The sequence below is a fragment of the Orussus abietinus genome, unplaced genomic scaffold (assembly GCF_000612105.2).
Source record: "Orussus abietinus isolate OABI.00-Male unplaced genomic scaffold, Oabi_2.0 scaffold520, whole genome shotgun sequence".
NCBI classification, from domain to species: domain Eukaryota; kingdom Metazoa; phylum Arthropoda; class Insecta; order Hymenoptera; family Orussidae; genus Orussus; species Orussus abietinus.
This window is the reverse complement of record NW_019394979.1, coordinates 1-56,245: the sequence shown is the minus strand read 5'-3', so window position 1 is coordinate 56,245 and position 56,245 is coordinate 1. Positions and strand designations below refer to the sequence as shown.

At 39.8% G+C, this 56,245-nt stretch overlaps 1 protein-coding gene across 2 annotated transcripts; it reads right to left on the bottom strand.

The window, feature by feature from the left end:
• Window positions 1-26,609: 26,609 nt before the first annotated feature.
• On the bottom strand, window positions 26,610-56,223 carry LOC105700141 (D-2-hydroxyglutarate dehydrogenase, mitochondrial). 2 transcript variants are annotated; one of them, XM_012425762.2, is made up of 9 exons: window positions 56,037-56,223; window positions 47,755-47,864; window positions 35,029-35,322; window positions 32,791-32,988; window positions 32,517-32,710; window positions 31,892-32,060; window positions 31,490-31,788; window positions 29,512-29,683; window positions 26,610-27,210 (listed from the first exon to the last, which is right to left on the bottom strand). In XM_012425762.2, the coding sequence occupies exons 2-9, from the start codon at window positions 47,759-47,761 to the stop codon at window positions 26,954-26,956; spliced, it is 1,590 nt and encodes a 529-aa protein (XP_012281185.1). In that variant the 5' UTR covers window positions 47,762-47,864; window positions 56,037-56,223; the 3' UTR covers window positions 26,610-26,953. The 2 variants fall into 2 exon arrangements, with proteins under 2 accessions (XP_012281185.1, XP_012281186.1); XM_012425763.2 differs by lacking the exon at window positions 47,755-47,864.
• Window positions 56,224-56,245: the final 22 nt, after the last annotated feature.

The window sequence follows — 56,245 nt, the reverse complement described above, 5'->3', positions numbered from 1 at the left end:
GCCATCTAGCGGTGGAAGTTATCGTCCCTACTTGGTGGTGAACGCCGTTAACGTGGATACGCGGTGCGTCGATGCGTGCCAGCACAAGATGCATCGAGCTAGCACCCACGTCCGGATGGTTTCGAATTCAATATTGTAGCGCAGGCGCGAGTTGCGTCCGCTCTCTGCCGAAGCCCGCCACGTTGCCGCTTGCGGACACGAATGGACGCGGATCAGCCCATTCGACATTCCCATGGCGACCCGACTTTCCTTCCGGAGACCTTGGACGAAATCTCTAGAGTTTTCCCCTCGGTATCGATCCAGCCGCTTCTGCGAGTAATCCGCGAGCACAAATCTTGCTTAAAATGAAGAGGAAATCGTTATAAAAGACAGCCATTTGTTTGCGGGAATACCTCAGACGATTAATGGTCTAATTTAACGGGTCCTGGATCAAAATGATGCATTACCATTTGAACGTTCGAATCGGAATTGAAGGAAACTTGCAAACTGAGAGAGACTCATTTGGCCTAGTTGAGACAAGAAAAGTGATCTGAGTAGAAATTCCGCCAAGAACACTGAGACAAACAGCAGCAGAAGGAACGAATACAGGAACAGCTGGAAAATTGGCAGGAAATGAAGTTGAAACAGCTGTTGACGAAACTATAAAGTTGAATGTGAAACATCAAAGTTAAAGAGAATTATTAGATAGTATTAATTATTCTTTAACGAAATGCTCTTACGCGTTCGGAACTTGTTGTTCTAGGTATCGCTATTTTTATCGTCTATTCGTGTCTTTTTTATTTATTTTCAAATGAAGGCACTAAGATTAGCGAAAACGTTTGAAAATAGATTATCTCAATGTTAACACGAAGATGGATAAATAGGAATGAACTGTACAAATAAAATTCGTGGAAATTGGGTTAATGCTAAACCACATAGATGAATGTAAATAGTAACTAACGGTAAAAGAAAACGCGTTTTACTTTCCAAAATGGGTCCCTTCCATAACTTGCAAATTTACACCAGTACCATAGGAAGATTCACTTAAAAAAAAACTGACAAGAGCGTAGGAAACGATGAAAAAATAGACAGAGCGATACGGAATGCTTGATAGAATGACGAAAAGAGCCATTAGAAAAACGACTGGAAAATCGACGAGGGAAATGGTAAATAAATGGTGGCGGTTGAGAATTACGATGACGAATGCAGGGGGGTGACACTCTAATCGGAGAAATTAGATGGTGTTTGCAGCGCAATCTGATCTAGTAGACGGAAGTAAAGAACTAATTTTGCGCTTGCGCGTTACTCATTAACCAATGACATTTGTATTATTTCTTCAGAACCCTGTAGTACCCTGGCGACATCTATGATTTTCATTTTGTACCTTCTAGTCAATCTACCTTCTTTTATTTATTTCAAATGTTTAAATCATTATAGTTTGAAATAACCTATAATAGCGTTAATAGCTGCTATAATAATATCGTGTAATGAATACTTTAACAATAAATAATTACTGTAAAAAGTGTATCTATTATTTATATTTTAAAGAAACTCAGTATATTGTCAGTGCGTTCTTTGTTACAATAAAATAAAAATTAGTTCACATTTCGTTCCTATATTCATTTTATAAAAATACGAAATCATTCTACATTTCAAATACAACGCAGCGCCGTAGGAAGGTATATATGTAACTTGGTAAGTCGAATGTAAATGACATTACTGTGGGTTATGTTTCTTTAAAACTCATAGATCATTATAAAAGAAAAGTTTTTAATTCATCTCATTATTATTCATATTTGTTCATATTACGAATCCGATCGATCTGAAAATAATGATTTCAAGTCATATTGCATTAACTTAAAATTTATAATTGATAAGAAATGATTATAACTAAATTATAGTTAGAATTTTAAAGAAATTATTATATCTGTGAGATTTGAAGCTACTAAGTTACCTAACCTTATTAACTGCAAAATTAACAGTAATATTAGATCACTTTTTTTAAATAACAGTTTCTGAATTTCATTCAATTTAAATTTATGGCGGGAAATTTGCTAGTTCATACTTCCGGTACTATTGATCCAGAGGTCGCTGAGAATAACATGCGAGTGTCAGCCCCCTGGACGAATGATCTTACAGTTCAAGCCTCTCTTCGACATCGTGTACCGTGTACATCGCACTCTGCGTTCTACCCCCCGGTAAGAAGGCTGGAATTCATTGGAATTAAACATTTTAATTCCAGTGAATACCTGATTTTTCCACTGCCCTTCATTCCATTGGCGATAAAAGAAAAAAGCAAAATCTAATTCCTATCAATTCACTTTGAAAAATAGAGAGGAATGAGATTCAAAGGAATTCAAAAATACGAGAATAGGAATAGGCAAAGGAATATGAATCTCAATACTCTTTGTGGAATTGAAACGAATTTTTTTATTTACACGGAAAAAAAGGAAAAAACGAAAAAAATTCGATTTTTATGATTACGTACGTTATACTTAAGTTCCTGTCAGTGTCCTCATATATTTCTACCTTAAGTAGTAAAATAATATTTGATGCTCAAAGGGATGCTTTCTCGATGATAACTTCCCTTTTCCCTCCCCTTCGAGAAGGGGTAGGGTCATTATAACATAAATGCAAGGAATAATAACAGGTCTTATATGCAAACGAGCTGTCTGCATCGCCTGTGAGAAGTTTGGGCATCTGGTGGTTCTGTCGAAACTAATGGTGCCAAACCATTGTTTCCGTAATTACATAACCAAGTTTAGAGTAACCTTGCAATATGTAAAATCTTACTATAATTGTGGTTACAGCTACCAGATAAACCTTGTATCTTATTATAGTTATTATAAGCTGTTCATAAAGTTAATATTACCATTTGAAATGTTGATTGCTACCGAACCTTTTAAGCCCAGCGCCATAGACACAATACCTATTGGCAAGGTTACGTTTATCATTCTATGTGGTCAATTTCACTATTTGTGCGGTTTCATTTACCACAGTACTTTGGCCATGTCGCTATAGTAATTATAATAAAATTATTTCTTTCCGTGTATTGACATTAAAGGCGTAACTAATTATTGCGTAAATTACAATGGCAATTTTTTACAATTCTTTCCAATGATACCTTCTCCTCACTTTTGCACATAAAAGATGTGAAATTTTATGTTTATTTAGTAATTACTTTTTAAAATGCATGAGGTTTAATCAAATTTATATTTGGAATTCAGGAGAAAACAATACATATGAAACCAATCTCAAATATTGAAGTTCAACTACTTAATCTCTCGGGTATATAAAGTGGAATTGATTTAAATTTGAACTTATAAACTTATATTCCAAAAAAAGAATTCAAGGCAATTGAATGTACAAATTTTTTAAAGGAATTGGAAGGAATTAGGCATTCCTATAATGTATTCCTCTGAACGGAATACAAAACAATTTAATATCGACATTTCTTGCCGGACTAGAAGGAATTAAACAAAGCAGAAATATATTCCTCTTTTCGGAATTGCACAAAAATCAGAGTACAAAAGGAGAATAGATTATAATTGATTCACAGAAAATATAATCCTGCTGTGGGAATTGGACCTGGAGAGAAAAATCAGGTATTAAATAGAATAGAAAAATCATCACTTTTACGTTGAAACTGTGAGACATTGAATCCTATTGTATTCAAGCCTTTTTACCGGGCCTCCACTCTGCATAACGTTGATTCCGCGCTTCACGTAACCCCACGCGAATGGTTCATGTGATACCCGAGTGGTAAGAATTGTGGGAACGTAACATAGCCGAGAACGACGATCAATCTTGTTCGCGTGGAAGTCTCGCAAGAAAGCGGTAGAGTAAAAGCGCTTTACGCAACGACGCGATACACCTACTTCCGCGGAATTTCTGCCGGGAGAAGCATTGGTCTACTATTCGCAGACCCTCGAACGGCGAAACGATGCAAGTGCTGAACAATCTCACGATGTGAACGATTTTTCGCTACAGTCCATGGCGTAAATTTCTAGATGCTTTATCAATAAGCTAATTCACGTGAACGACACCACCAGGGATAAACAAGTTTACATCGAGAAGTTAAAAATCTCACCAGCATGGGAGAGTTAATTGCAAATAATCGGTTGCAGGTGACGAATTGCCACCAAAGTTGCTTTAAATCGACGTACATTATCGCGAACAACGTGTTTGATTAAAAATACAATCGTTTCCAAAGAGACACGAAAGAAAAGTGAAGCCCATTTATAGCAGATAAATCCGAGCAACAATTGAATCACGGCGCAACTTTGGATCAATATTGTACATCATTGAACGAAGTTAGCCAACTAAACTTGACCTACAAGGAATGTTTTTCAGGTGTTCGCCTCCGATTGTTTTGGTTCGTGGATATGTTTTAGAGGACCAAAAAGTAAGAAACACGTGTATTTTTATTTTAGCCCGTCTTCATATTTACGGGGTGAAACGGTCCCTCAAAGGTAATAAAAAGACGTATAAGAGTTTTTAGTTTAAAACATAGTGTGTCGAGTAAAGCTTGTTGTAAATTTAATATATGTCATAACTTGCCTGTATTTCTGCAGCTATTTTTAAAATAATATTTTCTTGAATTTTCTTCGAAATCCTTGAAAATTTATTAGTTTGTTTAATTTTGTATTATAGTGGTACGAGACGTAATACGATACTTACGGGTGGCCTCATCATTAAGGGAAGTTATAATTATGGCTACCATTTGGGACATTCTCTTTGTGTTTGTCTGAATTCCCATTGCATTTGGGCAACGAATGTAGGTATAAACATTTTCTTTTTCCAGGCAGACATAAGTGGCTCTATTGGGGTGGATTTCCCATTGGGGATTGTTGTTACTAAGGTGAATATTTTAGAGTCCATCTTTATGAAATACTGTTTACATCATGAATTTTAATTGCATTCGTTCGAAGATTACGCTTCTTTCACACTTTTCATTATAAGACAAACGTAACTAATTATTTAGGGATGGTTCACCTCTCAGTAGTGATGGGAGGTCATCAAACCACTATTCTGTCATCATAAAATAATTGATGCTTAAAGTTTCTTCAGAATTTAATGACCATGTTTTACGTTTCAAGTCTCTATACGCGTCTGTATACGATTAGGGGTAGTTTACCCCCAGGTAAGGATGAATGCCGATAAGAACGTCATACGCCAAGCAAGTTATGACGTATATTAAATTTACAACAAGCTTTACTCAACACACTATGCTTTAAACTAAAAAATACGTCTTTTTATGAACTTTGAGGGGCTGTTTCACCCCGTAAATATAAAAACGGACCAAAATAAAAATACATGTGTTTCTTACTTTTTGGTCCCCTAAAACATATCCAAGAACCAAAACAATCAGAGGCGAACACCTGAAAAACACTCCTTGCTAGACATGAAATGGTATCAGCGATTTTAGTATATACGGACTTATTTGCCACAGTTGGGCCACAATTGATGCCCCACGGTTTTGCCATTATCAAGCCAGCATTGGCCCAACATTGAGGCCACAATAAATGTAAAAGTTAAAAAAATAAATACTAGAAACGTTATTTACAATTGCTTTTACTAAACTTAAAAACTTATATTTGACTTCTCTACTCGAACCATTCGAAGAAATTCATATGTATTAAGTAAACGAAGATTCTTTTTTTCTCCGATCGACAGACGCGAACTCGGGAACTCTTGGCTTGGCAGTTGGATACGTTGAGCACTCGGCTATCTAGACTCATGTATGATCATGTATGATTATATTGATCAATAGGAATAAAATAAACCATCTTATCCTACCATTGTCGAAGTTGAGTGAAACTTAATAGTTTTTTAGATGTCAACCTTGGTCACTGATTGCAACCAGTCTTGGGCCACGGTTGGACTCACACGCAACGTTAGGTATAATATATGTATATTAGATATATATGGAATATCCACACATTTATAGATATATATCGTTCATAGATGCTAGCTATACTGAAGATATAGATCTAGTGCACGTATACGCACTCATTAGATATTCTACAGATAATCGCAGATATCTAGGGTTAGTATATGTATAGCTATAGGTGATCTATATCCACATATACTATTCATATACAAAAAGTAAATATATATTATATATATTACATCTATTTAATATAAACAATATACATACATAATGGATATTCCCTAGATAGACGCAATTATGGAGATGACCTCCGAGAGGTCAAGAAAGGTCAGAAGGGAGAGAGTGAGAGAAAGATACGTATATTCACTATCTATGATATCAACTTTTTATTACCTATCATAAAACCTGACTTTGCTTAAGTCCTGGTACCTTAAAGAACATATATCGCAATATCATTGTTCGTCGCTCTCATTCAACGTGTTATAATAACATAAAACCTACGATACGTTCAGAAAACTGTTGTTTTTGTTTTATTATCCAAAGGTTATTATGCAGCTCACCAAAAATGTTTAAAAAATTGTTTAAATTTTATATGTTATGGATACTGCGTTTTAATACTTCAGTTCAGAAAAGTTATTAATGAACTAGAAGTGAGATACCTTTTGTATTAGATACATAGTAATGTATTTCATTGTCAGTCGTTTCGTAACCATTTAAATTATATAGTTTATATAATACAGAAAATATACTTCACTTAGAAAAGTTATTAATGAACTCGAAGTGAAATATTCTTTATACTTAATACATAGTATTGAATCTTAGTCGTCCTATAAACATTTAAATTATATAGTTTGTTAGAGATATAAATGGCAGAAAATATACTGTTTATCGTTGAAAAAGTTAACGATATGAACTCAAGTGCGAAGATGCATGTACTGGTCTGATAACAAAATGGCCAAATGATTTGTAAGAAGTCCGGTGCTAAATGTGCGGTACGATGTTTCTCGTGAAGCGAGTGGAGTGAATTTGCCTGTTACATAAAATCTTAAGGTGAAGTGAAACACGTCGAGGAACTTGATCAACGTCGATAAAGAAGATTTTTCTAAATGCCTACGTGGCCGACGTTCGTTTTTATATTGACAGCTGGGTCGAATTATATTGTGTATTGTACCAAATAGCATATTTCACCTGTCGTTTTCGTACAATAATTATAAAGAAATCGAAGTAAANGCTGAGTTAAAAAATTTGTTTGAAAAATCCAAACTTTCAATGTGTCAGGACAATTCTTAGATGATCACGAGTCATGTATCAAAGTTTCGGACAGTTTGGTCTGATACCCTTAAAAAAAAGTGTTGTATTCGAACCGACTGATTTGAAGGATGTTTCACTTCACCTTAAAAACTAGCTGGCTTTTTAAGAATTCCCGAGGTGAAGGGAGAAAGCCATTCCTAGTCCGAGCATCCTCCTTCACGGGAAGGATTTTGGAAATGAAGGCGCCACCTCCGCAAGCACTCGACAAGCGCTCGTTCACGTAGGCCAAGAATTTCGCGGAAAACACCCTTGATCATCTGGTCGTCCGAGACTTTATCGATGTCTTCGGGAATGTCAAAATATCGACCTCCCGGAAGTGGGTCCATACCTTCAACAAATTCATAAAAAAGCCCCTTTGCGGATGCCCGCATTTAGGTTTATTGCCCTTCTTTAGTACGCTTGGCAATCGGTAGGGCCTCGAACGTCGAAGGATGGCTTGACAAATTACTTGGCAGACCTTGCGAAATACGAAGGGTCGTTTTTTTCATAAATAGGCACGTCCGATGTCTTTATCCGGTAAATAAATTGGAGAAGCAGAATTGAAGAAGTAACGGTCCTGGGTATTGTGAAAACTGATTGCGATCAGGCTCAATTCGAGCGATTCAACATGTATTTTAGTATAGTAGAGTTATTAATGAACGACAAGTAAGATATGTTTTGCATCTGATATACAGTAACTGATCACGGTCTTTTGTAAGATATTAATTATTTGGTTTATAATGAATATAATGTAACCAAAATTATGATCAGAATGGATTTTGAAGGGCAATGCATTTGGCGATGTTTTTTTTTCGTATGGATATTTGAAATGACCCCGCTAGAGTGCCATCGTCGTATTGGTTAGATGGCACTACGTAATGCTACCGAAACCGGTCGACAAAAAGATTCCAAGTGAAGTGAAATATTTAAAATTCCATATGTCTGTATTAAATGTATCCAAAATTATGATCAGAATGGATTTTGAAGGGCAATGCATTTGGCGATGTTTTTTTTTCGTATGGATATTTGAAATGACCCCGCTAGAGTGCCATCATCATATTGGTTAGATGGCACTACGTGATGCTACCGAAACCGGTCGACAAAAAGATTCCAAGCGAAGTGAAATATTTAAAATTCTATATCTCTGTATTAAATGCATCAATAGGTTTTGTGCATAGCTTAATACACGCGGAAAACTATTCGAATCTCAGTGGCCAGGTTAAAGTTGACATTACTCATTCAAAAGATTCAGGAAACGACATTTTCTCTCCAGTTTGTTGCTCCAGACTAAAGATCGCAGATAATGACTACTGTATGTATTTGGCGCGAAACTCTACCGATTCTCTTAACTAGACATTCTGCAAGTACGTAGTCTTTTTTGTGGCATTATAATTGTTGGTTACAGATATTACTTTAAATTGTTTACGTTCGACTAATATTTAAATATCACAAAATGCAAGTATCGTCATATTCTATTGATCAGTAGGAGCACTAAAAAAAAAACATTTAGTTGTAGTTACGACAAAAACTTATGCCAATCGATAATAGTAGATGAAACTGCAGTATACAGCTCCTAGAACTATTGCGATGCGATGCTAATAAAATAATTTACTAATAGAAACCATAGGAAATGTAACTCATAAATTATAGGATCAGTTACCAAGGTTATTTTACTATAAAGATTATGTTTCAACTACTTTTTTCTACTAGTGACATGAAATGAACTTTTCACTTAAAACAGCCTAGTTACTTTACTATTGCAGCTTGGTTACATCAACTTTCAGTTTGTACTGACCGTTACCAAAGTCTTTGTTCATGTTAATTTCGACAGGACCGATAGATGATTTTCTCATAATGATAGATGGTTTTCTCATAAGTAATGCCGATGGTTCGTTTCTATAAGACCCGTTACTGTTTCTTTTTACATTTAAGTCGTAATATCGCTTTGCTTCAATGTGGTAAATTCTAACACTTCAGCTTTACACGTAAAAGGTTACTAATTGTAAATAACGTCCATTATTCCAAATATTTGTTATCTTTACTAGAAAAATATATTAAACATGGATCTGTTCATTTTATTACTTCTAAAAAGTAAAAAAGATATTGTAACTGTTACTACATTTGTAGTTAAGAAAATAAGTTATTTTTACGAAATTTGTCCCTCTGTGTACAATTTAAATTTAATTACAACCCATTTAAATCTACTGTTCTTGCAACTTTTCATACTTTAGTACATTTTATGATTACTATAACTACATGCATATTGTTAAAGATTTGGTTGACAAATATTCACTACCGTTCTGGTGAAAAAAAAAAAAGTTATTCATAGCATCTAAAAAATTTAATTGATGTGGTATTTCATTAGAGAAAATAGTAGCTTTCTAGTAACTACAACTAAAAATTTGTTTCTGTGAGTGAAAATAACTCCGTCTTATACTACAATTATCGTCGGATAGAATATAGAAGTCGGTTGAAACTTAATTATTTTTTAGATGTTAGGCTTGGTTACAGACTGCAATCAGATTTGGACCACAGTTGGATCCCAGTTCTTCCAAGATTTGGAAAACTATTAAAATTAAAATATACGTGAAATGTACCGGCAATATTAGAACGAATGAATGTAGAAGTTAGACATTTCTTTCGCTACATTTTTGGTTGAATAATTGGGTCGACTTCGGCCCAAGATGTAGCCAAGAATTTTACTAAAATTGTGCCACCAATTGCATGTTCAGAGTAAACCCAAACTTATGTTATAGTTAATCTTCGCTGAACCTTTGCGATTATTGCTTCGGTAGAATTCGAGCATGGTTAGGCCAAGACTTTGAAGAAGTAGAAGTAGAGCAGTACAATAATGACTATTCTTCTAGAAATTTGTAGTTATTAGGGAATAACCTCCCATGCTTAACTATGTCAGCGGTATAAACCAACATTGGCTGTCAAGGCCGGACGTACAATAATGGCACAACTTCGGTAACATCCTTGGTTAAACCTCGGGTCACGATCGGGCCAATTATTCAAATTTCGAAATGAACATGGTGGTGGAAAAGTCCCGGCTCAAAATTTGTTCAAGCTAATGGCCATTATTGATGTATTCCAATTTTTGATGATGTACCATATCTCAAGAAAACTGGGCCAACTCTGGTTCGAGACTGTGACCAAGATTGGCAGCTGAATTCAAGATCGTTTAGATGTTAACCCATTCATTGTCATCTGTAAAATATCTCGTACTAATTGTAAGCGTGTGTACCAAGACTGCCGACTACAAGTTATCTCGTAGTTTGCGCTACAAGTTTAGATTAATTGCAATTGGTCACGGAATAAGTTTATAGCCATTTGAGTTACGAATTATTAGAAAGGATGAACGAAAACTGTATATAATAATATTCCTTAAAAACAATACATTTAATATCACTTTTATTGTCGAAATAATATTATAGTACTGCTCTCTCTCTAGCAGGTGTGTACCCAGGTATCGTGGAACGTGGAATATCCGTAAATTAATCGTATATAAATGTTTATTGAACGTATGTAAGATATATAGATATCTATGAACTCTATTTTAGATACCCTCAAAGGCTAGATGTCCGGACATGAGATGTAATATATATATTTGTAGGCGGAACCTCGTCGATTATTGCCTGGGTATTAGCAACAAATTCTCGAGGAGAATTTTAACGTCGCTTCTTTGTACATTTTTATCTTGGAAGGAAGAATTTGTTCAATTAATCGGTTGATTGCATCGATACGAAATGTCGCGAAATCGCAGGAAGAACCGATCGATCGAAAATTTATAGAAATCTCGGGAATAGCATTGCACTTGAGAAAGGGCACAAACAATTGTTCCAATGTCTAGCTCGGCAGCAGTTGCAAACGACAAACGATAAGGCAAGCAAGATTAAGGCCTTCAATGGGAGTTGGCGGCGAAACCGTGTAAAAAGTAAACGGAGAATCAACTGAAAAGAGGTTACAACGAAGCGGGCGCGAAATACCGGGACAGAACTAGATACCAACTTGACGCCATGTCGGTGAAAGTACATCACGGTGCTCGATAACGGCCGCGGACGTATCGCGATCGTAAGCATTGACACTTTTGATGTACACCGAAATTTGGTCGCCAAAGTTGAGCAATCGGTAAATATATTTAGCGACTCAAAGGCGAGCTGCACTTTTTCCAATGGGCCGCAAGGTTTTGTATACATCGTTATTTTTCGAGGGGGGTGTCACCACAGCGTTCGGGTCTCTTTGGCCTAAGGGGAGGAATCCGCAAGGAAAGAAGATGACAATTATATGTCCGCGATGGAGTATCGCTTCCCTCCACGCTTTGGTCGCAAGATACGATACATAACAATGGAGAACGTGCCTATCGACTTGCCACGAAGCCATTCAAGTGAGCGAAAGGACGATGAAAATATTCTAAGGGCTTCCTACTGTGACAAGTTTTCTCTTACAAGGAAACATTCCCAAGTGTCCGCCTCCGATCTTATTGAGTTTCATATATGTTGAAGAACACAAAAATCTAAGAGACACGTGTTTTTTCATATCTGCAATGGTCCACATTTAAGGGGTGAAACAACCCCCCAAAGTTTAGCGAAAAATCGGTTTTTTAAATATTTTTCGTAGGAGCAATGGAGGGATTTCGACGAAACTTTGTATAAACGTATTCCGTATAAGAACGGTGAAAACACAATATTGTTCAGCAATGTTGCACCCCCTCAAGGGGGTGAACTACCCTTCAGGTGACATTCTTTTGTAATATCCATTAAACAAGCACTGCTACTTAAGTTCCACTTACGCGATGTGATTGCTCGCAAAAAATTAAGAAATACGTGTTTTTTGCTTTTTGCCAATAAACATTTACACATCGGTTGTAAACAATGAATGTAGGTGGTATTAGGGTATATCCCGACTACCTTTATTGGGTTATATTGTGACCAATTCATCGTACATAAGTCGTGTCAACGTGGTAATTCTTAAAAATGTCATTGATTTTCATAACATGCAATTATTTATAAATAAATTAAAAATTAGTTTCAGAGGCTAAAATTGTTTCGCAACGGATTCGACGATGCAGTCATCACCCGTTTCCAACTAGTAATACAATCTCCGTGGTGAAACGATAAAATTGGATTTTCAATACCACCTACATTCATTGTTTACAACCGATGTGTAAATGTTTATTGGCAAAAAGCAAAAAACACGTATTTCTTAATTTTTTGCGAGCAATCACATCGCGTAAGTGGAACTTAAGTAGGAGTGCTTGTTTAATGGATATTACAAAAAAATGTCACCTGAAGGGTAGTTCACCCCCTTGAGGGGGTGCAACATTGCTGAACAATATTGTGTTGTCACCGTCCTTATACAGAATACGTTTATACAAAGTTTCGTCGAAATCCCTCCACTGCTCCTACGAAAAATATTTAAAAAACCGATTTTTCGCTAAACTTTGGGGGGTTGTTTCACCCCTTAAATGTGGACCATTGCAGATATAAAAAAACACGTGTCTCTTAGATTTTTGTGTTCTTCAACATATATGAAACTCAATAAGATCGGAGGCGGACACTTGGGAATGTTTCCTTGTTAGACCACTGACAATTTGTCGTCTTCGCCCTGAAACGATTGCGAATTGTTATAGCTACTTCAACGTATGTATATTATACATTCACAGGTCGATCGAGCCAGTTGTTCGACGTTGTGACTTGGAATGCAAGAAATAAGGGCACACGATACGTGTGACATTGGGTAAACCGTTGAATCCGTCCGCATAATCCATTTGCATACACAATACATCCTTAATCTCCAAATGTGTAATCACGTTTCCCAGACATTTTATCGTTTTCATAGTCCATGGACGCTGGTGCTCTACTTCTCGCAACCATCGTGAATTCTTCACAGTTCACCCGGATATGGGTGACAGCAGTCAACGTGTTAAGGTGAAGTGAAACATCTTTCAAATCAGTCGATTCGAATACAACACTTTTTTTTAAGGGTATTAGGCCAAATTGTCCAAAACTTTGACACATCACTCCTGATCAGCTAAGAATTGTCCTGACACATTAAAAATTTTGATCTTTCAAAAAATTTTTTTAACTCAGTCCAGACCAGAACCAAAATGGCGTCGAGCACTCATATTTTGATCAATATACAATTATCGAAGGCTCTGATATGAGAATCGAAAGGGTCAGGACAATTTTACGACAATTTAGAACACTCTGGTAATCGATAAACTTGCATTTGAACGGGATAAAGACAAAAAAAGTGTTGTACGCGCATCTTTGCGAAAACAATGGGAATACGAGGTCTCGGAGTGAAAATTGAATTGACCTGGAAATCACAGATGGCGCAGGGGGTCCCTCTGCAGTCAATTAGGGCCCAGAAGGCATGAATCCAGAGGATTTCTGGAGTTTTACTTCGATTTCATCATAATTATTGTACGAAAACGACAGGTGGAATATGCCATTTGGTACAATACACAATATAATTCGACACAGCTGTCAATATAAGAACGAACGTCGGCAACGAAGGAATTTAGAAAAATCGTCTTTATCGACGTTGATCAAGTTCCTCGACGTGTTTCACTTCACCTTAAAAGGACGCTAAACCTTCCTACTACAAACGGCTAAAAGACAATTTACAAGTTACAAAAAAGAGCACATTTCCTCGACGAAATGAAAAATGTTTTTTCAAAATGATAGATAACTAACAGATTAATGGAATGATTATCCAAATTATACTGAAATTAAACAAAAAATGTATAGATTTTGTTACCACCTAAACTGTCACTAGTAACAAATCGACAAACAAACAAAAGCGTCTGGGATCTGCTTACATGTGGGATAATCGGACTTCCATAAAGAAACAGTGATAAATTGTTAATGAACCATTTCCAAACAATTTTGAAATGGAAAAGTAGATAAAATCTGTGAACTCGTTTTACACGCGCCATTCACGCGTAAAAGTGCTGCAACGTTGGGAAGGAAGGATAATATTTAGTTCAAAGTTATCAACACGGATGACGACACGATTGTCTTCTAATATACTAAATATTCTACAATACAATAATCTGGCAATAAAAAAACGTAATAGAACAAGATTTGATAAGTGGTTGTCAAAAATTTACCCAAAACTTCAGCGAATTTCAATATAAAATAGGCAAAAGTAAGTAACAGACCGCAATACCTCGCATTGTCTATAGAGTGCGCGTAAGGACATTTCCTAATTTTTTTTTCGTATACTCAGTGATAATCGATAATGCTGCTGCCTGTTTTTATTTCGTTACCCAAATGGCGCTCGGATCGATTCGATCTTTGCAATGGACTTCAACAACCCCTTAAGCATCGATGCAAACCGATGCTTCAAGACAGAAGATACGATGTATTACAATGTTGTAACGGTTGAGATTTCCCTGAGAGATGGACTTCTAAAAGAGACTAGGAGACAAAACCAATAAGAATAAACGGGAAAGTCTAAAAGGTCTCTATATTAAACAAACAAGAATGAATAAATAAATAAAAACATGCGCAAATTATAACTAGAATAAAAAGAGACCGAGACCATTACAAAACAAACTTAAAAGAATAAATAACAGAATAATCGCGCTAACGGAAAATATAACAATACAAAAATAAATAAATATAAGAATAAAAACGCTACGCAGGAATAAAAAGATAAATAAACAGAAAGGCGAATTACAAAGACAAATATGACGAGAACGGGACGCATCAACTATGTGACAATGTTCGAGAGAGAGAGAGGCTTATCTTTCTGGAGTTGTATGAGGGATAGAAGGGATTGTCTTTTTAGCAATCCAACGATTTTACTCCAATTAATAGTACTTCGTCAGGCTCCGCGGGAGGAACGTTATAAATTTCTGACCAGATCGCGCGTCCACGATCGGAATAGAGTTCCTCAAATTTCTGGCAACGGCCTTTGACAACGGCAGCCGACTTGCTTCTCATCAACGGAACACCTCTTAGCCTCTTGGTTCCCTCTCTCTTCATCTCTCCCTATTTCTCCCTCCATCTCTCCCTTTACATATATTACGTATTATACAGATATATTAAGAATCACCACTACAATGTATTCTTGAATTCACAGAATCTATGAATTATTGAAAATAATTTCATGCATAACAAGCGTCGTATACCTTTGATAGGCAGAGACACGAGTATCCTGCCTGACTGTTCATTAAAGTGATGGGGAAAGGTTCGTACCGAAGTCCCAACACGAACAAACGCCAACGCCACATATGCTAGCGTTGGCATGTGTGCTGGTACTCGAAGACGTTTACGGCGATCAGCTACAATTCATTTACACCATGTTTCATTTCTGAATTCGACGCCATTGTTTTAATCAATGAAACGCAAATCTGTTTGGACCGCTCCTTGGGCGAACGCATGCCAACACCAATGATTGCCGTGGAAGTAATTTAAATGCGTTCTCACCCATTCGCAGAAACCGTTCACACCAAACCTAGCGGTCACGAATTGCGTTAGCGTTGGCATTCGTTCGTGTAGGGAATTTAATGCGTACGCACCTAAAAGCGGCTGTACACGGGCAGTTGCGCTTATATACATTTTTTAAAGGAAAACCGATTCGTTTGAAATGTTAACACATGATTATAGAGATGTTTAGATTGTTTCTGATACTCAAAAAAATGTATTTCTCAACAAGAAATGTTTATTAAGGGTAAACCATGACCAAGACGGAGCCGTGTCGGCTATCATTGTCAGTATTTACTTTTAGAAAGTTCTAAACTACCAATTGGCAGTATCTAGAATTAGGCTCAATCATCCGAAACACGATGGTCACAAGAAGTTACACATTCAAACCCGAAAAAGGAGAAAAAAGTATGTTCGCGAATTTGAAGTGTACGGTCTGAGTAACATGGATACCGTAAATGTTTTTAGACCAAAAATGTAGTTCCTACTGAGAGCAACAAATGGCCCTACAATGCATTAGAGTATTAGTAATCATGAACTTAGGGGTTCTACTTCGATCTCTTTATAATCATTCTATACCGAAACCACGTATCAGGTATGCCAGTCCGTGTAATTTTCAATGTACTACGACACAGCTGTCAATACAAATATAAACGTAGATAAAGTAGCGCACAGTTTTGGATGGTATGGCAGTTAGAAGAATTCCCCGACCACGAAGTCTCTCAATGCCTTTCACATCAACGAAAACATTCAACACAGGGTGTTACAACACAATTCGAAAGGCTAGGTGGGCCTTTTGGGGTGGAGAGGGGGACTCACCTGCTGACTGCTGGTGATAATAGTTGCATTCCACACAAACTGGCCGCAAACGGCGGTCAGCATCTTTGAGCGGGTGGTCTTGGTCGCAAACGTCCTTGTAGCCCTCGGGAGGACTGAGGGTCTCGTGTTGTCGAGGCTGTGGTCGATTTTGTTCTTCCTGCTGCTGCAGTTGGTTGCCACAGGTAACCGCATGGTTAAGGCTTTCCACTTCTTCGTTCTCCTCCTCCTCTTCTTCGTCATCGTCGTCGTCGTCTTCGCCATCGCGCTCATCGTTGTCATCGTCTCCTTCATCCCCATCCTCCTCCTCTTCACCGTCTTCTTCGCCGACGAATGCTCTCCGTCGACGGGCATTCGTTTCAGTGTCCCTTGCTGCTTCGAGAGGTTCGGGTGGCCCAAGTGGAGCGGGAGTCCCAGGACCCCCGGGAACGGCAAAATGAAGATTGAGCTCGGCGCGGCACTCTTTACAATTCCCCAAACGAATCATCTCATGTTCTTGATAACAACAGTCGCACTCCTCTTCGAAGTCGGCGCAGCATTCTTCCTTGATCAAGATGATGTAGTCGGCGGCGAAGAACTCGTTGAGCTTCTCGTTGATGACAACGCGATTTTTCCGCGCTTTCGTCTTGGTCTGGCCGGGCTTCTTCAGAAGAGATTTGATCGCCCTGCCAACCGGAATGTTCCCTTGCTGATCCGCGGCACCGTGCTCCTTCATGTCGGAGCTTCGTAGTCGCCGTCTCGATCTTTAAACTTCGAGACAGCGTTACCAGCACCGTTTAGGGCCAGGGTCCTCTCCTCGGAGTCCATTCGCTGACCCGTGCCGCTCGGGCCCACGACTGTTTCTTACCTACAAGATAGATTCGCAAATTCATACCTCGAGAAGACCTTTAAACGAGCTTGCTCTTAGCTCTTAAACCCAGCCGATATATTCGATAAACTCCGGTTAATTGAATTCGTAATGCATGGAATGAGATAGTCCAAGGACAGCGAAATCCTTGTTTCGGAGTTTTGTCATATCTTTACAGGTATACCTCAACGGTTAGTAAAATGTTCGGAAACAGAAAACGTGGAACCGGGAATAGGAAACTTTCGAGACCGCACGGAAATGCTAATCAATGCGACAACCCTAATCAAGTTACGTAACGGCCGATGTACCGTGAGTGAACATGCAAAGTATTCAGAAGTCCCCGTAGAAGCCCAGACGGGTATAGACGTTTGATGCTCGATAAATAGTACGTTGCTCATTGGATGGTGGCGCTGTAATCATCTCGCTTAATCTTGCGGTGATACGTAGCGGATTGCATTACACATCCCTCTTTCTTCTGTAGTGAGATGCCATTGGCTAACACGTGCAATTTCTCTTCTACCCCTACCCTTATTTTGTTATTCATGCTTTAGAACATCAAACGCTAACATAGGGTCTATGGAATTTCTGAATTCTTTGACACAAGTCACGGAGATGCGTTTTCCAAGTAGACCGAATGATGTCAGTGGCAGTTAGTGCCCACCAACGTTGTATAATATTAAGAAATAAATAATTCTATTTCACGAATCGCATCCGAAGCCAATAGAATTCGATAATTACCATATAGATACCTAATCTGACTGTTCACGTCTACTCATAGCCAAACCCACAACCTCGTCACTGAACGCGTACAGAAACTTGCAAATTAAAAGACATTCTTTGGTTTCTTGTCGAAGTCCGTAGGGGAATCATTTTTTTTTCCTCGAACATGGTACTCCTCATTTTAAAGCTCAGGCGGTCCCGTTCCACGTTCCTGAGCCGAATCGCAAAACATACGCACCCTCCACGCGACGTTTCGGTGAGGGTACCGAACCGTCGCCATGGACGCTCGGGAGCGGCCACTTGTACACCGCGGACAAAACAAAAATCACTGAAGGACGCCTGGAACGTCGTCCGACACACGGTTGGAGGAAATGTGTTACGAGCCGCGTTAGACGCGATCGAATCCGAGAGGCCACGGTTCGCCCATTGCCGGTGGCGCCTTCCCGGTGCTCCGTGCTCGTATTTATCGATCTCTTATGCCGGCACGAGTGCGCTCGAGCTTCGATGCGCCGAAGAGTGCGCCCGGCACCCGCTTTCACGGGAAGGCCGTCAGAGACCTCCGCCGCGCGCGGCGACTCGCTTCGCACTGACACAGTTGCGTTGTCTGACCAGTCGACTGCTCGTGACTGCCTGAGACCGCCCGTCACTGACGGTCAACTGCCCCTCGAGAGGGGCGTGCTCCGAGCCTACCGAGTCCGCGAACCCGCGCACGAACGCTTGAACCGACCACCGTCGACTGCCGCAGGTTACGGTCCCGGCGCCGATTACCACGCCGCTTGCGGCCGCTCCCTCAGGCTCCTCCTCGCGCCGGAACTTATTGGAACAGTATTGGTGCTCCGTCGGAACCGCATTGATAGCAAGTCGGAACCACGTTGGAGCAACGTCGGGCCCGTAACGGACCCGTACCGCGTTAGACCGTGGAATTGTCCGAATTTAATGAAATTCGTGATTCACTGAAAGCAACCATAGTGTACCTGAAGGTCCACTTTAGATCGTCCATAAATTATATTCACCGAAATTTAGACCTCTCTATTTAAACTCAGAATAAATTGGCAGAAGTGCAATGAAGAATTTGAAGAAAACTTCAACAAATATAAAAATTGTCTCAATATACTCTTGTACCTTATATTGATTTAATTGGAGCATATTAAACGACGCATTGAACGGCATATGTATCATAAAAAATTGGCAGAGTCGTTCCTAGATTGTTTGTCGCCCAGGTGCAGAAACAATATTGTCGCCCTAATTAAATTAATATTTAATTAAGCATTTGATATGTAGAGTTTATTATTATATCCACACATTTTTTCTTGAATACAAGTAGTGTTACAAAGATTATATAGAAAATTAATTAGATTGATTTCTATTTGCCAACACAATTAATAATCATTATAGAAGTTGGGTTATTAATCTTAATAATCATCAGATAACCGTCATTTGAAAATGATTTAGGAAAATATACCGGTCAAAAGAAAAAAGTGTACTGGGAGGGAGTTGTTAAAATGATAAGACTGACAGGACTGAAGACACTAAAAAGAAAAAAGAAGAGGTCGGAAATCCGAGATTGTCGATTACAAGCACCAAATATAAATTTGAATAATTCACGAATCATTTTTACGATTTCTAAATGAGATTAAAGGACATGTGGTCACCTCGTTGATAAAAATGTTAAATATAATAAACGGTCTGTTGCCGCCCATATGCAGGGGCAGTTTCGCCGGGAAAAGCTCTGAACATTGATTTCCATTTAGACGGATTTACAATTGATACTCTTTCCATTATGAGTGGGTCCAGACGTGATGAAGAAAGCCACGATCGTTTTAATGATTCTAAATAACGATTACATGTCCATGCGAAACCTATTTACAACATGCGAATGCCTATTTATATCAATGACAATAAAGGTATATTACAATTCTATATAAGAGAATTAAAATCGTGCATCACCATTAGTTTCGCTTTTTGTTCTTATCGTTTCGAACATATTAATATTTTTAATAAATGATATATTTTCAGATGCTGGTGGAACATGGTACCCATTTTTTTAATATTTTTTTATGGCGATGTTACACCCTTATGCCAATACTTTAACATCTTCATTGTAGAACAACGAGAAATTTCATGTATTGATTCAGCTACATTTTCTGAATAAAAGAAAAATGATGACCTGAGTTGGTATGGTAGTCTGAAACAAAAAAAATACTTTTTAATGAAGTCAATTCGAAATGGAAAAATAGAAAATCACTGCAGGCGCTTCTGAATATAATTCAGATAAACTTAAAACGATTAACAGATACTTTTCCCACTTCCTTCACATATATTTTCCATATTACTTAAAACCCTTTCAACCCTACATATAATCCTTCTAAATGTTTTATTCTTTAGAAAAATGATAAGTTTACTTCAAAGTATCACTGAATTTCCGTGTGTTTTACATTATTTACTTTTTTATTTAGTAACTAATAAGTTCAGTGTGTATAGAATTAACAGGTAGAGCAATTAATACTGACAGTAAACGTAAAACAAAAATTGACTCTATTTTACATGAAACATGATTGATTACATGATTGATAGAAAAACTAAATATTTAATCCTTTTGAAAGAATAAAAAGAAATGTACAAAAATAAACATACCTCCACTGGCAGGCTGTCTCTATGTTTTCAACAAATAAAAACGAACACGTATGGAAACTAGGGGAACATCGTAAAGCGTAAAAGCAAACAGAACGCTCAAAATATGCATGTACATATATATAAGCTTTATTAATTTCTGGATGCTTTCAGCATGAAACAATATAGGATATTATATTATAAAAGCATATTAGAATGCAAGATAAATACATGGTATACCGAGTGTTATCCATTATATAATCAATTAATCACTCAAAACTTTACACGAAGAAAAATAAGAACTTAAAAGTTACAGATGCCTATTTGTTGGAAATTTCTGTTCCCCATACAGTTATAAACTGTCCCATTAAACGATTAATTCAGTTAACTTTATTTTCTCGCGTGTACAATTAACACAAAGATTTCTGTAAGAGCCATCTGTAAATGCAGCTAAAAATATCTATTAATATTGACAGGGGTAAAACTGGTATATTTGAAATATTACAAAATTGTAGGTGCGATGAAAGACATCTATTGACATTACAGATTCACTCTGTTCAGGTTATCGTTTTCGGAAAGGTTAAACATATTGGTAAGCGTAATGAATAAAATCTGAAGATTTCAAGGATTGAATCTGTTAAATCTACAGATTTCGATCTTCAGATTTCTCAGAAGCATCATACGCAAGCATGCACATAAAACAGTCGAATGCGCATTCAAGCAATTGCACATCGGAAATACCTTTTTTCTGTTGAATGACGCGATGCGATGCCTCGATCAGCCTTGATGCCAATAACTCTTGGTTTCTGTTCAATTTTAGTATTTCCACATTAATTATTGTGTCCATAATATATTTCACATTCAGGTAAATCAATTTCGTTGTACGAACGTTTAAAAAAATATTGCTCTACGTTTTTCAGGGAGTTTTGAAGAACCTGAGAAACAGTAACAAGATCCTATATACGTCAAAAATCCAAAGGAAGTATTTTTTACTAAATTTAAAAAAAGGTTTACTGTTTCATAAATAACGAAAGTTAGAGTCAAATGTTATGCAGCCTTTAAACTATGACATTAAAGTGTTTATATTGGAGTTTCTCAACATTCCTAATAATCATTTTAATGGTGTACTTATAATCTATAGATATCTAGTATCCTGGTAAGAAGGCTGGAATTGAGTGGCATTGAAAATTTTTATTCCAGTGAATACCTGATTTTTCCTTTGCCCTTTATTCCATTGGTGATAAAAGAAAAAAGCAAAATCTAATCTCAATCAATTCACTTTGAAAAATAGAGGGGAACGGGATTCAAAGGAATTCAAAAGTACGAGAATAGGAATAGGCAAAGGAATATGAATCTCAATACTCCTTGTGGAATTGAAACAAATTTTTTATTTCCACGGAAAAAAAGAAAAAAACGAAAAAAATTCGATTTTTATGATTACGTACGTTATACTTAAGTTCCTGTCAGTATCCTCATATATTTCTACCTTAAGTAGTAAAATAATATTTTATGCTCAAAGGGATGCTTTCTCGATGATAACTTCCCTTTTCCCTCTCCTTCGAGAAGGGGTAGGGTCATTATAACATAAATGCAAGGAATAATAACAGGTCTTATATGCAAACGAACTGTCTGCATGGCCTGTGAGAAGTTTGGCCATCTGGTGGTTCTGTCGAAACTAACGGTGCCAAACCATTGTTTCCGTAATTACATAAGCAAGTTTAGAGTAACCTTGCAATATGTAAAGTCTTACCATAATTGTGGTTACAGCTACCAGATAAACCTTGTATCTTATTATAGTTATTATAAGCTGTTCATAAAGTTAATATTACCATTTGAAATGTTGATTACTACTGCACCTTTTAAGCCCAGCGCCATGGACACAGTACCTATTGGCAAGGTTACGTTTATCATTCTATGTGGTCAATTTCACTATTTATGCGGTTTCATTTACCACAGTACTTTGACCATGTCGCTATAGTAATTATATCCGTGTATTGACATTAAAGGCGTAACTAATTATTGCGTAAATTACAATGGCAATTTTTTACAATTCTTTCCAATGATACCTTCTCCTCACTTTCGCACATAAAAAATGTGAAATTTCATGTTTATTTAGTAAATACTTTTTAAAATGCATGAGGTTTAATCAAATTTATATTTGGAATTCAGGAGAAAACAATACATTTGAAACCAATCTCAAATATTGGAATTCAACTACTTAATCTCTCGGGTATATAAAGTGGAATTGATTTAAATTTGAACTTATAAACTTATATTCCAAAAAAAGAATTCAAGGCAATTAAATATACAAATTTTTTAAAGGAATTGGAAGGAATTAGGCATTCCTATAATGTATTCCTGTGAACGGAATACGAAACAATTTAATATCGACATTTCTTACCGGACTAGAAGGAATTAAACAAAGCAGAAATATATTCCTCTTTTCGGAATTGCACAAAAATCAGAATACAAAAGGAGAATAGATTATAATTGATTCACAGAAAATATATTCCTGTTGTGGGAATTGGACCTGGAGAGAAAAATCAGGTATTAAATAGAATAGAAAAATCATCACTTTTACGTTGAAACTATGAGACATTGAATCCTATTGTATTCAAGCCTTTTTACCGGGAACACTACGCACCAACTTAATATTGCGTAATTAGAGTTAATGTGAAATAAATAATTCACTGAATTTAATGGACATCAAACAGAGTATATATTAATAACAAATTACGACACAAGTTAGTCGTTGGATATGGTATAAAAGGTTTGCGGAGGGCTGACAAATCGTCGCGAGAAAATGTACGGAAGGTTAATTGTGGACGATCTAACAGCAACTGACTGTTCAGTCAAAAACGCTAAAAAAAAACGCTAAATCCGAGGGGTTGGACCTATACTTTGAAGAGGTTAAGACGTCAGAACGCTTAGTAAATTCGTTGCTGCGATTGGAGTACACGAAGAATGGAGTTGCCGTGGAGGGATAGAAAACGATGTTAAAAAGGCCCCAAGCGGATGCGTCCTTTCCTCGAAAAAATGCTGATTTGAACCGGACGCAAAGGGGAGAGTTTCAGGAATTGCAGCAGAAATAAATTGCTAGGTTGATGGGAAAGTTTTTGGGACCGTTCAAAAAATACCGTGTCCCTCTTTCCGTGTAAATATGTTTTTGGCAGGAAACTCTTCGCCATGTCCTAGGTCATAAAACAACTGCGTGCCGCATGACTCGTTCACGCTGGACTCTGCCTCGGTATTAAAAAAACAAAATTCTTTTCCGTGTATTCGAAATTATTTGCGACTTTATTCGATACGAGGTGCGATCGTATGGTAATTACTGCATAAAATCTGATGTAACTACATACACAACAGTGTATGGTCTGAAATTGCGGGTCATTACCACTGTCGGTACAAGTCGAGGATGATAATTCAAGCATTTAAGGTGAAGTGAAACATCTTTCAAATCAGTCGATTCGAATACAACACTTTTTTTTAAGGGTATTAGGCCAAATTGTCCAAAACTTTGACACATCACTCCTGATCAGCTAAGAATTGTCCTGACACATTACAAATTTTGATCTTTCAAAAAAATTTTTTAACTCAGTCCAGACCAGAACCAAAATGGCGTCGAGCACTCATATTTTGATCAATATACAGTTATCGAAGGCTCTGATGTGAGAATCGAAAGGGTCAGGACAATTTTACGACAATTTAGAACACTCTGGTAATCGATAAACTTGCATTTGAACGGGATAAAGACAAAAAAAGTGTTGTACGCGCATCTTTGCTAAAACAATGGGAATACGAGGTCTCGGAGTGAAAATTGAATTGACCTGGAAATCACAGATGGCGCAGGGGGTCCCTCTGCAGTCAATTAGGGCCCAGAAGGCATGAATCCAGAGGATTTCTGGAGTTTTACTTCGATTTCTTGATATTTATTGTACGAAAACGACAGGTGGAGTATGCCATTTGGTACAATACACAATATAATTCGACACAACTGTCAATATAAAGACAATCGTCGGCAATGTAGGTATGTAGAAAAATCTTCATCGACGTAGATCAAGTTCCTCGACGTGTTTCACTTCACCTTAATAACCGCGTCGCGATACACTTCCATACACCTAGTCATAATCGCCGTTAATTGCCGGCGCCTCACGGTTTCGGCGGCTCCTCGTGAAATCGGTGGAAGGGGTTTTCCGCAATTCGGTGGTCCTGCCAATTCTAGGAGCTCATAGTCCAGGATATTCCGAGTGTCGCTGATCTTGACCGCTCTTCTCCCGTACCTGCTGATGCCCTGCTATCGTCCCGTATTTGAATTGCCACTAACCTGGTGAGGAAACCCAATATGGGTTTCATTAAAGATTCGTTTCCGCTCAATTGTTAATAAATTGTGACTTGCACCCTACTCAACACGCGACAAACCTTTTCGCCATTGTTTTGTCACCGCGTGGCGCCGTTTGATAGAACGCAATGTATTAAACTGTCCTGTATTTGGACCGCCGCGTTCTAGTGTCGAGCAGAGTTCTTTTATCACGTGTGAATACCGATTTCTTGTTGTCTTTCGTTAGTGACTCCACCAGTTTATCGGTATCGACTCGCCTGACCCGTAGGGGTCCGGTGGGCGTTAAGTTTGGGCGTTGTGCCCCGTTTTTCTCCCGGGATGCCGGGAGAGATCGCTCGAGAGGAGCTTGCGACTCCTCCGTATCGTATAGGACCCATTGATTCACCAATTTGCTGGTGGGGTCTAGAAGTGCCTCGGTCTCATACGTACCCATAATTATGAAAGTGGTCTAAGTCATATATTTTTTGTTTCGAAATTACATTGAATTAATTTCGTTTGAAATAATATGGCGTGAAATAACTGATAAACACATTTTTTGTTTTAATTTTGACTTAGACCACTTTCATAATTATGGGCACATATATTAAATAAAAGAGCTCCCATTAAGTATTGTTTAAATGTGCTTTCCTTTTCTGTTCGTGTTCCAAATTCGATATCTTACCGCCGCTTCGTGCGTTTCGGGACCCCCCCATCTCTACCGTGCCGCAAATGGCCGCTTAGGTCCTTGAGAAGCCGGATGCCGAATTTTCTCACGCTTTTCTGGAAGCCGGGGTGAATATCTTAGCCGGAAGAATTGACGTATGCCGAGACATACCTCGCGCCTCAATTTGAAGTGAAACCACCTTCAAATCAGTCGATTCGAATACAACACTTTTTTTTAAGGGTATTAGACCAAACTGTCCGAAAGTTTGACACATCACTCCTGATCATCTAAGAATTGTCCTGACACATTTAAAATATGCATTTTTTAAAAACATTTTTTAACTTAGCCCAGACCAGGACCAAAATGGCCTCCAGCTCTCATATTTCGATCAATATACAATTATCGAAGGCTCTGATATGAGGGTCGAAAGGGTCAGGGCAATTTTACGACAATTTAGAACACTCTGGTAATCGATAAACTCGCATTTGAACGGGACAAAAGCAAAAAAGTGTTGTATGCGCTTCTATGCTAAAACGATGGGAATACGAGGTCTCGGAGTGAAAATTTAATTGACCTGGAAATCACAGATGGCGCATGGTGTCCCTGGGCAGTCAATTAGGGCCCCAGAAAGCATGAATCCAGAGGATTTCTGGAGTTTTACTTCGATTTCTTGATATTTATTGTACGAAAACGACAAGTGAAGGATGCCATTTGGTACAATATCCAATATAATTCTACACAGCTGGCAATATAAAAACGAACGTCGGAAACGTAGGCATTTAGAAAAATCTTCTTTATCGACGTCGATCAAGTTCCTCGAACCGTTTCACTTCACCTTAAATAAATTAAAACGAGCCGTTCCTCGTATTCGAATTCCATCGCCCAACCGAACTCGGAATTATCGCAGAAGAATTTTACGGAGCATATAATTAGCAGGGTGTCGGAGCGAGTTCCTAAATCTCGTCGCAATCATTAAACGTACTATTTGGGAAGTTCTAACATTAACATTTTAATATCGTGACACCCTACGAATGTATATCTGTAACTATTACATAATTTTATTTGCAACATTTACAAAAATTTCCGGTTAGCTTCACGGATATTGTTCTGTTATTTTTACATGTGTCAAGTTGTAATCTTTACAATTACTTATCCGTAATATTTACAAATCTTTATCTATAACACCTACAAATACTTCTCTGTAATCTCTACAGATAGTTATCTGTAATCTTTACGGAATCGAGTCACAGAAACTTGACTGTAATGCTAACAAAAATAATCTGCTGCCCCTATTTAACCCCTAACAGATAAAATCGGTACATTTTACAGATTTTTCTGTCAGTTTAATAGGTTGCTTTTCTACGTGTAATTCCATATATTAAAAAGGGTACAGCACTTTATAAGGATTCAATATTCCATTAGGATCCATTAATTTTTTTAATTGACGCATAGTCTCAATCGCTGACGTATCCTTGCTCAAGTGCAAAAACTGGGTTTTTTTAAATCCAATTCCATGCTCGGCGCTTATACTGCCACGTAACTTGGATACGAATTCGAAAACAAAAGGCTCCAGTTGAGATGCGATTTCCTTGTCATAATTTTTCGTAGAAACTTGCAAATGGATATTTCCATCACCTAAAACAAAAAATTGCAACAAATAAGCATACAATGTTTTATACAAACATCATGACTGAAGTTACGATAACGCAACATTGTCTATTGTACTCGTTGAATATGTTTACACGAGCTACTTTATACCGGTTTTATAACTACCCACCAAACACAGTTACGTAACAATAATATAACCGTTACATAACGTTTGTAACATGTCATGTAACTTACATATAACATATAAGCAAGATTTGTATTACTATTTTCTCCGCAGCTATATAACACTGTTATAAAACGAATAATATAATGTATACATAAAATATCGGTAACATGTTGTGTTATGTTAATATTATATAACTGCAATGCTTACAGGTTTGTAACAATGTTACCGAACGTTAATAATTTGACGTTATATGATTATGTATCCTTTGAATAACATTCGTTATAAATCATATTATTCCTCTGTTATGTAATTGTAACATAGTGTATTTGGTGGGTACTGATGTTATAACCACTGGTGTTAAGTGTTGTGAAAATGCCATTTTATTACAGTTTTACCAGTAATACCGGTGTAAAACAGCGTTTACACAACACTTAACCCCAGTAGTTATTACATGAATAGTTATAAAATCGGTGTAAAGTGGGGCGTGTAAATGTACTCATTGTCAGAGACAATCAATTCTCACCGCGACTCCAAATAGTCACCCGCTAAATCGTACTTTGCGACCGCAGCTTTTAATAGTTTTATATTAGAAAATTGTAATCTGAATCGACTGTTACTTTTAATAAATTATCTTTGTTACGGATCTAAGTCATGTACTCGAAATCGTTAAGGGCGCTCACCACTCCAGCGACTTTGCAGGGCCTCACGGGGACAACGATTCCGAACGTATTTCTAAACCGATCGAGCTTAACGAGTGCTCATATCGAAGATGAAACGTTGACCTGTGTTTATATGGGAGCGATTTTCGATAAGTGGTCATTATCATATAAAAAAGTGCAACGACATAATTTCAATGCCCTTTTACCTAGGAAGGAGATGCTCGATCGAAAATCGCTCCCATATAAACACACGTGAACATTTTATCTTTAAAACGAGCACTCGTTGAGCTCGATCGGTTGAGAAAAACGCACGCGACGTAATCGTTGTCCCCGTGGAGCACCTTTTTCAGGATTTTCAAGTTTCTCGCGAGGAATTTGGGCATTCCTTAGCAACCGTTGCCGACTCTAGGCGGAGCGTCCAACTTGCGTGTGCGTGCGGCCGAGGGTCACACACGTTTCGGCGCCTAGTCCAGAGGCGTCTAGCCGTTGTGTGAGTTGTATACGTGCAAAATACGCACACATTTTTCGCCCGTTGCTAAACACTGCCCATTATGCGTCGCGTCTCCCTCATCCGAGCGAGAAAGTACGTTTTGGTTACCTCCCACCGAATTCGATGCTAATGCCATCTAGCGGTGGAAGTTATCGTCCCTACTTGGTGGTGAACGCCGTTAAACCGACCTGACGCGAGAGTCCGTCGAGAATTGACGGGTCTCCTAAATTTGACTTTCGCATGCAGTGCAATCCGCGTTCGGAATTTCTTTCGAGCATCCGCAACAATGGGAAAATCGATTTCCAAACAATTTGCAGACCATTTGCTGCATGAAATGCCTGCAATATATGTACATATATGACATAATAAATTTGAACAAAAAATTGCGGTAAATTTGTCATAAATGGTTGTAGCAATATACTTTCTGCATACTTGAGTCACATGCCAGTTACGCCATAACCAACCTTTTCGACCTGAAGATTTATGAAAAATTTAACAGGAGCTATAACATCATTCCGTAACATTAATTTGCGGACATTGTATAAAGTCAGTTAATGCTACAAAAGTGAGCTAAATATGACGTTGCTCCATTTTTCTGTTTCCAGCATGTCATTACTTAAATATGAGCTACAGACGCTGCAACTGTTTATCGCGTGAGATAAATTTAACTGTACGTATGAGTACAAACAATGAGGCATTGCATATACTTAACTTTGTTTCAGATTTAAGTGTTTTTGGTTCGTCATTGTGTACTGCAGATACGAGTTTCAAATGAGGACTCATAAGCAACACCCTCATGACTCATTTTATGATCTTTTATGAGGGAAATTTGATGGAATTTTTGCATCACTTTGTCTATCTGGGTAGTGTCAAGGTAACAGTGGGCAATATTCGATTCTCTGGGTAGTGTCAAGGTAACAGTGGGCAATATTCGATTATCTGGGTAGTGCCAAGGTAATAGTGGACAATATTGGAATGTATGCAGATAGAATAGAAAAAAACTGAAATCGTACCTAGATGACCATATCCACTTATTCGGATGACGCTTGGATAATGTCGTAAGCGATCCCGAAGAGTCTCTACTATTTTATAAAATTCTTGGACAGGTAATGAAAGGTCATATTTGAAGACATAGCCGTCATGCATCACCCCTTCGGCGATTCTTTCTCTAAGTGCCCACAAATTCTGAAAAGAATGAATAATAGTGAGGTTAGGAAAGGAGGTTAGGTTGCTGTGAAATTTGTTAGGGTGGTAATACTGTCCTGAATTCAAGTTGAACTAAAAGATCGTAGCTACGGATCTACATTTTAACTGTTATGTCCGTAAGAAAAATGCTTGTAGTAATTAGAGTATATAGTTATAACTTCGCGAGACCTCGTACCATTCTGGGAATTTTAGACTTTCTCCACGTTCTCACGGTGTGCATTTGGCCGCCAAATGTTGTTTTGCCTTCGTGCGGAGGAACCGAACTTCCGCGACGGGTTGGGTAAACAAGACCATAAAAAATACCCTCGGATGGTACGTGATCTTACAAAGGCATGGTCAGGCCGTACTCGACCTGGCTACCCTTTTGCTACCCTCGCTGCCGAGGTCGTGGGAGGCGACATTTTTGGGCATCTCCGCCAACGAACCAATAACGTAAAACTTAAAAAAATTTGTATCCCTTCCACAACGCGGCAAAATTTTTTGTGGCACCGCAAGTCCTTGCGTGACTCCAAAAAACGACACTGCTTTTTGCAACGAACGACGGAAGTCCTCGATTCTCAACTAGAACAACGTAACGCGAAGCTACATCCCTCCGTACGCTTGATCCCAGTAGAAGTTTGCTTTAAAAACAATTAATCAGAACTACTAGGAGCTGTTCGCCTTCTAGCGCGCAGTGCAAAAAACATTAACAAATATTCTATTTGCAATTGTAACAGAGTGTAAAGTTGTACTTACAAGGAAGGTACCTGAGGTGTCCCCCTCCGATTTTGTTCATTTTTAAATATGTTATAGTGGACCAAAATCTAAGGGACCCGTGTTTTTTTTTATCGGCGGATAAACACTTTTAGGGGGTGAAATCAGGCTTCAAAGTTGGCCGTGAAAGGGGGTGAGTTTGCTGTTTCATATAGAAGCACTCGACCGATTTTCATGGAACAACCGTCAAAATGTAGGGAATGAAGAATTATGAAACATGCATTTGGAATTTTTCGAAAAAATTCATTTTTAAGGGGTGAGCCACCCCTTTGAATACTTCTTTTACCCCTTACGCGAGCAGTAATTGTTCTATCCAAATGAAACTTTTTTTGTATTGTTCTGGTCTATAAATTAACCAAGTTTCATTTGGATAGAGCAATTACTGCTCGCGTAAGGGGTAAAAGAAGTATTCAAAGGGGTGGCTCACCCCTTAAAAATGAATTTTTTCGAAAAATTCCAAATGCATGTTTCATAATTCTTCATTCCCTACATTTTGACGGTTGTTCCATGAAAATTGGTCGAGTGCTTCTATATGAAACAGCAAACTCACCCCCTTTCACGGCCAACTTTGAAGCCTGATTTCACCCCCTAAAAGTGTTTATCCGCCGATAAAAAAAAACACGGGTCCCTTAGATTTTAGTCCTCTATAACATATTTAAAAATGAACAAAATCAGAGGGGGACACCTCAGGTACCTTCCTTGTTAGTATGATTTCAATTTTTTGCACTTCTTTAATATTTTCTCCAGCGGTTACTGCCATTTTCTCTAAATTACTTATAAAGTAGTGGTTAATTATAACTAAAAAATATTTGCATACTAAGGAAATGATTACTTTTGGTGACACTGATGATTACACAGTTCAAGTAAAAAATGAGGTTTCTTTTCATGCGTCATTACAAATGATTAATTTTAAAATTAACTTTCATTGGAACAAAATACCTACAATATTTTATTTCGTTATGATAGCATAGTAATATTATGGTATCCGTAATGAACATGTAAAAAGAATAAATGCATTTATATAATACTAACTTTTATCTTAGTGGGTTCAGTTGCAATTGTGCCATTGGCGATTACATCCATAGACAATGCTTTCTCGAGAAGGATATTAAGCTTTTCCTCATCATGTGCAGAATTGCTTCCTGAAGTCTCAAGTAAAACATAAAAATTATATCCATCATTGTCAATTGCTAGAGGATTCTGCAAACCTAGCGTGTTGATACAAACTTCTAACGATCTTCTGTCTATCAATTCGCACGCTGATAGAATCTCGCTCAATTCTGCTTTTGCTAGGCTATAAAGTTTAAGTACATCATCGAAACTGTTTAACCCTGCAATTAAAGAATTCATATTTTACTGACACCAATATGTACTAGAACAGTGCAACAAGATGAAAGAAAGCATTTCAAAGTAACACTATCATAAACGACTTACCTAAAAATGCCACATTTACTGTCTTTGGAAGTGGTGGACATTTTATAGCTACTTTTGTTACTATTCCCAAAGTGCCTTCAGAACCAATAAATAAATGTTTTATATGATACCCTGTATTATCTTTTTTTAATGTGTTCAAGCAGTCGATCACTGTTCCATCTGCCTTAACCTTAATAAGATAAACAGTTCCATTAAAATGATTACAACTAGAAAATCTGATATTTCATTTTATCACTAATGTCAGTGGGTAACAACCATCTCCTTAATATAATTAATTCCGAAATTCTCTTTATCTCGGAAGAATCAGCAGCTCTCTTATCAATTCATAATTTAAGTAAGTTCATCACGTTTCAAAACATTGCATTTATCTCTTATCGTGGCAAATAAATGCAAAGTGTACGTAAAATGTGATGGAATGGCTTTGAACTTCATTAACTAAGAACCACAATAGTTTCAAATCATAAAAAGTGATTCTTTAGTGTAGTATAAATTGAATTTAATAAGAAAGTAGAACTCAACAGATTCAAAAGAATTATACTAAATAGTGTACTGCAATTTATTAAATAGAATAAAGTTCACCCCTTAGTATATCAGTAATTTCAGTACTATTATCATGACTACGTACTGCTTCTAGTCCTGTGACAGTTCCGTGAAGATTTCCATATCGAAGTAATCGCAAACCGCCAGCATTAGTTGAAACGCAACCACCGATTAAACAACTGCCTTTGGCACCTAAATCTAAGGGCATAATTAAGCCGTACTGCTCCACGTGATTTTCCAACTTTTCCAAAATACAGCCAGCTTCGCAGACCAATGTACCTAGAAGAAAAAATAAGAAACTTACGATGCTGAAATAGTTTTCTTATAGAGGAACTTCCTCGTTTTCGCAGCCTTTTTACCCGTTAATGGATTCACATCCAAAACTTTATTCATAAGAGTCATGGAAATAACAATTTCATCGAAAATCGGGACACTGCCACCGACAAGACCCGTATTTCCACTTTGCGGGCAAACTGCTAACTTATTCTTATCGCAATGCCGCAATATGGCTGATACTTCTTCAGTAGTTTTTGGCTTGAGGACGACTCTGCTGGCTCCTGCAATTACACCACTTGTCATCTTTTACATTAAACATATCAAACTTGTAAACATAATAATAATAAACGAATACAACGAATCTACGGCAGGATACTTATCGGTGATCGTGATAAAAGTTCGTGTATAGGGATCGTATGGAACCTACGTAACCCCAGGAAACGAAATTATATGCACCAATGTTATATCTGCGACGTCCTTTGTCGGTTCAATCTAACTTTTAGTCCGATTCCATTGCAGTGATATCGAGACATGGTACAACAAAACCTTAGAGCTTCTTAACAATTGTAACATCCCCAAACAGCACAACGATGACTACAAGAATTCTAAAAGATTACGAATTTTCTGAAAAGTCATCTGTTCTGCCCGGCTAGTTTGTCGGGCAGTTGTTATATGAATCCCGTTGGTTTTTGCAAGTGGAGTTGCAAAATGAGATATTCATACAACTGCTCACATGAAGAAGGAAGGTACCCGAATGACAAGTGAGACTGTTGCGAACAAAACAGCTTAAGTTTATTATAATATTGATTAGACGACTGACTTAGTATTTTGTCAGCTCTTCACGCGTGAATAAGGGTAACTGTTACAGAGATGATGGTGAAGGCTGACGAGAGACGTGTTAAATTATCGAGAGACGGAGAGTGACTGACTTACAGAAAAATTACAGAATTCCTCCTCCGGTCGCATTACATTTTTTGAGGAGGTGGTAGCATATTTCTAGCATAACGATTGGCTGACTGATTTTAAGAAGGGCGGTTAAAATCGAATAATCAGCCTCGTGATTGGTCGGTAGCTGTCCAATACGGTTGGGTGAAATCGGAAAATTTCTCGTTGCCGTGCAGATGGAAAAACATGCTGTATGCACGTGTGCATGTTGCGCGCACGTGTAAGCGGTAAAGTTAAAAAAGGTAAACGGTAAAGAATAGGGACGGTCAACCCGAGAAAATTCTAAAGAACCCTAAACTTCCGCGATGGGACGTACAGGGCAATATAATCGTGTCGTAGAAAATTAAAATTTACGAGCTGATTTCGGCGTTAGAAAATTGTTAAATTGGTAAATGGCCCGATGGGCCCAAGCAGGCAGTAAGTCCCTTTCTGGGAATTTGTTTGACATTCCAAAGTCCGCGATAAATTTATATATATGAATGTCGCGCACGGAACATCATCTGTTGGTTATAGTATATAGTCGACGAAAAGAAGACGAAAAAATATCTTATGCACCGGATTTTGAGATCTTTTAGTCAAGGCCAAAAGATGACAAAATTCAGACATCTTTTCGTCGGTTTATATTCAACGCTATTTCGTCGACTTCGGAGGGTAGTTCTTGATAATCTCTCTTTCCTAGCCCCTATTCTCCGAGGCGGGACGATTACCTCTTAATGTGTACCTGAACTGCGAGATATGAAACAGTGGAGAGGAATGACATCACGACTTAAACGTAAAGACCAGTTACGGGTCTTATATATGAACGAACCGATGTCTACACCACTTGTGAGAAAGCCACGTCAGTGGCATCGATCGGTCCTGTTGAAACTAATTGGTAAGGTTGTTTCGTGTCACCATGAATTTGAATTATTAAGCAAAATAAAATAGCAAATGATAACAATCCTTACACATCGAAAATTAAGTTAATCTTTCTATAAAAATGTAATTCGTCAATTTTTTAATTATATTCGTAAATGAATCTACATCTAAACGAAATAGCGGTGATGTTGCCACCTTGCACATACTTTCTGACATCTTATAGATAGCTTTTCACTTCATCTACTAGGTATCCATAGAGGCATCTTTTAGTCTGATGTATTTAGCAAAATGTAACGTTAGACGTCTTTTAGATATTTCTTCGTCATGCCGAAAAAATGACTCAAAAAAGACATCATTTCGTCATCTTTACGGTAGATGTGCTGTCTGGATCGTTTGTGGCAAATGGTAACAAACTATATTATATTGATCTCGAAAAGTATATTAAACAGAAAAGAGGTGATAATTACATGTATGACAAAACGTTGGAATATTTTCTATTTTCAAACTGAACAATTTACCTCTAACCGTATTTGCCCAATCTATGTTGTAGCTCTCACATTCTTCCGAATCAGTGATTACTCTTTCGTGACCAAGAAGATGTTGAAAGTGTTGAAGATGAGCGTCAGAAATTGAAGCATACGGCCCGCGTTGAACTTTGTATCTAACCGATGTCAATTCTGGTTTAGTCGACATGGATGCGTTACAAAGGATTACATGCGGTCTCTGTCTTTTCGTGACGTCTTCTGTTCGGAGTTTATTAAATGAACTTATCACGTCCCTGGATCTCATGGTTCGGAGCATCAAGGCTGTACCTGTTAGAAATGAAGTTTAATTTTATGTAATTATTACATTCCTATTAAAAATATATGTCGATTTTCGAAGCATGCATGATTTTCGATGCATCGTCAAAGATATTATCTAAACTATTGCCGTAACGGGTTAGAATCGACCTCATCAATTTCGACGATCTTGTACAAAACTTTTTTCAAAGATCCCATTTTTCATCATTTTACAAGCTACAGTATTCTATTTAAACGAATACTGTAGCTTTTTAATTTCGTGAATATTTTCATTTAATTATGTATAGTTAATAATATTATGCAATTATAAATAGCAGAGATAGTAGGTATACTGGGCTGGTTCTGGACAGATTAGTGTGCGTGCACACGCATACACACACACACACACACACACGCACGCACGCATCGCTAGCCTATGCCTGTGAGCCCCCTTCCCCCAATCACCTTGCCCGCAAGTCGTCGTTGGACCCCGATCCACCCCACCCCCCTAAAACGTTGACGCAACGTCCCCCCCCCCCGCGGACGACACAATTGAGATCGGAATTTACCGTCCGCCATTCGATTCCACGAATTCTGCCATCCCCCACTCGATTCCAAGAATTGCGTCGGCACGTTTGCTCGATGTTTGGAGGACAGCTGTTATCTCGTACGAAGCAGGTATCCGTCGGCTCTCTTTGGCCTTCGACACCGGAAGATTCGCGGTGTAATTCACCGAATTTGTCGGCTCTCATCGGTCAAAACAATTCGCGGTACAGATATCAGGCAGCAGTCGCAATTCTAAGAACATTGTCCGTCGATTTTGGAGAACAGCCGTTATCTCTCTCGACGTTGGAATCGGTCGGCTCTCGTCAACCATTCGGCACCGGAAGATTAGCGACGTAATTCTGAGAATTCACGGTACAGGCATGAGGTGGTAAGGAGATCAAAGTTTTGCGACGCGCGAAGGTTCATGAGTATCTAAAGTAAGGGCCGGGTGGAATAATTCTCCAACCAGAAATAAAATACAGAAACTTGAAACGAGCCGAGTGCCCCGGACCAGGGCGTCCGAGGCCGAGTCAAACGACTCGCACAGCACTACGGCCGGGCCCCGCAGCTCGGTGCCCGGTTCCTGCAAGCATGACGCCGGCCGACTAGTGCGCGCCGCGGCCGCTACGCGGGGACCCACGGCCCATGCCCTCTCGCAGGCGCGCAAGCCTCCCGAGCACTAAAAGAGGCCCGGAAAAATAGAGCAAGGTAGAGCAGCAACAGTTCGTCACAATTCGAGGAACACTTGATTCGAATGCAATAAATTACTTCAACTCGCGCGCTCATCACCCAACAAAGATAGCTTCCTCACAGTGCAAATCCTCCAAGGTTTCCCCCGACGAGCAGACCACTCACTGTCTCCACAAAGAGATTCGCCGGGCCGGTCGGCCCCTATCCGCCAACCATGCCCATTAACATCGACGACTGCACCGTTGACGATCTGCGACAAATCATATCAGAATGCCAGAGGCGACTTGCTATACTCAACCCTACTGGAAATCCACCAAATCACCCTCTTACTTCCCCGAACCCCAACACCTCACCTGGCGAATGCATGTCTCCCTCCAACTCAGGGTCCCAAAACGAAGACGAAGACGAAGACGAAAAATCCTTCCAAATTGCACGATCTGAACGCAAACGCAAATCCTCCCGCCCCTCCTCACCTCCCACAACCTTACCCCCAAAAAAATTAAACCACCAACAACCTCACACATATACTCCCAATACTCGCATTCCTCCCATCATTACCGACAAATCCAAATGGTCCTCCTTAATCCATGCCCTCCATGCTAGCAACTCCAAGTTTAACTCCGCCACCGACACCTTAGAAGGTATCAAAATTACTCCCTCCTCCGCCAACGATTACCGCAGCATCACCTCCACCATTCATTCCCTTCAAATCCCAATGTTCACCTACTCACTCCCCGAAGAGACTCCACTTAAAATCGTAATAAGAGGAATCCCTACCTGTTTCTCCATAGATGATATTTCCAATGACCTCGCACTCCAAACCATCACGCCAACTAAAATCATACCCATGCTTACAAGGAGGGTACCTGAGGTGTCCCCCTCCGATTTTGTTCATTTTTAAATATGTTGTAGAGGATTAAAATCTAAGGGACCCAGAGCAATTACTGCTCGCGTAAGGGGTAAAAGAAGTATTCAAAGGAGTGGCTCACCCCTTGAAAATGAATTTTTTAAAAGAATTCCAAATCGATATTTAATAATTCCTCATTCCCTACATTTTGACGGTTGTTTCATGAAAATCTATCGAGTGCTTCTATATGAAACAGCCAACTCACCCCCTTGCAGGGCCAACTTTGAAGCCTGATTTCACCCCCAAAAGTGTTTATCCGCCGATAAAAAAAAACACGGGTCCCTTAGATTTTAGTCCTCTATAACATATGTAAAAATGAATAAAATCGGTGGGGGTCACCTCAGGTACCTTCCTTGTTAGAAAAGATAAAACCCCCAGGCCACTCTTCCTTGCCATCATACCCCGTGAACAAAAACATATTTACAATATCACCAACATCTGCCGAATACGAGTCTGAATTGAACCTCTCCGATCTCTGCCCCACATCTCTGTGTTACCGATGCCAACGTCACGGCCACTCACAAATTAACTGCACAGCCCACCACAAATGCGTTAAATGTGGGGAAGGCCACCCGTCCTACGCCTGTACCAAAAAACGAGATATTCCCCCCACCTGCGCCAACTGCGGAGGTCCTCACACCACAAACTTCCGGGCTGCCCCAAAACTCCCACCCCCAAAACCCAAAAAACCTCCAGTAAACCCCCACCACCCCACCCAATCGATGGAACCGCTCCACCTCAACCGCTGCCACCATATTCAAACCTGCAAACTCAAACCCTAAATCCCCCACCCCCCTTAACACGCTCAAAGGCTTCCTCACCAAACTCCAAGCTCTCTCCCAGCCCCTCACCACCCTCCTAACTCACAATGTCTAACAAACCACATCCCCTTCGCATAACCTTCTGGAAATCAAACGGCCTACTTCATAAAAAACTGGAACTCTCCACCTTCCTCACATTTCATGACATAGACGTAATGCTAGTTAACAAAACACACCTCAACCCCTCCCAGACACCCAAAATTCAAAACTACTCCCTATATAAAAACAACAGACCAACCCGAGGTGGCGGCACCGCCATCTACGTTAAACACTCCATCCCCCACTATCCCGGACCCAACCCATCCACACAACATATTGAAATCACTGCAGTCTTCATAAATACTGCCCTCCCTCCTCGGACGCCTCCTATGCATCTTTACTTATAAATCCCCTCAAAAACCCCTTCTGGACACCAACCTCGATAAACTCTTCCCAGACCCCCTCCCAAGGCTCGTGGCAGGGGACCTCAAGTGCAAACACCCCTCCTGGCACAGCTGAAACACTAACTCCAACAGACTAATACTCGACAGATACGCATTCACACACCCACATATCACAGTGATTCCCCCCCCCCCTCCCTCACCCACCTACTACAGGGGCGAACATCGACCAGATGTCCTAGATATAGCCATCTACCAAAACCTTAGACTGCAACCTCTTATCACGACAGTCTCCGAATTAAGCTCCGATCATAATCCCGTCATCCTTTACTTCGACAATCCCATCTCCCTCCCCCCACCCATCCAAAAACGCACCGACTGGCGATCCTTCACTTCACTTATGACGGAAATAGGCCCAGACCCAAAAATCCACAACATTAATGACCTTGAAACATTAGTAACTCACTTCCAAACCACAATAAAACACAACATAAACGCAGCCTCCACCGGTCCCCCTAACCACCTACTCCCCCTCCCCCGTCCCTCTCTTCCAGCCCACATCCGTAGACTAATCAAGTCCAAAAATCGCGCCAGACGGATATTCCAACGAACGCTCTACCCCAATGATAAGCATACCCTTAACTCACTCCAAAGTAATATCAAACGTTCCCTTCACGCCCACAACAAACAATGGAATCAATAAAACCTCTCCCTCTCCACCAACGACAATTTCCTCTGGAAAATGACCAAAATCCTTCGAGGTAAAACCTCATTCCAAATCCTTCCACTCCACGGACTTAACGGCTTAGTATATTCCCCTCTGGAAAAGCTGAAACTCTCACCAACTACCTCGAAAATCAATGTCAAATAAACCTCACGCACGCCGACCTAGATCACGTTGACAAAATTGAATCAACAGTTAACAGATTCCTCCACACCCACCCCATCGCCTATATCTTCCTCACCTCTCCCTCCGAAATTCAAACCATCATATCCAAACTCAAACCTAAAAAAGCCCCCGGTCCAGACTCTATTCCCAACCAAGCTTAAAAGCCTTACCCTCCAAAGCTATACGCCACTTAAATGCCATATTCAACACCATATTAAGACTACACCACTTCCCTACCTAATGGAAAAACGTCAATATCATCCTTTTCCTCAAACCCCCAAAAAATCCCACTTTCCTTCAAAACTACCGACCCATAAGCCTACTTCCTTCCCTCGGCAAACTCGCCGAAAGAATCATTCTCAACAGACTCACCAAATTCATTAACACACTAAAAATGACCCCTAACTTCCAATTCGGATTCCGCTCCCAACATTCAACGGTACATCAACTCTCCAGGATCCTCGAATACACCTATCACGGCCTCAATGACAATCAAGCCAATGGGGCAGATTTCCTCGACCTGGCCAAAGCCTTTGACAAGGTCTGGCACCACGGCCTACTTTATAAAATGATAATCGCCAAGATCAGCACAAACTAATTCATCTCATAGCATCCTACCTACAAAATCGCTCATTCCAGGTCAAACTCCCCGAAATTACCTCGTCCCCCAAATATCTCTCTGCCGGAGTCTCCCAAGGCTCCGTCCTCTACCCTCATCTATTGAACATATACACCCACAACATCCCCGTCACCGTAAACACTATCCTCGCACAATACGCCGAGGACACCGCCATTCTCTCACGCTCCTGGAGCGTAGACCTCCTCTCCAAAAGAATTCAATTCTCACTCGATGCACTTGAAGACTGGTTCTTAGACTGGCTATTCGAAGTTAATCCTGAAAAAAGCTCGGCCATAATTTTCACCCGTAAACTCAAACACAGCCCAACCCCTCCAAATACTCGACCAAAATATCCCGCGGAAAAACCAAGTCACCTACCTAGGCGTAACACTCGACAAAAGACTCACCCTCTCCCCTCACATACAAACCGCAGCCTCCAAAGGCCGCGGCTCCCTCAACTCTCTTGCCCCCCTCCTCTGCCGGAAAAGCAAACTTTCCCTATCCAATAAACTTCTTCTTTATAAAACAATCACCCGACCGAGCATGCTCTATGCGGCCCCCATTTGGGATCACGCATCCACCTTCAAAATCCACTCCCTCCAAATCATACAAAATAAGACCCTACGCATGATTACAGTTGCGCCCTGGTTTGTCCGAAACTCGATCCTACATCAATATACCAACCTACCTCTCATCACCACTGTCATTCAAAATCTAACCAAAAACTTCTATCCCACCACGACAAACCACCCAAATCCACTCCTACAAGCTACAGTCTATGACCCACAACTCCATACCAAACCCAAACGTCCCAAAACCATCCTCCCCACCACCTGAATCTCCACCAATAGCCGAAGGGCTCCCTCTCACGAAACTGCACACCCAGCAGACACCAATCCAACCACTTCACGATCCCCTCCACTCTCAAGATGACGGGGCGAAGATCTATATTAAGACCGGCCCATCAACCAAAATTCAGTTCAGATTATCAAAGTAGAGTAGAGATAGAGCCGTAGAAAGAGAAGAAACCCGCTTACACACAAACTCTCAAAACCGATTCGCAGGACGAGACCTCGAATCACTATAGGCGCGAATTCGCATCTCCGAAGACAATTCCGTACAGAGACGACACGAACCAGACCTGTACTGTCGTGTCGCCTCTCCGACCCGGGAGTTCGAACAGTAGAGTTAGAATCATTACCACACTAACTTATAAGCCATATTGTAAATTAGTAGCGTTTAACCGACATTTGCAACTCGTACTAACAAAGTAGAGATTCCGTATCAATTACAGTTAAGCACAATATCTTTTGTATCCGGTCTGCTTCCAACGTTTCGCTTTCAGACCTCAATCGACTGACGTCGACCGGCAGCCGACGGACATCAATCAATAAACTATTATTGTTATTAAACCAACAATACTTTACTCCACCCAGGCATTACTCCTCGGGGGTACTCAAACACTCCGAGCGGGTCACTGTCGCGGGAAGAGACTCGAACGTGAACCGCGGCGTGCGAGGACGCCACCTAACCCGCGCGCCCCGAGTCCTATTGTTACAAACTTCAAATTTCATTCTTTAAACCAATATATATATTGGAACTAATCGAATTTTTTAACCGGCGCCTCTTCCAGAACCTTGATTCGAGGTTGCATTGTCAGAAGAATCTCTAGAACCGTCGGCAGGATGCGGTGGATTTTGATTCAACGTTGCATGTGAATTATTGTTGTCGAAAACGAAACATCTTTCAGGTAAATCCGAGCGCCGTATGCACTCTTGGTACCGGTCTCACTGAAATTGCTCCCTCTCTCTCATATCTCGTTGAAATTGCTCTCTCTTCCTCATATCTCATTCTCTTCCATGCGATTGTCCCATTTTTAGGTTTCCGAATGTCACCCAACGTTTACCGTTCGCATACTGACTCTATGGTATCGTTGTGCCGTCATCAAGAAACTCGGTAAAGTTCCGAGCCAATTACATTTTATAGCGAGAAACTCGCAGCGTTGAGCGATGCGAGAAACGCGCCCTGCGCGTTGAGTTCGAGCGAGACGCTACAGAGTTATCAAGAAACTCGTAGCGTTGAGCGATGCGAGAAACGCGCCCTGCGCGTTGAGTTCGAGCGACACGCTACAGAGTTATATACAGTAAGGATCAGGATTTCAGGAGTGGGAGAAATGAAAATATAATTTCGTCTTTGCTACAGATAAAGAAATAAACTTTCGATGAACTAAAAAAATTCAGCAAAAAATCAGGAATTCTTTTAAATTTACCCGACTCTGATTGCTGCTATGTACGTAAAGATATGACACGATAAAGTTTTCGGCACTCTCATAATCGTTATTCTCATATCGTCATCGTCGTCCCTCCAGTCACGGACTACCATTTTCGCACTCACGTGACAGGTCAACCCTCATACGACTTTTTGTACGACATTCAATGGCGCCCCTCGCGGAATGATAATGAACTGCGGCGCTCAGCCCTGCAATGATCGACAATCACACCGAGTACGACGCGTCAACGCATCGAGGATGAAAAACCAATCAGAATTGCGCTTAACCTCGTGGTCACATTCGTTACAGTTCCGATTGGTTTTCATCCTCGACGTGTTGACACGCTGTCGTCTATGTAGCGCACAATGCACTCGGTGAGACTCCGGCCGAAAAGTTAGCAAACATTGATGATACTTTGTACTTTAAGGTAAACATATACGTGCTGTGTCCTATATAGAATGACAAATGGATGCTTTTCGAATTATTGAGATCGATAACATTATATTTTTTCAGGTTAGACATTGATGACATTTTTAGGTTATAGATATTTCGTTCTGGTATCGATCCTTCCACACTAATACCTTGCTTGTACCGATATTAAAGTAGATAATATGCAGTTCATTCATAACTTTCGAGTAATACTGGTATCATCCTTTCATAGTTTTCACCCCGATCGACACATTTCCATTAGTGATTTCTGGTATCGATCCTTCCAAACTGATACCAAACTGATACCCAATGATATTAGATTATATCTCGACTCCTCTTTTACCTTTACATTATATATAATAATTCAATTTTCTTGTGATACCAGTTTTAACATTAACACTTTCCGTTTGGTGTATTAGTAACTCGACACTTTCATTCTATCCATATTATAATAATTTGTAGTTTTTTTCGACACCAGTTTTAATTTTCTTTCGATACCAGTTTTAACATTAAAACTTCCAGCTAGGTGTATTAGTAACTCAATCCTTTCCTTCTATCTACATTATAATAATTTGTAGTTTCTTTCGACACCAGTTTCACTTTTCTTTCTACACCAGTTTCAGTTTTCTTTCGATACCAGTTTTGACATTAAAACTCTCAGCTTGGTGTATCAGTAACTCGATACTTTCCTGCTATCTATCTATATACTTACTAATATCGTAGTATATTTATAACGTTGTAGAAATAATAAAGAGAAATAATATTTAATATGTAATGCAAAGAGGCAACAAAAGTATAAAAAGCATTTAATATTATATTATTGAAATACTAAGAAAATAAGGTATGTTCTTGATATAATTGACGAATTTGTTATAGATTTTAAAAAAAGAATCGAAATCTCTTCAAAAAACACCTTCGGTGTAAAAAAAACTTTGCCAAATACATTTTTATTTCCGACTTCAATTACAAAAATAGCTCAACAATGGAAATCAATTATCTTTGCCAAATACAATAGTACTTTCATATTATTAAAACACTAATCAGTTATTTTTCCCAAATGTCATAGTATATTTTGCTCCCACATAATACAAGTACATCCATTCCAAAAAATTTGTTTTGCCTCGGAATAATGTCTGGGAAAATGTTCAGTTTTCTACTTCATCTAATAAAATTAAAAAATATATAAACTAAATCTAACCATATAAATAAAATTAGAAACTCAATTTGAAAACATCATTTTATTCCTTGCTCATCACTTGCCCGATCCTCGTCGCCGACAGCTCCGAGTCTTAGAAAAATACAAGTTCCATTTTGCATACTACAAATACTACGTCTTCCTTCCGCTCGCGAATATCGTTAATTGGACGCCGACGTTCGATCTCCCGAATTCGATTCCCAAAGTGGTGACTCCGACGTGATTGAACACGCTCACGCACAAAAACCTTCTACCTTTCGTCCTACTCCGGCCTTCTAGCGGCGACTCGCCGTTTTCCCACTCTCTGGCAACTAGACTTATACATACGCACGTGCGCTCCCTAGCCTCGTACGCAACGGCGCAACCAGCCGCGAACCGCACGTGCGCGTGCACGACTCTCGCCAGGTGCGCATTGTAGCCTCGTACGCAATGGCACACTCTAGCCTCGTACATACTCACACACACGGTGCGCACTTTTCAACTGCCAGCAGACACTATATCGTTGTCACTGGCGGGCGAGTACTGTGGTGGTCATAGCATATATATACGAAGTTCTTCCTTCTACACGGGCCTTCGATAGCCCAGCGGATACGCTCACCGTTCGTACCGCGTAGTCTCTCGGGTTCGAATCCCGCTCAGGAGAGATTTCTTGGTGTCTGAGACAGGACCTGCCTGATAGCCTTACGGACGAGTCACAGACAGACCCGAGACGAAACACAACAACAATATAGGTACACATCTACACACCAACACACCAGTTTCCAAAGTAGATTGTATAAATTCGAATAAGTGACGAGTAATTTTACCCGATGAGAAGGAACAAAAGTTTCAGAATTATAAATATCAAGAGGCGGTACGGTTCGCTATATATGCCGACATTGAATGTATGTTAGAACCAGTTGCCAATACACTTCAATCAGGAAACACGGCACCAATTCAAAAACATGTTCCACACAGTATTGCGTATTACCTTAATTGTACCATTGACGAATCTTTATCAAAATTTTAAATTAAACGTGGAAGAAACTGTACTGAGTGGTTCATGAACAAATTGCAGGAATTGGCACAGTCAATAGAATTTTATCATAAACGTATCGTTCCCATGGAGCCTTTGAGTTGTACACAGATACAACAGTTTAATTCCGCGAATTTTTGTCACATTTGTGAGAAACCGTCTACGTTGCAGGATGTCAAACATTGTTACCGTTGTCATTTCACAGGCAAATAACGCGGTGCCGCATATCCAGATTATAATTTGAATTATCAGAATTCGCATACAGTTCCCATAATTTTTTACAAACTATCCGGTTACGATCCCCATTTCCTGATCAAGGCATTGGCTACCTCCTTCGAGGGTTCAATAAATCTTCTACTGATAAACAAGGAACGGTACATATAGTTTACAAAGAACGTCAAAGGTACGCGTCTTAACTTTCCATTCCTAGACTCTTTCAGGTTTATGGCGAGCAGTATCGAAAAGTTGTCACCTTATCTAAGTGATAATGAAAAATTGATTACACGTAAACATTGTAATAACGTAGAGAAATGTAAGCTATTAACGAGGAAAGGTGTCTTTCCTTCTGAGTATATGGATTCTTGGAAAAAAACTTAAGGAGAGGCGGTTACCTCCGGAAGAAAAGTTTTTTTCAAAATTAAGTAATAAGAAAATGCCCGAAAATGATTATGAATATGCATCTAAAGTTTGTCACACTTTCGGTATTCAAACATTAGGAGAATATTCGGATTTATATCTGAAGACCGATGTTACACTTTTAGCTGATATATTTGAACATTTTCAGCAGAACTGCTTCTTCACGTATAAATTAGATCCTCTACATTATTATACCGCCCTCGGACTTGCTTTCCAAGCTATGCTCAAGTGTACGGGTATCAAATTGGAACTTTTCGATCACGTGGAGATGTTGCTGTTTATCGAAAAAGGTATTCGTGGTGGCGTGGCTCAATGTTCAAACAGATATGCCAGGGCTAATAACAAATATATGGGACAAGACTTCCATGTAAATAAGGAAGAATCGTATCTCATGTACTCTGATGTTAATAATTTGTACGGTGCAGCTGTGAATAATTTCTTACCGTCTAATTTGTTCAAGTGGGAGGAAAATTTTGATCAGCTTGACATTCGCAGTATTCCCGATGATCATCCTATAGGATACATCCTCGAGGTTGACATAGAGATCGGATCGATTTAAGAAACCGTCGAATAAATTTTTTTTAAAGGAATGTTGTCTAATTGGAACCGATAACTATTTCACCAAGCCTGTAACATTCCTGTTTTAACCACCGTTCCCATGGGAGCGTCTTCCAACCAAGTATACGTGCATGAACTTGTGGCTGGAACGAAATTTTCATGGGATATCTTGGACCTCGAGCTACATACCGTATAAGAGGTCTAAGAATAATCTTCAAGGCATTCTGCGAGATGCTACCAAAATCTACGTTAAAGGATTGGAGAAGAAGACGTGGTTAAAGAGTCTTACAGAACAATCCGACCGCATCGTTAACTTAGGATATCTGGATTGTACGTAGTTGCAAAAGTTACGAAATAAGACGAACACCCGATGTTTGCATCATAACGCTTCGCATTTTAATTGTTCGACCGAGAATGTTAAACAGTTAAGGGTCTAGTTATCGAAAATAAAGAAAGAGTGACACAAGCCGTTATGCGTATTTATTTGACACACTACAAACATTGAAATTCGATATGGTTATAGTGCCTACCGAGGTACCACATGATAAGTCCATTCCCTTCGCCGGCACGCGTCATGTTTTAAAACGTATCATCGTCATCCTTCAACGCTTTTGCCATCCTCGCCGGTAGAAATACCGAGAAGCTCTTCTCGATGCTCGCCAGCAATCTCATCCCATATTTGGTTTGAACTTGTCGTATGCCGCTAATTATATAATCCACGTTAGTTTGGGGTGGAGCGGGGTCCGACGGGCAGGGATTTGTCGGCAAGGCGGTTGGGGGTAAGGGGGTCACACGCATAGACCGGCGCTGCCCCCCCCCCCCCCCCCGTGTGTGTTTGTGATTATAAAGGAGGGAAAGGACAAGTACTTTGAGCTGGTGATTCGTTAGGAACAAGGGTCATTGAGGCAGTACAAGATTTCAAAGTCCTAGGGAAATAAGCGAACTGTTGGTTTGATCGAAGATCTCTCGGAAGGCGTCACAGAAATTAGAAATTTGGACAAGAAATCAGTTTTAGCTACCAGTGCACAAAAGCAGAAGACTGTGATAACGGCCTAAGAGCGGGATTTAGGCGTCATCCAACAGCTTAAATAAAACAATTCTTACTAATGGAAAATAGGGCGGACATTACACTATATTGATAATCAAGATTGGGCCTATAGTGAAACAATAACATCGGCGATGTATGAGCTTAGTTTATCAACCAACATAGGGCTAATGTTGGGTGCCAAACTTGGATTAAGGTCGTCAGTAATGAAAGGCCAGGGTATTATGCGAAGCTTTGTTCCAAGCAAAACTTGAATATTGGCCCAACGTTGCCCCTATATAGCAAACACTGATTGGCCCAATGGGGCGCCTATAGTTAAATAATAACACCGGCGATATTCGAGTTTAGTTTATCAGCCAAAGCAGGGCCATTATTGCTTGCCAAGCTTGGACCAAGACCTTCAGCAGCAAAATCAATATGCAATTGTTTAAAACTCATCATTTTTTTTTTTACAATTACTACTTGCCATTCATTTTCAGTCGGTATTCAACACTTTTTCGGCGTAAAAATTCTGAAGGATATGGTTCAATTTGAACTCCTCCTGGTGATGGGCAAGTGCTGTGCCAACTGAGTTATCTGAAACAAGTATTACCCAATCATTTACTCAGGTATATAAATTACATGTCGATTTTACATCAGTTTGTTTTGACCCAAAACAATTTGCTAGATACTGATACAATGCATGTCGGATACACTGCATCATTAAAACTATTGGAGTCTGAGGGACACGACTCCATCATTCGCTCCACGGACGATACTAGCCTGGTGGCGCCCTCAACATGGGAGACAAGTGGCGCGCGCATCGGTACGGGAAGCAGATGGCGCGCGCGACGACACTAACGGTCGTTCGTCCTGGCGCGTGAACCGCGCATCGGCGCCTCACCTCTCTTTTTCATATCGTTTTACTTTTGCTTCCACAAAACCTGTGTACTTTGTACCATTGCCAAATAAAGTGCGTGGAACTACAACAGGTTATGGGCCCAGGCCACCGAATAAAGTAAGAACGCTGAAGGATATCGAGAAAGTGCGGAAATTGAGGTTAGGACGAAAACGTGGTCTGTATTCGCGGAACGTGGAAAAGTAGCCGTGAGGAAATGGCGTCGTCTAACACAGTGAGAATAGAACTCCTAAGTATAGACAATTTCGACACGTGGGTGATACAGATGGAAGCGATTCTAACCAAAAATGACGCATGGGGTTTCGTATCGGGTGAAAAGGTGAGGCCCGCGGTCGCGGCGACGGACAGTGCATCTGTCGAAGCAGCGAGAACGTGGGACGTCGAAGACAAGAAGGCAAAGTCGGACATTATACTCGCCATAAAATCGTCGGAATTTAAACAAATAAAAGGGTGTAATACGTCGCGTGAAGTCTGGCTGAAATTGAAGTCGATATACCAATCGAGTGGACCGGCACGCAAAGCAACGTTATTGAAGCAGTTAACCCTTCACAAGATGAACGACGATGAGGACGTGCGCGAACATATTCGAAAATTCTTCGACATCATAGACAAGTTAAGTGAAATGGAAGTAGAAATAAATCCTGATCTATTGACGGTTATGCTTCTGTACAGTCTCCCGCCGACCTTCGAAAATTTCAGGTGTGCAATCGAGTCACGCGATGAGCTACCAAACCCCGAAGTGCTACGCATAAAGATCATCGAGGAATACGACGCACGGAAGAAGGACGTGCACGAGAACAATCCCAACGCGATGTATACAAAGAAACGCTGGACGAATCAAAGAGGTCTATGTGGAACTGCAGGCAACTCAAGAAACGCATCGAGGAACGAAGACGAGTCGAAGCTCGGGCAATTCAAGTATCGGTGTCATCGATGCAGAAAAAAAGGCCACAAAGCGGTCGACTGTAACGAACCGAAGGGAGATGTCGACAAGGCAAATGTGGTTAACAATGTAAGCTTGTGCACGGAATTCGAAGAAGTACTGACCATGGAAGCACAAGATGTCAACATCGTGCAACGCGAATCAAAATGGTGCTTGGACAGTGGGTGTACCACACACATCGACAGTACAAACACCAAATTCACGGGAGCCCTTCAATCGTGTAGCAGAAACGTGAGGCTGGCGAGTACGCAAGCGTCCACGTCGATTCAAGGGAAAGGCAGTGTATCGATACTCACGGAGATTGATGGTCATCAACGGAACGTGAACGTACGAGAAGTATTGCGAGTTCCGGAACTACGAACAAACTTGCTGTCCGTAGGAAAGATTACTGACCAAAATTACTCGGTCATTTTCGACAAGGAAAAAGCTGAAGTGGTCGACAAAAATGGGAAGACCGTCCTGATTGCCGATAGGAGGGGCGGACTGTACTATATACGCGAGACAGATGACGAATACAATGCGAACGTGGAAGACATCGAGAACCCTAAAGCGAGATCCAAACTCGAAACGTGGCACGTAAAGCTGGGTGACCTGAACGTTCGTGATCTTGTTCAGTGCCAACGAAACGGAAGTGTGGAAGGCATGGATCTCGGAAAATTAGGGAGATTGGAAGATTTCGTCTGTGAAGTATGTCTGCGCAGCAAAATGACCAGGGTGCCCTTTCCGAAGGCATCGAATAGAGCTTCACAACTGTTGGAAATAATCCACAGCGACGTCATGGGACTGATGCGCGTGGAATCAAACGGAGGATCGAAATACGTCGTCACGTTTATCGATGACTACAGCAGGTGGTGTGCAATACGACTACTGAAAAGGAAAAGCGACGCACTCGAGGCGTTTAAGGAGTACAAGGCTCTTGTCAAAAATCGATTCGGAAGAAAAATACAGATATTGCAGTTAGACAACGGAAAGGAGTACCGAAACGACGCCATTGACGCATTTTTGAGAGAAAACGGAATCGGTCGGAGAACGACGGTAACCCACACGCCCGAACAAAACGGTGTCGCGGAGAGGCGAAACAGAACTCTGATGGACATGACAAGGTGCCTCCTAGCGCAATCATCATTGCCTCCGTCATTCTGGGGCGAGGCACTAAGTACGGCAAATTATATTCGCAATCGTTGTCCATCAAGAGGCCTCGGAGGGAAAACAGCCTACGAAAGGTGGACTGGAAGAATCCCGGATGTCAGTCACCTGAGAGAGTTCGGATCGGAAGTGTTCACGTTCATTCGAGGACCGAAAGAAGGAAAGCTCGCGCCACGAAGCAAGAAAGGAGTCCTCGTCGGTTACTCCGACGAGACAAAAGGGTACCGCATATGGTTGACCGACGAAAGACGAATCGATATTGCACGGGACGTAAAATTTGTGGGACTGAAGAGATCCCCAAAGCAAATTGAAAACTTCGACAGAATTACGGAGGACGACCGGGAAGATGGATCTCACACAGAAGTCATTTTTCCTGGGAGTGCGCGCAACATCGCACCCTCGGAGGACGAAGGCGAAATTGTCAACGATGATGTTGTCGAAGGAGAGATCGACAACGACGAAGACAATCAAGACGAAGAAGAAGACGACAGAACAAATCAAGACGGAGATCGCCAGGGACAACAGCGAAGAGGTCGAGGGAGGCCCAGAATTGTGAGAACCGACCAGAGAGGAAGACCTCGAAAGGAGTACAATATGGTCGATCGTGCAGGAATGATTGAAGAATTCTCGTGTCTTGCCGAGGTACCACTCGAGAGTGCTATACATGGTCAGCACGCCGAGGAATGGTATAAGCGATGGAATCGGGGCTGAAATCAATCATCGGAAGCGACACGTGGACCATCACGGATAGGCCCGAAAGGCAGACGGTTATTGGCAGTCGCATAGTGCTTCGAAATAAATACAAATGCGACGGAACCCTAAATCGGAGGAGAGCCCGCATCGTAGCAAAGGGCTTCGCTCAGAGACCTGGCGTAGATTTCAGCGAAACGTTTGCGCCAGTGGCGCGACTTAGTTCGATCAGAACAATCGTAGCTTTAGCTGCAGAAAATGACATGAACCTGAGACAATTCGACATCGCGACGGCGTACTTAAATAGTGAGCTGAAAGAGAAGGTTTTCATGGAGATTCCAAAATACACAATGGAAGTATTGGAGAGAATTGCATCAGCGGAGGCTACTGACAGCGACCTCAAGACCAAGCCGAAGAGGATGCTCCGCGAAATACTCCGGGGCGACATTGTTTTTTGAAAAAGGGCTTATACGCGCTCAAGCAGGCAGGTCGCTGTTGGTACGAGCGAATCGACCGGGAAATTGTAAATTTTGGAGCAAGAAGGTCGATCGCTGATCCGTGCGTGTACATGAAAGAGGACGGCAAGAACTTACTCCTGATCGCCATATACGTCGACGATATCGTCCTAGCTTCACAAAACAATTCCGAAATCACGAAGTTCGGTCAGCACTTATCGAATATATTTGAATTAAAGGATCTAGGGACGATACAATATTGCTTTGGGATGGAATTTGCCAGACAGAAGGACGAGAGCTCAGTCTGTCAGTCTGGCTACATCAGAGATATCCTCGACCGTTTCGGGATGTCTGATGCTAAGCCTGTATCGACACCAATGGACCCCGGTACGAAGCTGGAAAGAAAGGACGGCGAGGAAGGACCGGACGAAGCAAAGCTCCCCTATCGCGAACTTATAGGCTCCCTCATGTACCTGGCCGTGTGCACTCGACCCGACATTGCATTTACTGTCAGTTACCTTAGCCAGTTCAACTCCTGCTACGATGCCGGTCGCTGGGCCGCGGGAAAGCGTGTTCTGCGCTACCTTCAGGGAACGCAGAGATTAGGACTGAGGTTCCGGAAGACAGGAAGGACCCTAGAAAGTTTCGTGGACGCAGACTGGGGGAATTGCACGATCGACAGAAGATCCTACACCGGGTACGCATTTATCTTAGGTGGATGTCCCATCTCGTGGGAGTCCAAGAAGCAGAGGACAGTGGCATTATCATCCACGGAAGCAGAGTACATGGCACTATCAGAAGCATCGAAGGAAGCCGTGTACCTGAAGCGTTTTATCCGTGACGCTGGTTTCGACAAGATGGCCCGAGTCGACATTCTATGCGACAACAACGGAGCTCGGAGACTGGCCGAGAACCCTGTGTTCCATAATCGAAGCAAGCATATCGACGTACGTCATCGTTTTGTGCGAGAAGTCATCCTAAACGGCGAATTGAAAATCAAATATACGCCAACCGACAGAATGGCAGCGAATGGCTTGACCAAGCCGATGTCTAAGCCAAGACACCTGAAGTGCATCGAGCTCCTTGGCTTGGCAAGAATCGAAGCTCAGGGAGGAGCCCTCCGTGAATGGAGGGGGAGTATTGGAGTCTGAGGGACCCGACTTCATCATTCGCTTCACGGACGACACTAGACTGGTGGCGCCCTCGGCATGGGAGGCAGGTGGCGCGCGCATCGACACGGGAAGCAGATGGCGCGCGCGACTACACTAACGGTCGGTCGTTCTGGCGCGTGAACCCCGTATCGGCGTCTCACCTCTTTTCGTATTTTTACTTTTGCTTCCACAAACTAACCTGTGTACTCTGTGTTATTGTCCGAATAAAGTACATGGAACTACAACAAAAAGATGTTTGGGCTGATGAAAAAAATGCCGATTCAGTTATAAACATAGTGTACATATTGTACACCTTAAAATATTTATTCAAATTGTACAAAACTATTCTGCACTTAAGGGGTTGTTTCCCCCCGGTATCGCTGTTATTTGTGAAAATCCTGAAAGACGTCAACTTTATTTTTCAATTTTAAGCACGAAAATGATTTTTCCGTAATTTATTTAATTTTATTGCAAATATTATATTCAAAAACGTTTGAAAAAAAACCGTTTTTCGGGTTGCTACCCCCGAGGTCCGAATTACTGTCAGTAGTTTCGCCTACTAGAGAAAAAATTTTGTACTTTGATTTATTTCAAAACATTGATTACAACTCCAGATATTCAGAAAAAACCGTTTTAGGGGGTAAACTTTAGGGGCGATTTTCACCCCTTAAATAGGGGATTAGGCCGATAAAAAAAATTACGTGTTCCTTATTTTTCGATGCTCTACAACATACTTAAATTTCAAGAAAATCGGAGACGGACACCTCGAGGGGTTTCCTTGTAAGTGTGATGATAAACCCCCTCCAGGGTGAACAAAAGAATCTAAGTTTGTTTTTTCTGCGAATAATTAATTAGTAATAAATTCTGGTGTATCCGTCAACGATTTATTATTGCTTTTATACCGTGGCAATGCTAGCTTTATAGAAAGCTGGCATCACCACTGTTCTTCGAAAAAGTAAAACAGCAAAACATTTTTTTCTTGCGCAATAAAGTAGCAATAAATTTTGCAACAAATTTGATTGAATTGTGCTAAAGTGGCAATGCCTTTATAGACATCATAATCTGTAAATGTTGAAATTTAAATAGCATGGTAACACCAGATCGTATGAGAAGCACACATCTAGTTATTAACCCACCAAACACCACTACGTAACAATAATATAACTGTTACATAACATTTGTAACATATAAAGTAACATATATATAATATAAAAGTAAGATTTGTATTATTTCCTACGCAGCTATATAACACGGTTATAAAATGGATAATGTAACATATACATATCGGTAACATATTAGAGGTTATGTTAACCCTCTATGGGCCCGGGTAACTTTCAGGTCACATTTTAAATGAAAAATTTTTTTTCATTTGCATATATAGGTTCCTAATTGCTGATTTTTCGTTCCCCCATTTTTTTTTTATTTAAAACAAAAATTCGGCCCATAGAGGGTTAATATTATATAACAGCAATGCTAAGAAGTTTGTAACAATGTTGTCGAACCGTAATAATTTGACGTTATGTAACGTTGATGTATCTTTTGAATAACATTCGTTATATATCATGTTATTCCAGTGTTATGTAACTGTAACAACTTGATGGATATCAATTTCGCAACACGATTTCAACACTTTTTTAAATTAAAATTATGTTTCGTTAAACAAATGTCAGACAAAGGAGTAAAGGGGTATCACAAAACCGATTAACAGGCTTCAGGTCGGTAAAGTGTTCAGAAACTTTATGAAAAATAAAACATGAGTTTACTAAGATAATGCAGTTAATGATAAATGAAGAGTTGATAAATGACTGACATTGAGTCACCATCGACTGACTATTCATATCTGATTATTCAACATTTTATAATCCTTCCACAGAATAGTTTGTAAACTATTTAGACACTGCATTTTCTCCGCTATGAGGTATTTCATCTGCAAACTAAGAGCTTAAATTTCCAATCCCATCCATTAGACTGATTCTTATTTACTCTTGGCAAACCTTTTTTTGTGATTTTCTTTCATGTCGTGACATGCTCTTTCGCATTTTTCTTGGAAACAGTCAAACAAAAAAATGTCGTAGATAATGATATGCACATTTTTAACGGATCTGCAACATTTGTATAAAGGTTTTATGTATATAATTAATATTTTGCAAGATTAATTTTCTCTTTAATTTTATTGTTTTTCCATTTTCAAGGGCCCAGGGGCACCCTTTTCCTTAGTCCGATTAAGCTGAAATGTTACACGAATTATTTTTACATAAAATGGAACCAAACTGTGGGATAGCGCAAAGAAAATTCAAACTTTGAAAATAAGGAAAATGATACATATTGATCTCACCTTATTTTCTACTTACTAATATTTAATTTACTTCTGAACACAATGTTAGTAACAATCACAGAAATTCGCCACTACATGCATCAACTAATTAAATCTTTTACAGATACAGGATAAATAAAGCATCTGCCAGGTAAAAATGGCAAAATGTATATAAAAATGACGACAGAACTGAAACTGATTTCATAGGCAGTCAAGTACTCGTAAATGTTATTAAAAAATCTTCGTAGTAACCAAGGATGCTTAATATTAATATGAATAAAAACGTTACCACTTTCTGATCTAGAATCATTAATTAAAAATTTGTATCATTGCAGATATCATGAAATATTTTGGATATAATAATTCCAATTGTCGAGCAGCCACATTTGACCGCCCATTGCTGATGTATACAAAGAAGGTAACCTATACTCGACTGAAAACAAGATTGAGTCTCTCGGTAGTGTTATATTTGCTCGTTATACCAGCTCATACATATTATTCATATATTTTTCTTTTTCCATCATTAATGAATAATAAGTAGATATTGTAATCAATACCTAACCATCCACAATTTTCCATTAAAATCATCCGTTTTAACAATGCGACCACCTACGAGTAGCAGATGCCATTTTCAAATTTAATTGTTTTTTCTTTAATTCTCTTCAACAAAAAGCTTTCTCTATATAAGACAAATAGTTGGTTAATCTCAAGATATGAAAATATTTTGTCAAACTTCCAACTCATCTGTCCTTTTAACACGACCACTTGCCAACATTTAATTTGTGTAATTTGATTACTTTAACAATAAGCCACTTTTCAGCAAAAGAACGTTTAATATTTCATGAGGAAGCTTACATCGGTCTCTTATTTTTCCAATGGCATCTGTTTTGAAAATGCAACTATTTCATGCAGCATACTTATGTATTCTCAGTGTTATTCATATTTCCACTAACTTTAGCATTTAGTTCAACCTGATATTAACGATGCAAATGTAGTTAAATTTATTTAAATTTTCCAAAATTGGCTATATAGCCATCATACAGCCATCTTACAGCCGGCAGACGAGCAATTTTTTCATTTATTACAAACAGTTTACGTATCTGCAATGTTAAACCTTTGATATATTCTAAAACAATTGTTTCTATTCGTACCTATTGGGGTATAACCTCTCGCATGTTCTCGCCTTACGTCGGTCACGTACTACACGCTGCGAACGACCTTGCGATCCTCGCAACGCGGTAAAAAAAATTTCAGAGCACATGTTTATTACTCTTGATATGTAAAATAAACCATGGACGTATGAATATATGGACGGATCCCAAACAGAGATGAGTTGGGAGATTGCTCACGGGCAGGGTCG

Bases quoted from the DNA above. Each gene is read 5' to 3' on its own strand.
- LOC105700141 (XM_012425762.2), bottom strand. The intron at 32,711-32,790 runs GTAAAAAGGCTG...TTTTTCTTCTAG, and splicing joins GGATGTGAATCCATTAACGG to GTACATTGGTCTGCGAAGCT. The intron at 27,211-29,511 runs GTACGATTTCAG...TTTTTGTTTTAG, and splicing joins AAGTGGATATGGTCATCTAG to GTGATGGAAATATCCATTTG.